Source organism: Furipterus horrens, unplaced genomic scaffold (assembly GCF_987537825.1).
Source record: "Furipterus horrens unplaced genomic scaffold, mFurHor1.1.pri manual_scaffold_17, whole genome shotgun sequence".
In the NCBI taxonomy this organism is placed as follows: domain Eukaryota; kingdom Metazoa; phylum Chordata; class Mammalia; order Chiroptera; family Furipteridae; genus Furipterus; species Furipterus horrens.
Window position 1 is genome coordinate 82,896,482 of NW_028327187.1, and position 60,948 is coordinate 82,957,429.

The window sequence follows — 60,948 nt, forward strand, 5'->3', positions numbered from 1 at the left end:
GAAGGGGACTCGAGTGTGGACACTGGTTTTGAGGGGCCTGGACCAAGTCCACAGGTATGAGCATTACAGTTCCATGACCCCTATATCTTAGGGCCTCCAAGCGCAGGATGCAGGCTGTGGCCAACGTGTCCATTGGAGCCATGTTCTGCATGTATGGGCTTACAGCCACCTTTGGATACCTCACCTTCTACAGTGAGTGGGGCTCGAGTCAGGGTTGGGTAGGAACTGGGGTGGGGACTGGGAAGACTGCCTGGGCACTTTCCCTTCCATGTCTTTGGATCCATCACTTTCCAAAGGGACAGTATGCATCACACATGTAGATTAAAAAATTGTTTTAATTTATTGATTTTTAGAGAGGAAGAGAGAGAGAGAGAGAGATTTGATGTTCCACTTATTTATGCATTCATTGGTTTATTCTTATATGTGCCCTGATCAGGCATTGAACCTATAACCTTGGCGTATTGGGATGATGCTCTAACCAACTGATCTACTCGGCTAGGGCATGCATGTGGATTTTCTTATCATGTATTTGTGTGTCTGGGATACTAGTCCTGGTTCTCCTGCCACATTCAGCATCCTGTGTCCCATGTCCCATGTCCCAGATAGCGTGGAGGCGGAGATGCTACACATGTACAGCCACAAGGACCCGCTCATCCTCTGTGTGCGACTGGCGGTACTGCTCGCGGTGACTCTCACTGTGCCAGTTGTGCTATTTCCTGTGCGTGGGGACAAGGGGGGCCATGGAGCAGAGGAATAGTGGATGGATGGGTAGAGGGTATAGGCATAGATGTTTGGATGGATGTTGCAAATAGGAGTGGATGAATGGATGGATGAAGGAGACAGGGATGGACAGACAGGGAAGGCAGAATTGTCAGATGGACAGAAGGCAAAAAAAGATGGTCAGACAGAAGGGGGAATAGATGGCAGGACAGGGCTAGTAGGAGGAGGGAGGAGGCACAGATGTCTAGCTAGACAGAAGAGGGAGGCAGGAATGGTCAAATGGTCAGACAGAGGGTTGAGGCACAGGCAGATAGACAGTCAGAATGAAAAGGCGGGGATGGACAAAAAGGGGTGGAGGCAGAAGTAGTGTGAGGTAGGTATAGGACAAGGCCTTCAGACGGGGACAGAGATGACTGGAGAGAGGAGGGAGATAGAGTTAGTCAGATGGAAAGAGGCAGGGATCTCAGGATGCAAGGACAAGTGGGTGGTCAGATGGGGAAGCAGAGATAGTAAGATGGAGGAGGAGGCAAAGATTTGACACAGTGGATAGAGGCCTAGATGGATGATCAGACAGAAGGAAAGGGCATGGATTGTCAGAAGGGAGGTGGATGCTCATTCAGAAGCTGGAGGCACTGATGGATGGTCAGATACGGTGGAGACATAATCAGATGGAAGGGAAATCAAGGATCTCAGACATGGGTGAAGACAAAGGTGGATACTCAGATAGAGGGTGGAGTTAAAGCCAGATGACCACAGGAGAGGGAGGCAACGCTGGGGCCCTGACTTGTGTTTCACTGTCCTCTGGCTACAGATCCGCCGGGCCCTGCAACAGCTGCTCTTCCCAAGCAAAGCCTTCAGCTGGCCACGCCATGTGGCCATAGCCCTGATCCTGCTTGTCTTGGTCAATGTCTTTGTCATCTATGTGCCGACCATCCGGGATATCTTTGGGGTTATTGGTCAGTAACCCAACCTCAGTCCCCATCTAATAAGGGCCTTGTACTCCAAACTTACATTGACTCCTGTTCCTCCTGCTTGTCCTCCAGGTTCCACCTCAGCCCCCAGCCTCATCTTCATCCTTCCCAGTGTCTTCTACCTCCGTATTGTACCCGCTGAAGTGGAGCCCCTCTACTCCTGGCCCAAGATAAAGGTGATCCTTTCAGGGGAGGGCTGGGGGAAGATGGAATGTTCTGAGGAGGGAGCACTCCAAGGTGGCTGGAGATAGAGGGAACATTTTCAAGAGGGGCCTGGAGGAAGAGGGTGCATCCAGAGAGAGAGGTGGATAGTGTGGAAGAATGCAAGAGGTTGTCTTAGGAAAGGGCTGAGCCAACAGCACCAGCAGGGTCTGGGAAGACAGGGAACACTCAGTAATGGGCTGGCATAGAGGGAGTGTTCTCTGGACAGATGGAAGGTGCACTATTAGCAAAGAGTCAGGAGAACTTAAAAGGAGAATGGAGAAGAGTACTCCCTGAACAGTTCTAGGAAGATGGAAGAAAGATTCACAGGAATGGGATGGTTTCAAGGAATAAGAGAGAGCCCAAGGGAGGGTTAGGAATGAATGGGGACTCTCTGAAAGGTCTTGAAGAATATTCTCAGGAGGAGCTCTAGTGTGGAGATCCAACCAGTACCATTTTCTCTCCCTCTTGTCCACAGGCTCTGTGTTTTTGTGTCTTGGGCATCCTCTTCATGGCAATCAGTATAGGCTTCATGTTTGCCAGCTGGACCACAGGCCAAAGCCAGGCACTCGGACACTAACCATGCTCTGCTCCAGCCAGGCTCCTGTGCACATGTGCCTTTGTGTATGGAGGAAGATAGGGCCACTATCCCAGGTCCCTCCTGCCTGATGTATGAAGATGGCTGGTTCCCATTAACATGGCTATTGGAGGGAGGTAGGAGGCCACAGAGGCAGCAGAATGGTCCACTGTCCTCCCTAGGGGTGCTGAGCTTGGATTATGGTTCTAACTCCAGTCCCACAGGAGGAGGAGGAGGCCAGGTGCTTGGGGAGCCCCTGCTCAGCCCAGTTCTTTCTTTCTCCTCCTGGCAGAAGCTGTTTCTCAGGATTACCCTCAGGTTAAAGGGAAAGAATAAAGATGTTGAATTGCAACTTTTGCCTCAGCCTTCTGATCTCTTTCTAAGACTTCTTTGGAGAGCTTGCTTAGGTTCAGACAGGGATAAAGGGAGGCCCTGAGAGTAGTACTGAGCTGGCTCTTATAAGTTCACTCACTTCTTTACTCCTTCAGTAACCTGCAATCCAACTCATTGTTTCATTCACTTGCTCACTTCAGAAACAGCTATTGAGAGCCTACTGGGTTCCAGGCCATTCTAGGTGCCAGGGATACAGCAGTGAATCAAGCAGACAATTATGCCTGGAATTGATATTCTAGCACAAAAGTGGGCGAACTATGGTCCAGAGGCCAAATTCAGCCCACTGCCTATTTTTGTCCCCTGAACTAAGAATGGTTTGCACATTTCTAATTGAAAAAAATCAGAGGAATAATTTGTGACACTTGAAAAAATTACATGAAGAAAGACATGAATCTTCAAATTGAAAAGAGCCACTAAATTCTGAGTATGGTTAACACAGTCAGGCACACATACACACAAGAAATAAAAATTCTAGGTTTAAGATAAAATCCTAAAGGATAAAGACAAGAACCTGTAGGGTTCGAGAGAGAAAAGAGAAGAGAATATAATAGAGTTCTTTAGAGAGATGATGAGAAATAACTTTGAACCTAGATTTCTATATCCAGCTGAGATAATCCACAAGAGAGCAAAAGTATTTTATTGCACACAAACCCTTTCTGAAAGGATTATTAGAGCATGTGATCCAACAAGAAGAAAAGAAAATTGATTTAGGAGGAAAGATGGGGTTCCATTAAGCAGTGCTGATGGGGAAAATGGTAAAATTTATAGAAAAGCCTAAATAAGTTACTGTAAATTTAAAAAATTACAATCTTAAACTAAAATTCCAGGTAATATAAACATGGGGGATGAGAAGAGGGACAAGGAAGGAAGAGTTCTTGTGTTTTAAGAGATGGATATAGATTCTAATTAATGGTAAAACTAGAATATTTAAGAGCACTGGACTTTTAGAGTGCAAACACTAAAGCCAGGCTACATGGGTTCAAATTCTGGCTTCTCAACTTACTAGCTGTGGGACCTTTTGTAAGTCATATAACTTATGTAGCTTAGTCTACTCAAGTAAACCAGGGATAACTAGGGTATCTAACTAATTGAATTGCTATGATGATTGAATGAGTTAATATACGTAAAGCACTTAGAATACCTGCCACATGATAAGTACTATTATGTATTTTAGTTACTGTTGTTAGTAATGACTTAAAATGCCTAATATGAAAATGTGAAGGCATATCTGGTTTTAGATGAAGATGGTAAACCAGCAATAGTTGTTGGCTTCCTTCCCTAAACCCAATTCTGCAGACGGCACAGAAGAGGTGAGGAGGTATTTGGATTTTATGGTTTCCAGCAATAAAACTCTTGATGGTTTGGGCCCCATTGGGGGATTAAAACAGAACCCATGGGCTGTTCAGTTATGAGGGGCTCGATTGCCCGCCGCCAAAAACTAACTCCCAATACCAGAGTTTGGTGAAAAAGAAAGGAATTGTTTATTTAAAGGTTATACACATTTAGATTAATGGTGAATATCTGATGTTAAGTCTTTCTTTAAAACACCCACAAACACAGAGTTCTGCCTCCCCCTGCCAAACCAGGCTAGTTTTAGAATAGAAAAGTCAGAGGTACCATTTCCCTCTAGGAAGTGGATAGAAGTCCATGGCTTTGTATTTCCTAGACACACAGTTCAGCTTTACCGCTAGCTCCCATTCATTTGTGCCTGATTGGGGAGGTTTTGCCTGTGTTGCCATGTCCGTCAGCTCTTAATGCAGAACTCTGTGGCACCTTCTTACCCACCTGACCTGAAGGCTGGCTGGTGAGGTGCTTCTGCTCTCTTCTAACCTGCATGGCTTTTTTCCCTTGCTTAATGACTGCTGCCTTATTTTTAAATGCCTGACCTCGGCTTGTGACACAGCGTGGTGACCAGTTGCGGCCACTTGTAGAATTTTACGTAGGCCCTGTAAGCTTTTCGTCACCATTTTACGGTCAAAGACCCTCCCATCTCCTTGGTGCATGGGATGGCCATAGCTATTTATAAAGAAACTAGGTATCCCTCAGGAAAATGGCTGTGCTCCACTGAGTCCCATCCCCCCATCTCCAGACCACAGGCTGTGGGGAATTTTGGAGGACCCTGCTCTGTAACAGGATGAGATGGCTTAGAGTAGGAAAAGGTCAGAGACCACAGATGGAGGATAAGCTGAGACAGAGCTTTCTAATTGTGTCCTTTATATCCTCATATTTTTTGGAAGGCTCATGATGTGTCCTGTAAACACCATAGCACAGAAAAGTGGTAGGGCTGGCCCAGTGCCAGTCTAAAGTGGCATGGTCACATTAAGGCGCAGTGGGTTCAAAAGCTCATAGAAAGAAATCTATCGGGTTGGCTAGTAACTAGGCATTTCCTCTCTAGCCCTCCCTCCATCCTCTGTGCTAGGCAATTACAATAAATAACATTCCTACCCCTATCAGTGGTAGTCCTGCTGGGTGTTGCTCACAACAGCAGGAGGCAACAGTATTTAGCAAAGCAAGTCAGAAACCTTATTCCTTGGCCAAGGAATGGGGAAGGATAATTGAATGCCTGATGATTCCTTCTCTCTGATTCTGGGGAATTAGGAAAATATTAAGGGGAGTGTGTGGTGGGATAGTTGGGTTCAGGGCTGAGGATTCCCCAGGAAGGGTGTGAGGCAGGGTAGAAAGAAGTTAGGGAAAGGTACTAACATCCTCTCTCAGAGCCCCCAATCTGGGCATGATCAAAGGGAAACAGTTAATAGCAGGAAGCCCCTGTGGTGGTCCTGGAAGTCACAGCAACAAGGCTCCCTCCCAACCAGAAGGCAGAGTCAGAATTGGAGCCCTGAAGCTTGGAGACACCCCCCCCCCAAAAAAACACATAAAATCCTGAGAACTGACCACACACGACAACTCCAATGCTTTTTGCTTCTTTCACAGCCTGCGCTCAGGCCTCTTTCTTTTTCTCTACCTGAATAAAACTTAATTTTGTTCTTGCTCCAATTCTTCCTTGAAATGTTTCCTGGGTGAGTCAAGGACCTAGAGGGTGCCCCTAACCCTGCCAGGGTAGGGACAGGTAACAGGTGGAGAGTTCTTGGATTTCCAAGGGAGCATGTGAAGTTCCCAAAAATGTTTGAAACATATTTAGCTATACGTTGCATGTCTCATTTTAATGTTAAATATCCATCCCTGGGTGTGATTTTTAGTGTGTTAATGTTACAGAGTGAAAGGGGGTTCTTTCGCGTAGCGCCTTGGTGTAAAACCCAACAACTGGTGTTGAGGAAAACAGGTCCTCACTTACAGTATTCCAACCTGGGGAGGGCAGTGAGCACTTCAGCTCAGAGCCTTGTTCTCCCACGGGACCCAGCACTTCCCTTGCTCCCCAAAAAGCTAGAAGCCAAAAACATGCCCAGAAGTTCCCCATCCATTATGTGTCAGCTGTCTCCTTCAGGATCTGGGGTATGATGTCATCAGCCTCCGTATAACAGTCCAGGAAAACATGTGCCATGTTGCACTGGATCACACATGGTTCTCCCTTTGCCCTTTCAAAGCCGCATGGTATTCTCAAAACTGCATGGAGAACCTAGCTAAAATGTCTGCCACCTATTTTTAAATCCCTAACTGCGTTCTCTGATGCAGTGGGTGTGGTAACCAGTTCTGACCATTCACAGAACCTTACACAGGCCGTGTGCTCTTCCACACCATTCTGTGGTCCAAAACCCCTCCCATCTTCTTGGGGCCTTGGAAGTATTAAAACCATTTGTGTAACAAAGACACTAGCCACTAGCGACTAGCCACAGGCATGTGAAGGCATCTTAAAAGCTGTTTCCTTTTCCCCATCTCCCAACCCGCAGACTCTGGGGATTTTTGGAGACCCCCATTCCGTAACATTAATGAAGAAAAGCTCATCAAAATGTCCCTCAGGAAGGGAGTTCAGGTGCCATCTTGGATTTTTCCCCATGCAAACAGGTTTCTTGGTGGTGGTCCTTGGGTTTCTCATTTGATTCCTTTGAGTTAGGGTTAGCTAGCTCTGGAAGTTTTGGCCTTTCTTTCTTTCTTTTTCACTAGTTCAGCCTGCTTTTTGTCAGGGGACATGTTGGAGAGAATACAAGAAAGTCGGTAGATGTTTAAAGATTAATTAATGATGTGGTGACACAACCTGGTGACATGATGGATAATTTTTGTGCATTGCTAAACAAGAATCATCTGCTTTAATCATTCACCATTGTAAAGTTTTTCTAATTTAAAGATTTTCCCACCAAGGTGAGTATTATATTGAACTTTAAAATTCACTCTAATTCTGATAACTGCTTTATTTTGAATCTTACTATGGACTTCCTGGCAGCTACAAACTATTGAGAGAAAGGCAGAAGTCAGTGGAGATAATTTAAAAAAATGGTAGTGTACCTATAAAAGAGTAACCAAAGGGAAAATTGTTAGTATAAATAAATATCAAATGAAGCCCTAGCTGGATTCCAGTGGATTAAGTGCTGGCCTGCAAACCAAAGGGTCGCCGGTTTGATTCCCAGTCAGGGCACATGCCTGGGTTGAAGGCCAGGTCCCCAGTTGGGGGCACATGTGAGGAAACCGCACATTGATGTTTCTCTCCCTCTTTTTCTCCCTCTTTTCCCCTCTCTCTAAAAATTAAAAATTAAAAAATCAGATGGAATTTTTCTTGTTGCCACAAGCAAAAGAGACTTCTCCCTCCTTCACTTCTAGCATTTTCTTGATAAACCTAGAATTTGTGAATCCTTCTTTGGCCTCTTTGATATGCATGTACATCTTTTTAAAGGCTAAATAAGCCTTTTCTCAGCCTATAACCCAGAAATGACTTTCTTAAGAGCCTTGGACTTATCTTTTCGAAATGTAATGTCAAGGAAGACAAAGCACCCGATTACCCTGTCACCTGGTAGTTTAGTCTAGGAGCCTAGCTCCAAGCTGTAAGCAGCAGTACATCATAGAGGTAGGAATTTAAGTTTCCTCCAGAGAAAGGCAATTTTAGCTAGTATAGATGACTATTACAATTACCAGTTGAATTTAGGACTCATCTGGGGGTATTTAGCTCTCAAACTTGGATGCTGCTGTAAGGACAAGCCAATGAGCTGCACACTTGGACTTTCTGGGTCCTCCCACCACTTTTGGAATGTATGAAACACTACACCTCCGAGTGTGGTATCTGACTTCCCAAACAACTGCCCCTGGGGCAAGCTGATGCAATCTAGAAACATGGGGGAGTTAATACCTGTTGGGTACATTTTGACCATTAAGAAAAGGAACTGGGAGTGAGCCAGGCAAATTTTCCCTCCTTCCTCTCACGTGCACTTTTCTGTGCATGGTTTCTCTGTATAGTCTGTTTGTAAAGTTTTATATGGCCCAAAGGCTGATTCCTTGGGAACATGGCCTAAAACAACAGATATTCAAACACTTGAAGACAGTGGTTTGTATTTATCTGGGAAGATCCAGGTCTGGGCAGAGTAAAATTGACCCAATAAAAAGTGTAAAATTTGAGGAGTGGGGATTGAGGGAAGGAATAGAAGAACCAGTGGTAGACTAGCTTACGGGTGATGTTTTTGGAGAAAAAAGGCAGTTCAGGTGATTTTTGCAATGAACTGCTCATCTCTATAAAATATATACCTCCTTCACCTCCACCAGTCTCCCCTATGAAATCTTCCATAAATTGTCTGTTTATAACTATTGCCTTGTGAAATTAATTTTCTTGTGGAGAATAAAGCAGATTGAGGCCTGTGCTAGGATTGGTGCAAGGGAGCCTGCAGAACAGAGCCTGGGGAAGCAGCAGATCTCAGAGAACCCAAGCCTGCCATATGAAGAAGCCCAGGCTGGCCTGTTGGAGGATTAGACCACAAGAAACAAACTGATCTAGCTGAGGCCCTAACCAACCTGCCAGCTGACTGCAGTTGTATGAGTAATCCCAGACAAGACCAGCAGAACTGCCTGGCCTCACCCAAATCACTGATCCACAGAATAGTAAGAAAATAAAATGTTTGTTGTTATAAGCAAGTAAACAAACAAACAAACAAAGCAAAACCCTCACAAAAACAAAACAGAAAATAACCTACACTCCCAAACCCCCCAAACTAAGGAACCTGCACACAGCCAGGTTACAAAATATTATATGCAATAATTGATAAGTTTTCTACATATCAGCACTAACCATTTAGAGAATAAAATGGGCAAAATTGAAAACATAAGATTGGAACAAGATGGCAGATATAGCCTGTATGTCCACCTTCCAACCCACCCAAAATCCCATTGATTTGGGAGGAAAAGTGTTTTTAAGGATCATTTTTTAACAGTATAGGAAAACAGGAAAAGGTGCTCGTGGGCCACCAGAAATACTGAGGCACTTCTGGGAGACAGAAAAGTGGAATCAGATTGATAGAGAAATCCAAGGACACAAAATTGCAGCTCAAATCACCAGAGGCAAGAGCTGTTCTTTGTAACAGTCTTTAAAAAAACCCTCCAAACTCAGAATGAAAAAAGAGGAAGAGTAGTGGGCCTTAGGATAACCATCAGATAAGTTAATTTGAAAGTTCACTTGTAGATTCCCCTCCAGCACCTCACAGGTTGGCAGGAAGCAGCCACTTTCACCTCTACAACAAAACTCCAAGAACTCTTCTTTAAAGAAAGTGAACAATCTGCCCGACCTTTTGTATACTACCCATGAACATTAAAATATTTCAGCATATAATAGACCACAGACACAGTCTTGAGAACCATTTGCCAAATGTAGAAAAATACAAGGGACATTCTCTGAACACAATATAATTGAACTAAAACAAGTGTTTATACTAAGAACTTTTAAAAAACACCCTTAAAGATTATCTGAAGATGGCTTGCTTGTCTACCTCCCCAGTGATCCACTAAAATGACAGAAAAATTCATAAAGTACAGATGTTACTTGACTTACAATGGGGCTAGGCCCCAATAAACCCATCATAATTGAAAATATTGCAAGTCGGAAATGCATTTAATACTGAACATCATAGCTTAGCCTAGCCTACCTCAAACCTGCTTAGAACACTTACATTAGCCTCCAGTTGGGCAAAATTATCTAACAGAAAACCTATTTTATAATAAAGTGTTGACTACTTCGTGATTTATGCAAAAACACAATATACAGAAAACACTGGAAGCATAGTACACTATAGAGTATCAGTTGTTTACTCTCATGATTGTGTACCTGACTAAGCTGTGGCTCATTCATTGCCCAGAATTGAGAGAGAGCATTGTATTAAATATTGTTAGCCTTGGAAAAGATCAAAATTCAAAATTCAAAGTATGATTTTTATTGAATGGGTATTGCTTTTGCACCATTGTAAAGTCAAAAAATTGTGAGTTGAACCATTGTTAGTAGTGGACCATCTGTACTGGAAAACAAGAACGGGTGCCACCTGGGACCAGAAATTGTGAAGAATTCCTAAAAAAGAGAAAACAGTTCAGATGAGATTTGCAAGGGTGAAGGGAACCAGAAGCCAAAATAAGCAGAAGGGATCAACTAAGAAGATAAGAGTATATCCAGAGAAATTCAAAGCAGAGGGTAAATGAGCAGAAAGAGCAAGAACTACCCCCAGAACTAAAGGGCTACTTAGGCCTACAACACTCTTACTACTACCCTTTAGTGACCACAAACTTCCTACCTACTACCTGGGAAGGGCCTCTAGGATAGGTGTGGGTAATGCTCAGAAAGGAGCACATCAGGGTCTGAGGTACCTTCAGCCTGCCACGGTAATATAATAATTAAGGAGAGAAATGCATTTGTTGAGAGAGGACTACTTCAGCCTGTCTGTTCTCTGGTTATACATCCCAAAGAAAAGAAGATGGTCAGCATTTCCTATCCCCTTACAAAGAGTCTGAACCAGGTACCTCGATTCACACATTTTATAAATATAATATTAAGAGAAAACTGTAAAACACATAAAATGTCTGAAACACCATTGGCCTATTTCACTGGTTCAAAAACTGTTCCCACAAGGACACGTGTCTCCCTAAGGGAGAATAAATCTTAATAGAGCCAACAAAGTGAAGTGAACTGCACTAAATCCAGGTAATATTATGGAGCCAATGTAGTTTTCTTGCTGTCTCCCAGTCTCCTTTCTTCCTCTGTCCACTGTCCAGTGTAGTGTTCCATCAAAAGTAGAAAAGTTATGATGACTGTGGTTCTCATATGTGGTTGTCTGGCTGACTTTTGGTGTCTCTAATGAAGGATCAGAAGATCTGTCTTCTCTAACAATTCCTTCAGGTGTGACTAGGATAGCAGGGATTGGGCACTTCTCTGAGCCTCAGGTCTCCATCACCCTCATAGATTCTTGTGAGAAATAGAGACAATAACAACAGAAGCTAAATCTAACAAAAATGTGCAAACCATGGATGCAATAAATAATAAAACTTCAGAGAAAACACAAAAAAGGCCTTAAAAAATGTAGACATAGCATAGGTTCTTGGATAGAAAGACTTGACAGTGTAAAGATGTTATTATCCCCAAATTGACCTACAAATTCAACGGAATTTCAGTTAGATTCCCAAGAGAGATTTTTAAAAAATCACGAAGCTTCACCAGCAAATTCTAAAATGTACCGATGAATGGATAAAAAAAGCTGTGGTACATTTACACAATGGAATACTACTCAGCCATAAAAAAGAAGAAAATCCTACCGTTTGCGACAGCAAGAATGGGCCTGGAGAGCATTATGATAAGTGAAATAAGCCAGTTAGAGAAAGACAGATATCACATGATCTTACTTATATGTGGAATATAATGAACAAAATATACTTACAAACAAAATAGAAATAGACTCATAGATAGAGAACAGACTGACAGCTGTCAGAGAGGGGTCTGGCGGGCTGGGTGGAAAAGGTGAAGAGATTAATAAAAAAAACCCGATAGACACAGATAAGAGCATGGAGATCACAAGGCGGAAGGGGGTAGGGAGAGGTAGAAGAGGGTAAAGGGGGATAAATGGTGATGGAAGGAGACTTGACTTGGGGTGGTGAACACACAATACAATATACAGAAAATATATTATAGAACTGTACACCTGAAACCTATAAAATTTTATTAACCAATGTCACCCCAATAAATACAATAAAAAATAAAATAAAATAAAATGTACCTGGATGTGCAAAGGATATGAAGAAGGACACAGTGGGAGGACTTTCTTTCCAGATGACCAGTCAATTGTGGAGCTGTGGTCCCTGACATAGGGTCATGCTGGTGTAACCCAACAAATGGAGGTTTGCCTCCCTGCTTCAATGAAAGCCAAACTCGTGAGGCAGGTGCAAAAGCAGAGGTTTTATTTAGGTGTTGCTCGACCTGGGAGAATGGTGGAATCCCATTTCAAAAGCCATCTCCTTTCCTGCTCAAGCCCACTGTTCTCATGAAGCAGGACAGTAGGAAACTGGGAAAATTCCTAGGCAAGTGGAATGGGGAAACCGAAACACGAAAATCAAACAAGGCCAAATAGTTGGAGCAATTTACAGCCAACTGGTGAATTGCAAGAACTTATCTACCCTAATCAGGGACACTTAAGAGCGAATGGCTTGCACCTCTTTTCCTTAACCAAAGAATACATAGTTTAAATCTCCCTAGTCTGGGAAATTAAGAACAAAGGGCCAATTAATGTCATTTATGCCAAGGACAAATAAAGTCAGGGAAACAAATAACAAAAACCCCATTGAAAGCTGGATAGATTCAAGATAAAGGTAAAACAGTATAGCAGACCAAAGAATATCCCCAAACCCCCTATGTGCTCATTTTGACACATAAGCATATTAAAAATGCAACTAGAAAACCAATGAATGTTCTGCTAAAACACTCCCCTAAGATTTCTACCCACAGGAAGAAGATAAAAAGCCCGGAGAACAAAGACGCAGCACAGGCTCACCCTGGAGTGCACCCATGCCCCTTCTTGGGCATAAACTTTTTATTCATTTTTTAAAATAGATTGTATTTATTTATTTTTAGAGAGAAGGGAAGGGAGGGAGAAAGAGAGGAAGAGAAACATTGATCAGTTTCTTCTCACATGCCCCCAACTGGGGAACTGGCTGCAACCCAGGCATGTGCCCTGACTGGGAATTGAACAGGTGACCTTTTGGTTCACAGGCTGGTGTTCAATCCACGGAGTCACACCACCCAGGACAAACTTTTTATTCTAAGGGTCCCAAGGAGACTTGCAGCAAGGGGAGCATTGGGCAGCAGCAGTTCGACCTGGACTTACACCCTAATTCTGTCTCCAGGGCTCCCTTTTTCTCTTACTTCCCACTTGAGCTAACAGCAGAATACCACCTTGGCTCACTCCTTTCCTATAACTTTTCTAGGGAGCCAGCAGAATACCACCGAGGCTCTCTCCTATTACCTCTTCTACCCTAAGTCTTTCCTTTGTTTCACTGTATCCAGCCTTAATAAACGTACTCTCAAAATCACCTGGACTCACGTTGTAAAATCTTTCCTACATGAAGTCAAGAATCCACCCAGTACAGACCGGCTTGAGGCAGACCTGCTCCTGGCCAGTGCCTGTCTGGTAGCATTCAAACAGATAGAGAGAGGAGGACTATTTTTTTTCTACCTGATTATCTTTTTTTCTTTATTTTTATTATTGACACTATTACAGATGTCCCCATTTTCCACCTCTTTGCCCACCTCCACCCAGACCCTGTCCCCCCTTTATAGCCATACTATCCTGAATGTACCCAATCTCATCTAATCTCTACCCAATCATTTTGCTAGCTTTTGGGTGTTTAGGGTACTATCCACTTATATTTCTAGCATTTGGCATGCTCAGGGCCCTATCCACTCATCTTTTTAGCTTTCAGTGCACTTGGGCCCTATCCATTCATATTTCTAACTTTTGGCGTGCTCAGTGTAAGAACCTCCTCCTGCTGCCATGTTGGCCAATAGGGCAGACTCCCCAGCGTTTCCAGGTCACCATTTCCCAGGAAACTCTGGCCCAGAGAGAAATCATGAGACTTCCTTGAACCTTCTCTACAGGACTCAGAGCAGGGGGTCATCTGGTGGGCATGCACTGAGACCATGAAGAAGGGCTTTCCAAGCTGCAAGTTGTGACTCATGAATAGGCCAGTGGAATGTTGTATGGAACCTGAGCAGAATTTCATGTTTTTAATGAATTAGAATGGAATAACCTAGCACATTACAGAATAGAATAGAAAATAGAAAAATGTATCATATGTACAAAGGGTCAGCACGGTTTCGTGAAGCATTTGTTTTAGAATCACTGAAAAATGTATTTATTGCGGGTCTTGGTGAATAATGCTCAGAAGTCTCCTTTTGTGATGCATGTACTGTTCTTTCTCACACATTGCTGCATTTCCCAATTATCTGCTAGGAAGGGGGTTAGCTATAGAACCAGTATAAAAAATTACTGAAAGACAAACAAAACAGACAGGAAGGTTTAAATACTCATTTTGGACCCTCATCAGAAGAGCACATGCATCCACATGGGGCCCCAGGCTTGGTGGGGGGAGAAGGCTAATTGGGGGTGTGCTTGGGGCTGTGTACAGCCTGATTTCTGGAGTTGGGCAAAACCATAGTTGCCTTGCTTCTCAAAGTTTGGATCTGTCACATGGAGGAAGGCGAGGAGGAAAGCTCTATCTACCCACAGAACCTAAAGGAAAATGTTCCTTGTGGTGACTGCAAAGTGTTTTCAAGTTGTCCTTTCCTGCATGTTTCCTTTATTGGACAGCCAGTAGGTGGGAACCATCTTCCCAGTGAGGAAGAAAAGTGAGATCTTTCAGGATATCTTTTGGATGTTCTCTTCTGTATTTGGGTGGAGAATAACGTATGCAATGTCTATTAGCAGAGTATTAAATTTGAGGAATGCAGAACTATATTAGGGTAAAAGAGAATTTGTTTCTGCTGAGGCACAGGTAGAGCATCCTCACTGACATGGGTAGCACTCTCCTCTCACTGTTGTGCCACGCAGTGTGCTCCTAGTTCCGGAGCACCTTGGCCCCAAATGAGCTGACCCCTCATACACCTTGTCCTGACACTTTCTCCCTTTGGTGGCTCTGAGAGCACACACTGGGCCCTGGGACTTTCTTGTCTCTCTGTGCCCTCCCTTCTTCCACATACCCTGTGCATCTGCATCCTTCCCTGTCCCCATTAGCACCAGGACCCCGCCTTACCCTCTCTGAAAGCTCCCCCTCTGGAAGTTCTTAATCTTGGAAAACTTATTCCACATCTTCTACCCTGAGATATGAGACAGAATACGGAGCAACTCTGTATCCTCCCACACACTCCACAGTGGGCAATCCCAGCCCCTGAACCATGAGGATCTGACAGAGTAAAGGCAAGGAGTCCAGCCAACTGCAGAACCCGTCTCCGGATTGTGGTGTACAAAGTCAATCTAGTAAAAATTGGGAATATCCCCCACTAGAATGTCAAGTTCACATGGGCAGGGCCACTTCTCTGTCTTGTTCCCTGATGTTTCTTCAGAACCAGGGACAGTGCTCAGTACACAGCACAGGCCCATTAGGTGTTCGTTGGATGAATGAAACCTTTGACTCTGCGATTTCACTTCTAAGTATGTGTGCAAATGAACCACTCACACATGTGCACAGGATTGTGTATGCACAAGAACAAGAGGAGCAAACAGGGAAAAACTTGTATTTATTAACTGGCAGTAACTAATGTTGGAAAAATGAACAATGGGGGTTTAAAACACGGAGCAGCTGCTGAACAGGAAACAGACTAAAAGGGACATGTCCAGGACACTCTGTTAGTGGAGAAGAGCATGTGGGAGATGCTTATAATTGCACTCCATGTGTGCATGTGTGCATATACAAATGCAGAAAATGACATCCAGAATCCAGCCCGCAAAACTGCCTTAGTAGTCACGTCTGTGCAGAGATACCTGACAATACTTGTTCTGTGAGGTAAGTGCATGAATACACAGACAGAAACATGCATTAGGTATATGTGTTACTACTCATTAATGAAGCTCTAACATCTAACAGAATAGTTGGCACATACTAGGAAACATAATGCTTAACTTTTCTCTATTGTGAACACTTTCTTTCACTTGTTGTACACCTCATGGCCAGGGGTTCACAGCTTTGCTCATGTTTGTAAAGGGCTGCCAGGTTCTGCTTTCTATCATGGGCACTTGTCACATCCCTGAGTTGGAGGCAAGGAGAGAGAAGGAAAATAAGTGGCAGTGAGCCCCCACTGCCTGATCCATCAGTACGTAACCCCTCATCCTGACCTGCAGACCCTGAGCACTCCGATTCTGCCCTTTCTCATGATGTGTACTCATGTACCACTGCTACTCAGTGAATCTTCTGCTCATGCCACAGAGACTCTCACATGGTCTATGAGTTCCTAAGCTAGAGGACTCTGTGGCCTATAGCTCCGGAGCTGGCCAGGGGTTGGGAGCTCAGAGCATCATGGGTGGGGAAGATCCCTGGATGCATAGAACAGGAAGTAGGGAAAGCATGGGAAACCTCATCATTTATCTCAATGCTGTACTGTAAGGTCTGGGAGAAAGAAGTGATTTAGGAAGTGGGCAATAATTTGGGATACCAGTGTTCTAACAACAGTGCTTTTTGCAGGGGTGCAAGGCTGGAATGAAGGGTCACTTACAAAGTTGATCATCTTCCTCGAGGTCACTAATATCTTCTTACTCTAGAAAGTACTCTTCTTCCTGCAGCTCCTTAGCCCAGACTTGGTCTCCTCTGTGCCGGGTGCTATTGCGGAGAAGTGTTTGTAAATGTGGTTGGGTGGATTGAGCCCATTTTGTCAAATAAGTAGATACTTTCTCCCTTCCATGTGTTCACGGGCCTTCTACATGCTTTGATGTTCATACCTCCTGGCTCAGAGAGGCTGAGATGTTAGACCCACACCAGTACTCACCAAATGTCAGTTCGAGTTTTAGTTTCTAGCTCTTCCCACTGTCAAGTTTAGACTCCCAACTTCTTTATTTACCAGACATTCATTTAGACCTCCTTTGTTTCAGTATATATTGTTAAGGGCATGTTGTGTGTCAGACTTCAGCTGAGAATGGGGTATACAACTCTGAGTAAGGTATGTTCCCAGATATCCCAGAAGGAATTACTGGAGCACTTTTCATGTTGTCAACCTTCTAGAGTTCACTTAATGCCTTCAAACATTTTACAAACTATGATCATTTCCATTTTATGGACTAGGACTGTAGAGTTCAGAAAATTTGGGTGAATTACCCAAACAACATGGCTTTTATATGGATGACGTTCATTCTGTGAATCTGGAAGTCATATTCTCAGGTTTGACTTAGAGCTGATCTAGCTCCTAAGTCTTACCTGGACCCAGGCCTGTCCAGGATTCATTCCCCACTCCAGGGGATGAGAGGACTTCTTCCCAGATGGTTTCTCCTTACCTTCTGACTTCTCGATCTGCTGACCAGAGGCACTCACTTTTCCCTGGGAGCAGAGCTGCTTCTGAGCCAGCTCAGAATGAGTGGTTGGTTTAAAGCAGTTTTCTTACTTTGAGAGATTTTTGCCCATCACCTCGTGAACATAAAGGGCACACACAAAAAACAATATCATTGGCTTTTCTCTAGTGCTTTTGAGCTTTCAGTAGTATCTTTGCCCATATGCAGTTTATAATAATTAACATTCTTCACAATTCTGGGAGATCAAAGCATGACCAGTACCTTAATTGTGAGGAACCAGGGCAGTTAGAAGGATAAGAAATGGCCTAAATGACTAGAACACTTGGCTTCATGCTATTTCCAGACCGGCACTCTCACAAACACAGGAAGTCTCCCTGTAAGTGGGAGTGTGGTATACAGAAGGTCTGGGGGACAATAGCATTCTAAGAATCTGCCAGGTCTGTGAAAGCAATGAAGGGCTTCTATTCAATATAAGTACTCACATGCGAGTGAGTAGACACTTGCTGGGAGAGTAAATGTAAAAGTGTTCAGAGGACTCTGGCTGATGTGGCTCAGTGAATTGATCACCAGCCTGTGAGCCTAGGGGTTCTTGGTTTGATTTCGAGTCAGGGCATGTGACTGGGTTGAGGGCTGGGTCCCTGGTTGTGGATGTGCAAGAGGCAGCCACATACTGATGTTTCTCTTTTTTTCTCTCTCTTCCCCTCTCTCTAAAAATAAGTAAATAAAATATTTAAAAAAAAGTTTTCGGGGGGGCGGGATATAGTGCTGGAATATGGTGTGGGGGAAGTGAATATAGAGAAAGGTGAGGAATGGTACATAGAAATTCAGGCAGACATCCAAGAAAGCTGTTCCAGATGTGACACACTCTCCTACCTTGGCACGGTCATTTAATGTGGAATCATGGGGGTGGTTCCCACATCAATGCTCCATGTGTCAGGGTGCATTGTGTCATGACCAACAGCCTTAAATTACCTTTCACTGGGCACCCTCATTTAGGAGAGAGTGAACAATAAATGTAAAACAAGGTAAGTAAAAGTCATTTCTGAGCTTGTAAGCACTCTTTAAATTTGGAAATAATTAAAAAAAATACTTTCTCTATGATTGTCCTTTGAATTTGCTTCTTTTTTATTTAAAAATGTTTAGTTTTCAATTATAGTTGACATACAATATTATATTAGTGTCAGGTGTACAATATAGTGGTTAGACATTTATATGACTTAGGAAGTGATCACTCTGATAGTTATTATATCATTATTGACTATATTTCCTATTCTTACTTTATATCTTTGTAACTTTTAAAAAAATTCTTGATTTATTTATTGTTTTTCTATTACAGTTGTCCCACTTTTCCCCCATTGCTCCGCCCCCCACCCAGTCCACCCCTTCTCCCACAGTCAATCCCCACCTCATTGTTCATGTCCATGGGTCATTTATACTAGTTCCTTTACTAAACCCTTCCCCTACTTACCCCCCTCCTCTCCCTACCTCTGTCCCCTGGTTGAATTTGCTTCTTAACTGCCTCCACACTGGCAACCCAACTCCCAGATCCCTTTACCTCCTCAATTAGTTTAATCTGCAATTCCAGAATCATTTATTCCATAAACATACAGGCACCTCTGAGGCTCCCTGGGCTGGGACTGAGGCTTCACAGATGCCAGAGGCACAGACAAGGCTTGAAGGAGCTCACAGTAGTGAGGGGCTCACAGGCTAAGTGGTTCCCCAGCCATGGACAGTGATCCTGTGACAGGGTAGAGGGGACTGGTACTTCCTGTTGTGAGAGTGAGTGTCTGAATGGAAGGATCAGCAGCATGTGGTGAGCATACACGTCTACGGAGACAACCCAAAGTTCTTAAACATGTAAAAATGTTCATGAGTTTGGGTATGGTTTGGAGCTTTGGATTAGACCACTCTTCCGTACATTGTGGTCACAGGCAAATTATTTAGCATCTCTGTACCACAGTATCCTCATCTTTGTAACAATAGTATTAGTTATTGTTTTTAATATCTTTATTATTTTTTTATAGTAATAATAAAATCATAAAACTTTTAAAAAGAATTAAATAAATTAATTTAGTAAAATAATACCTAGCATCACTATGAGGACAAAAGAAGTATCAGTTATCAAAATTGTTCATTGTAAAGCTATTGATGCTACATCAGGCATTATGTTAAGGAGATCAGAAAAGGAGACAGTAAGGGCCAGGTCCATTTTGATAACCTTCCACTCTTACCATATTCACATCCTTGGAGGGATTAAGGTTCTGTGATCCTTCACATTTGGGAGATACTCACCTTCAGGTGTTTCTTCAGTTGCTTGTTGGAAGCCTCCTGCGATTTTTCATCTAAATGAAGGTGATTAAGCAGAATTGTTTTTTGTTGGTAAAAAATTCCCAAACTCCAGAGAGATTCCTGAAGTATCAGGAAATTCTGTAGCAGACAGTATGAATCCAGTCACCATCAAGGCATTATTTTGGAACTTGCTTCTGAATTATCTTTACTAGGGTTTATACATTTATTAATAGGATACATTCATGACTTTCTTTCGGATGGTTTATAATACTTGGGCTAAACTCCATTACTGCTTCATCCTATTCCAAGACATATTTCTTAGGCTTTTCCCCAAAGAATTAAATTTATTAGTTGGAAATTTGGACTGTATCTATTTAAAGACATGTGGCAACTAGAAACCACTGTACCTAAAATGGGTGAATTTTATAGTATGTCAATCATATACCAATGAAGTTGTTAAGTGTGTGACGAACCAGGGATGATTTAGTCCAGTGGTTCTGGGGGGTTTCCAGGATAAAAAAACACTCCTAGAATAAAAAACTTTGCAGATAGTTAAGCACTGGGTTTTTAGCCCTCCGACAGTAATTTGGGAGCTTGTGGAATATGTCCTGTTGAACTAGGAGTTATAGGTATATTGGAGACAGTATGAACATTCTGACACTGTCTTCTTACAACTGTGCAATCAGAGCAGAAGAGCTAGTGAACACATTTGTCCCCTTTACAGTGAGTAAACACACTGCTCCCATGGGCTAAGATTTCTAGACCGTGTCCATTCATTTTTAATTCTATGCTGCCTAAACTCACTCACAAATGGGAAAGCTCAGTGTGTGTGTGGGAATGCTCTTTCAAACCCTCTCCCAAGCTCAATAATTAGAACTGGGATCACTTCAAAGTAAGAAGACTGTTAAGGTTTGGGTAAAACAAAGGGAAATAACTAAACATCATTACAGAATTCCTTAAACACTGTCCTTTAAAATGTTTATCTGATACTTATGCATTATAGTGAAATCAACACTGAAAATTTTTAGTTTTAGTAGATTTATATTTTAATTACCTTTTAAAAAATTGTCCTGAGATGCATTCACAGCAAAAATCAAAACCCATTTTAGATAAAGAAAGCATTAAAATGTACAGAAAATCATGGAGAGTAATATTGGAAACAGGTGCACACTTACCACTGTTAACGAAGTAATCTCAACATTATTGCACAACTGCTTCAGGTCTCTCTGAGCTCCTTTATTCAAAATAGATCAAAGCGCTCTGAACAAGTCACAGCTGATGCAACCTGTGCAGCCCTCACTGATCCCTGTCATCCCTTCTCCCACACTTGCCAACTCCTGAATTTGATGTATTTTATTTTCATTGAGGTCTTTATACATTTACCATTAATTCATTATCTGTAAAAACCATTGTTATTTTACATGTTTTAGGATTTTATATTAATGGCTCACGACTGTACTTAACCTTCTGCAACTAATTTTCTTCACTCAGCAGTGACCCTTTTAGGAAAGAACCCCCTGAGAATCTTTCCTGAACAGCAGACCTCAAAAAAGCTGGGCTTCAGAGACACTTTCCAGGCCCTGATTCCCGGGGTTCCAATCTTCATCAGAATCATCCTCAGAAGATTTTGTGGCATGAAATGTGGGAGGCTGGTCCTGAGACCTAGGAGAAGAAAACATTTGTTCCTTAAGACACAGCCTGAGAGGAGCGCAGATGCTGGGGGTCCAGCAGGGACAGTAAAGGTCATCAACTGGGGAGATTTGAACAAGGACCAGTGTGAGTGAAGCATGGGGGATCCAGGTCTGAGTTTCTCTGTGGCCTCTCCTGGCCCTGAGCCCTTTTCAGGATACAACAGAGCAGAAGGTTCTACAGTTGTCCTGGGATTTATCCCCACACAATAGGAAAGAGGGGGACACTGGCTGCAGCCTAAGACACAGCCATAGCATGTAGAGGGAAAGAGGAATGGTCTTGTGTTCCCAGGCCTGTCTGGACCCAGAACTTCCTGTTACCTAGACGAGTCATGGTGTTGTAGTCTCTCTTCATGCACAGATAGGTGGTTTTCTCTGAGTTTCCCAGCTTTGCCCACTCTTCCTCAGAGAAGTATTTGCAAATATTCATGAAGACCTAAAAAGGAAAGAAAAATAAATCCCAGCAGCAGCATTTCAGGTAAAAATATCTGACATTTAGCCTGGCCTCTTCCTCCACTGCAGGACCTCAGTGTTGGACCTGTAACCTGGGGCTAATAACTCCTCCTAGTTGATGTCACCGCTCACTGAGAGAACAAGGGTAACAGGCCTTAGCCTCTCCTCTGGCATGATGCAGGTGCTTCATGTGGGTGGTGGGCTCTGTCCTCACCTTCCAGAATGGACTGAGTCACCATGTGCAGTGCAAGGTCACAGGCCTTGTTGTCTCCAGGGATGCTGGGCAAGTTCTTAGTGAGGGTGGGAAGCTCCCACGGCTCTGACTCTCCACCCTGACGCCCTATTGCCTGTCCTCACTGCCTCTGACCTTACGTTCTCAGAAATCTTGTCACCCTACTGTGTCCCCAGGCCACCACTCTTCCCCTTCTGGATCACCTCATTTTGCATTTACTCTCTGAATTCTGGGAATCTTCCCTGGGGCTCTTTGCAAAGAAGCTGTCTGTGTTCATGGTGCTGGAAACAGTCTGATCTCTAAGGGACACAGCCTGAGTCTCTCCAGTCGCAAGACCAAATGTCCTGAGGGGGAGAAAGCACTGAGGGAAAGCCATCCTCAGACTGTCACCAGGAATAAGGTTTTACTTTCCTCCATCCGTGGCTCACTTGTCAACAAGAAAGTACCCGGGGAAATCCAGCTTAAGACAGGGGTCAAAGGTCTCTAGGAGAAGGATAGATAGGGGGACAGGTTTTCTGTGGGCATAACCAAAGGAGCTTTGAGTCTTCGAGGGGGTTTGACCACTGTTGTTAGTAGTTTTCCTGGAGTGTGGCTTATCCTGAAGGGAATATAGAAAGGCCCTTGTTGGAGAAGCAGTGAAGTGGAGGTGTTGTGTTACTGAGGGGGTGTTTTGTGTCAAAAAGGCCAGGGGAGGTAAGTCTCAGAGATCATATTGTTTGGGTATTGAAGCAGAGGGAAGTGGGGTTTTTCTCTGTTGAAAAAAAATGAGAACTGCTAATATGAGTGGATTTGAAGGCTAATTCTAGGTTATCTCGAAATTATTAGTGTAAACAGAGCTGGAATCTCTGAGCCTACAGGAGCAGGCATCAACCTAGCTGAGATGTAGGGGGTTTCAATGCAGACATGAGAGTATTGTGAGTGTCTCAAGTAGAGGATATTTTTGGGTTTCTGAGGCCAAGAAGTTTGTTGCTTTAACCCAAGTGCTTATAAATAGACCAATTGATAAAAATGTAATGGCATGTAAACATATATTCACTCAGTATCAGAGCACCTAAATGTATAAAGAAAATCTTGGTGGACTTTAAGGAAGAGACTGACAGCAGTACAGTCATTGTAGGGGATTTTAACATCCCACTGTCACCAATTATAGATTTTCCAGGCAAAAAAAATCAACAAGGAAACGACCTTAAACGATGTACTAAATTGAATGGATTTAATTGATATTTACAGAACATTTCATCCCAAAGCAGCAGAATATGTTCTTGTTAAGTGCACATGGATCATTCTCAAAGATAGACCACATGGTAGGACACAAAATAAGTCTTAACAAATTCAGGAAAATTGAAATCATATCAAGCATTTTCTCAATCCCAATGGCATGGAACTAGAAATCAACTTCAATAAAAACAAAACAAAACAAAACAAAAAAACTCACAAACATTAAAATATGTGGAGACTAATTAGCATGACAGTAAATAATGAATGGGTCATCAAAAAGATCAAGGAAGAAATAAAAGAAGTACCTTGATCCATTCCCTCTTTTGGGCCATACTTCTCTGTCTCTTCATCTTGACAGGCTCTTGTGTTTGTTTGCCTCTGTGTCTTGGGTAGAGCTGTTGCTCCTGTTACGTTGTAAGGGGTGGAGCCTTAGATATTTATTAATACAGGGCGACCTGTTTCACCACGTTGTGGTGCTGTGTATGGGGGAGGGGTTTGAGAGGGAACAATGCTGCTTGCTCAGCACTTGCCCCTTTTCCAGGCACTTCTCCCACTTTCATATGGGACTGGCGCCTTTCTAGCTGTTGCCCTGGCTGTTGTTCCCAAGGTGGGTGGGTCGGTATGTGGACATTCTAGGACTGTGGGGGGCATTTAAACAAGTGGACTCTGCTCAGAGACCAGCAGTTTCTTCCTCCGCCCCAGCCCCCACTGGTTTACACAGTCAGAAGCAATGAGGCCTTATTGTCCCTGGTGCTGGAACCGTGAACTTTGCAGTCTGGTCTGGTGCTGGGAGTGCTCCCCAGGTGTCCCTCTTGACTTTTAAAAACATGTGACTGTGCTTTCCACCGGCCCGCTGCTGCTTCTGTCGCTGCTGCCACCGTCACACCACCTCCTCTCCACCCCAGCTCCGCCCCTCCTACCTGTCTGGATGAGTATTTCTTCTTTATATCTTTGTTTGTTGGACTTCCATGAAGCTTGATTTTCTGGAATTTCTGGTTGTCTCTAGTTTTGAGGTAGTTGCATTCCTTCTTAGTTGTGGAGGGAGATACAGCGTGTCTCTCTAGGCCTCCATCTCAGCCAGAAGTCTGTGTTTATTTATTATTAAGGTTGAGTATCTTTTCAGGACAGGCCATTCATGTAGAAAAGCCACTGGAAGCAGCTTGGGTGGGCTCTCAATTAGGGTGGGTGGGGGGTCTCAGGGAATTACCAGGGTGGGGCTAATAGTGTCAGCCATGTTGATTGAGACTCAGATATGGCAATGACCTACTGGCTCTGTGGTGAGAGGGCTCAGAAAAGGAACAATGGCCTCTGCCAGCATGTCTGTCTGGGAAAAAGTTGTCCCCCAGCTCTTCCCCTAATGCCAGGCAATTTAGTTCCTCCCATATGCCTCTGATGCCTTTTGAGCTATTGCCCCAGCACTGGAGCTCAGAGCGAGTCTTGGTAAATCCACATGTGGGCCCTTTAAGAGGAATGCCTGGGACTGCAGGAGCCCTCTGTCTCACTCAGCCACAATCCCTGATGGTTTTTACAGCCAGAAGTTGTGGGGACTTCTCTTTCTGGCACTGGAGCCCTGGGTTGGGAGGGCCTAGTGTGTGACTGGGACCCCTTGATCCTCAGGGGGATCTCTGAAGCAGAGATATCCCTTCCAATTTTTATCTGCCACACATGGGTGGGGGACCAGCCCGTTCTGTGTCTCTGCCCCTTGTACCAGTCTTGATGTGGCTTCTTCTTTACATCTTTAGTTGTAGGACTTCTGTTCAGCTATATTTCAGGTGATTCTGAATGATGGTTGTTCTGTAGTTTAGTTGTAATTCTGATGTGATTGTGGGAGGATGGGAGTACTGCATTTACCTACCCTGCCATCTTTAAAAAAAAACATTTTATTTATTTATTTTTAGGGAGAGCAGGAGGGAGAAAGAGAGGGTGAGAAACATCAATGTAAGAGAGAAACATCAATTGGTTGCCTCTCATATGCACCTCAGCTGGGTACTGAACCTGCAACCTAGGTATGTGCCTTGATCAGGAATTGAACCAGCAACCTTTTGCTTTGCAGGATGACACCCAAACAACTGAACAACTCCAGCCAGGGCTACACTGCCATCTTGACTGGAAGCCAAGATGTTTGTATTTTCATGTCCCATATGAAATTTATGCTTATTAAAACATACCTCCCTAATTACTTTGAGGCCCTGAAGCCCACAGAGATGTGCCAAAGTCTTCTATCATTTACCATTACAGGGTATCCTGTTACCAAACCAGGTATGATTGCCTGCCTCTTTGAAGAGAGGACTTTGAAGCATAGAGAAAGAAATCCCGAGTTTGAATTGTACAGGTAAATAAGAAATGAACAAGTGGGAGATGGTGAGGGACTGGACATCTTTGAAGGCTCAGAAGTCTCTTCCTAAAGGATATGAACTTTTTTTTTGTTTACACCAAATTTTTAGTTTTGTAAGTTGGTATCTGATGGTAATCTTCAAATGAGAGGGTGAGAAACTACACTTTAATCCAGCCTGTATTTCTGCATAATTCTCTTGGTCACCTCAGTTATTTTCAGCTTTCTTGAAAGTATATTTTCATTCTATATGAGTCCCCTCCCTCCAAATCCTGGATCTACTGTATTTTCAAAATCCTTTCTTCCTACTCATGGCTTCCTAAACCTATATTCACCTTCTGTCATCAATTTTAAGGTATTTTTTTCTTAAACAGTAAAAGTCACTCATATTTATTACTTTTCTGTTCCAATTTTTATTAGAGAAATTTGGGGTTTCCCCCCCTCAAGCTCAGAGTATAGGAGAGACATGCACTTCTGACTAGTAGATAGATGTAAAAGTTAACCCCACCAGAAGTCTGCTTATGGCAAAGGTGTATTCACAGGGTATGGCTTCTTATTCTTCTTTCTATAAGTCTGGCAAGTTGATGACCAGCTGGAGAGGCACCAGGAAAACCAAAACAGACACCTGAGGCAAGCTATATCCAATAACAAGAAGAATGTAACTTAGGAGATAGGTCATGAATGTCATGGATTTGCAAACCCGCTTTCTCAGAATACATGGGTGGTTTCTTTATCACACATACCTTATATATATGACTCCTATGGGAAAAGTTCTACAGATAATTTAGCCTTACTGAGTCCTAATAGAGGCTTTATAGCAGAGAAATGTTATGAATGTAATGAATGTGTTAAATTATTAATTCATGGCAGGTATGGGAAAAATGGAATGAAATCCCATCACTATACTGTGGATGAGAGAAGTCATAATCATAACCCATCCTTTGTTCAGCATAATACAACTCAAGCTGGAAAGAAAACCTATTCATTCCTGAGTGTAGAAAAACTCTCCACAAGAATTTACTCCTTACTGCAAGCAGGAGAAAAAAACTCACGAATGTGCAGAATTCAGAAAAGCCTTCATTAAGAAGGTACACATCAGCCTGGCTGGTGTGGCTCAGTGGACTGAGCGTCAGCCTGCGAACCAAGTGTCACTGGTTCGATTCCCAGTCAGGGCACATAATTGGGTTGCACGTCAGGTCCCCAGTTGGGGGCGCAAGTGAGAGGCAACCACACAGTAATGTTTCTCTCCCTCTCTTTCTCCTTTTCCCCTCTCTGTAAAAATAAATAAATAAGTAAACAAACAAATAAATAAATTTTAAAAAAGGTACACATCAGTGTACATAAGAGAGTGCACACAAGAGACAAACCCTTTGTCTTTAAAAAAAAGATTTTATTTATTTATTTTTAGAGCGAGAGGGAGGGAGGGAGAAAGAGAGAAACATCAATGTGTGATTGCCTCTTGCACACCCCCAACTGGGGACCTGGGCTGCAACCCAGGCATGTGCCCTGATTGGGAATTGAACCGGCAACCCTTTGGTTTGCAGGCCGGCACTCAATCCACTGAACTGCACCATCCAGGGCAGGAGACAAACCCTTTGAATGTAACAAATGTGGCAAATCTTTCAGAGAGAAATCAGCACTGCATATACATCAAAGAACTCATACAGGTAAAAACCTGTATGAGTGCAACAAGTGTGTCAAAACCTTCTAAGAAAAGACAAAGCTCATTATACATCAGAGAACTCACACAGGAGAATGGTCTGAGTGTGGGAAAATCTTCAAACAAAAGGCACACCTCAGTGTACACCAGAGAACACACACAGAAGTTAAACCATATTAATATAATAGATATGGCAAATCCTTCAGAGAGAAATCAATACTGTGTCAATACCAAATAACTCATACAAGAGAGAAACCTTACATGTGTTCAGACTGTGAAAAGTCTTCACCCTTTAGCTGAGTCTCAGTGCTCATCAAATAATTCATACAGGAGAAAAAACTGATGGATGTACAGTATGTGGAAAAATCTTCTCCCCGAAGTCATGGTTCATGTTACATCAGAGAGCTCATGCAGGAGAAAATTTTGAGAAATTCTATGAATGCAATGAATGTGATAAAGCTTTCTTCCAGAAATCATATCTCATTATTCATCAGAGAGTTCACACGGGGAAAAAAACCCTATGAGTGTAATGTATGTGATAAAGCTTTTTCCCAGAAATTATATCTTGGCTATATCTCATTATACATCAAAGGACTCATACAGGAGAGAACACCTATAAATGTGATAAGTGTAGTAGAGCCTTCAGTGAGAAGTCAAAACTCACTCTACACCAGAAAATCCACACAGGATAAAAACCCTATGACTGTCCTGAATATGAGAAAAATCTTCTTCCAAAAGTTAAGGCTCATGATAGATTAAAGAACTCGGGGAAGAGAAACTTTGTGACAGTACTGAAAATGAGAAATCCTTCATAGAAAACTCAAAGAAAAAGGAAAAGATGAGATGGGTGATCATGCTTTAGCTAAGGTGGTCAGGCAAGACCTTTCTGAGAACCTGACATTTTGAGCTTAGATCTGAAATGAGGTGCAAGCCATACTAAGGCTAAGAACATTTCAGGCAGAAGGAATAGCAAGAACCAAGGTCCTAATGCAAAAACTTGGCCTCTGTACTTGTTTTCCTGGGTTTGTACTGAAAGACTATTTTACATCAGAGAGGTTGTTCAAATCTGTAATCTTTTGAAGCCTTGAATGTATGAGAGCCTTCAGCTAAAAGCCAAACCTCACTGTAAATATTGGCACAGTATCAACGGAAACCCAATTTATTTCGATAAATGTAGTCCTATGGAAATAATTAGGGAAATATTCCATTATTAATACCAAATTCTTGTAGAGAAATTAATAAAATATATTATTAAGAATAGCTGTTTGGCATCTCTCATAATGGGGAACAAGTACCATGTACAAGAAAAAAAGGTTTACCAATGGATACAAAGTTACATATATTTTTTAAAGATTTTATTTATTTTTAGAGAGATGGGAAAGGAGGGAGAAAGAGAGGGAGAGAAACACCAATGTGTAGTTGCCTCTTGCTCCCCCAAGTGGGTACCCAGCCTGCAACCCGGGCATGTGCCTTGACTGGGAACCGAACCAGCAACCCTTTGGTTTGCAGGCTGGTGCTCAATCCACTGAGCCACACCAGCCAGGGCCAAAGTTACACATTTAAAGATAGCCACTAAAGGAACAATGATTATAAATATGCTATAAATGTTATAACTTATTAGAAAGGATGCATAATCAGAACAATGTAAAGAAAAAAACACTATGGCATCAAATCCAGTTTCCAGAAGTAGCAACAATTGATAATACGACCCCAGCTTCTTTTATGGTCAAGGTTTTGGGTGTGCTTCTATATGTGGGCCTTCCCCCTTTCTGAGCTTGATCATGTGGTCTTCCCAGAAATACCTGATAAGGTTTTAGGAAATTTGTTTGTTGCTTAAAGTCACCAGAGTTCATTTCCACTGCTCTTGATGAATAACTATCACATTCAGAAATTGGTGCAAAGAGTGATGGCACCCTTCATGAACCCTCAAGGAAACGTGAGATTTGGTTATCTAGACCAGTTGAGGCTGAAGGCAGAGGAAATCCAGTTGGCATTAAGGATGGGGGCTTGGGAATTCCTTGACATCCAGTGGCAGATAGCTGCTTTACTGACCATCTGTGCTTAACTTGGATGAAGTAAACACTGAAAACAAGGCTCTGAGTAGATGAATATTGACCCCCAACCAAAGAGTACGAAGGACGTGAGGGACTGCTTCCTCATGGAGGTGGCTGCTTTCAGTGTGGCTGGCGGCACAAAGAAAGAGTGGCAAGTTCAGATTCCTAAATTCCCTGCTCAAGACACAGACTAAAACCCAGGCAGTCCATAAAAGGAAATTATTACCTTGTGAATTAGTTGAATCCTTGGACTAAATTCCGAATCTATCATTTGAAACTTAAGATACTGTTTGTGAAAGAGGGAGTGAGGATTGAGAATTAGAATGGTAATATGTGGGAGCATGTGGAAGAATGTGAGTACTTTAAACTTTTATTTCCCACTGAGCTTCCTGAAGAGATTGTATCTGCTTTAATTAAAGACCCTATAGTGCCCTCAACTGAGTTTTTAAGGGAAGCCAATTATCTCCACACTTCACTTCATGTGTTTTACAAACAATTCATTGAATTCTCCCGCAAGCGCATGAGATAGTTACTGTTATTATCATCCTCATTTTACAGATGAGAAACTGAGGCACAGAGATATTAAGTGCTTCCCTCAAGGCACATAGTTTCTAAGTGGTAGGGATGGTATTTGAACCCGAGAGTACCTATGCTCTTAATCACTACACTATGTTCCACATTGTACAAACTTGAGTGATATGGTGTCCCCTGATTAGAGCTCTTAATATATGAATCTGATTGAATGGGGGTATGTCCAGGCATTAGAAAAATGAAGAGTCAAGCATCAGAGGTCTCTTGCATTTTTTATAGGTACCATCCTTTATTAAGTCCACAACAGAAAGAAAAGGAAATAAAATCTCTGTCTCTGGGAATGAGTCATGAAGTCATTCTCTTTGTGTCAGGTTTTGCATGCATATCACACCCCTTGAGCCACTCAGATAAATCATGGCCATAACAGTGCTTGATCCAAGAACCCCTGGGAAAAGGAAGGAGAGAGGGAGGATGAAGTGGACAGGCTGATGGGGGGGTGGTGCCACTATCCCGGCTGCCCAGGGTCCAAGCTATTCCCATGAATTTACCAGGCATTCATACCGTTCGGTGAGGACACTACCTGCTTGGCACACAAGATGTCATCCAGAATATGGTGGTTGAGAAGGTCTGGAGGAAAGAGAGGGACATAATGATCTCATGCACTGGAGACAGGGTGACATTGTTTGTAGGGCCCAGGGATTCTGGTTTTCTTGGGGCCTGAATAACATCAACAACTACATTAGCTGATTCTGGGTAACCTTTATTTACTTGTCAGCTGGTTATCTCACTGCTATGTTGGCTGGTTCTGTACAAGCTTAACTCATTTTGACTGGTCCTAGATGACTTTAACTGTCATATCGGCTGGTTATGAATAACCTCAACCACCATATTGGTCAGTTCTGGACAACCTTAAACTCCATGTTGACCAGTGCTGTATGACTTCAACTGTCATTTTATGTGACATTTTATGTGAATGATCTCAACTGCAATGGTAGCTGGTCTGACATCATGTCAATCACCATGTTGGCTGCTTGGGAAGCTACTCACCTGAAAGTTTGGTCAGTCCTGGTGACTTTAAACACTGTATTGTCAGGTCCTGGATGACCTCGACTCCCATTTTGACTTGTTATGATATGAGTGACCCAAATAACCTGTTTCCATTTTGATCTGTCTTGGACAACCTCAAACACCATTTTGGCCAAACCTGAACAACTTCTACTGCTGTTAAATTTTGTCCTTAACAACACTACAATCTTATCTGGAAATTTCTCTCCTTTATGCACAGAGGTACCTTGTTTCTGTTCCTACAATTAGATATCTGCTTCTTCCCTCACCGCAGGAAATGAACAGCCTCAACCCCAAATCAGGGTGAGCTCCTCAATTCCAAATGAAGCTAAGTTTCCTGTTTCCTAAGTCCCAGAAAACTGAAGCCTCCATTCTGGGTGAGGTTTGGGAGCTCTGAGTCCTCCTAACCTAGACAACATTTCAGTGCAGTCTGGGTAAGGAGAAAGGGTGACGTTTGTAACAGCCCAGGCAACTCTGCTCCTTTCCCTATTGTTTTTCTGCTTGTTACTGGATATTATGCCTTAGATAACTTTGCCCTCTGTGTGTTGGGGCCAGGTAGGGTTTCAGGGTATCCCCATTACTGTCTCACCACGACACTCCATGTGACAGAGGTTCTCAGTGGGTGTAACACCATTGTCACACCACCAGGCAGAATTCAGCTGGAAAATGCCGTAGTCACTGCTGCCATCAGGATTGTGGTTCATGAAGGAGGTGTTAAAGCCACTCTCATAATGTGCCATGCACATCCCTGGGGCAGGGAGAGGGAAGGTAGCAGGTGGGCATGGGTTCTGGGAATAGAAGAGGTTAGGAAGAGGGGGGTGGGGACTGGGATGATTGTCATCTCAGTTGTGGGTTTGATGATCTTTGTTTGGTGGTGGTGTTGATGTTGGTAATTTTGGTGAGATGTCAATGATAGTAGTGTTGATTGTATTCATGGTTGGTAATAGCAGTGATGATATTGATGGTAGTGATGGTGTTGATGGTAGAGATGAGGGTGATGGTTGTGAAGGCAATGATGGTAATAACATTAGAGTTGGTTAAATCACTCGTCACAGTCAGTCAGGGGGTGACTGAGAGGATTATGTCCTGACATGGGGAGGTGATAAATGACAAGGGGGGACCTGTATCTGAGTGTGGTGGGAGGTTAGGGTTATAGGTGGGACACGGGGCAACTGAGATCTCACAGTCTCCAATGCCGTAGTCTTGGAAGCCATTGAGGCCCGCCTTCTCCAGCTTCATTGCCAGGTCACAGCGTTCATATATCTTGGCATCCACAGTGGCAACTATGGTCAAAGTCACCACCACAGTGCCCCAGGCTAGCATTATGAGTCCCACAAGCCTTCCTAGCTGGCTCCTTGCTCCAGACTCACCATGTAGTGTTCAGAACTAAGGCATTCTGGAACTCTGGGCTTTATGAGAAAAGACCTAAGTAACAGATATTCTGGAAGACAGAAGCCAGAGGGCTGGACACCTCACTATCTTCTTCAGTGCCAGCTCTGTGACACACACATGCGCACATGCGTGTGTGCACACACTTGGAAAAAGAAAGACACTGACATATGCATAGAGATGGAATCAGACAAAAACAGGGAGAAATTGAGATGTCAGAGATACAGGGGGGTGGTGCTGGAGACACACATAGGACAGACAGGACTCATGCTCAGCCCACATTCCTCTACAACCCTTAACACTGTGTCACTCTACTGTTAATTATTCTCTAGCACTTGGTTACTTCCACTTCCTTTTTCTTTTTTGTTACTTCCATTTTCACTCATTTGTCCATCACCTTCATTCCCCTCCATTCTGCTGAGTATTCAGCTCTGTTCATACACTGTGCCTACTACCACCTCAGATTCCTTGTGCTTTGCAAAATGTGGCCACCACGCCCTCACTCTCTGTCCCCCATTACCTTCATTTACTCATTTCTAGCACATCTTTCACTTATTGTGCCATGTTTCACCCTAATTTACTGGAATCTGCCTCACATTACTCCCATTCGACCACACTCTGCCCTATGTTACATGTTATATGTTATATATTACATGTATACACATTCTATTGCTTTTTCATCTTCATTCTCATTCTATCTTTTATTCCTTTTCACTTACATGGCCTCTCATCCACTCATATTCATTCACAGCGGGTTTCCTATTACTACAATTCCCTCTCTACTTATCATTATCCAGATTCTCTCACATCATATTCCTTTTCCACTTCCATTCACTCACACTCATTTTCTACTCTCATTCCCACTTCCTGACACTGCATCAAATGACTCCCGTTTACTCTCACATGGCCCATCCTTCAGCTTTGTTCATTGACTTTGGACTTTGGACCTCATTTTTCTCCCTTATTCTCTCCCTGTCCTTTCTTCATCTCTGTTCTCTCTGATGCTGCCCCCCATATTTCCCCCATTTCCTGAACCTGTGCCTCATATTACTCCTAAACACTAGCTCAAGTTACCTAGGTATACTCCCTCTGTGCTTGGCCACTTCCATACTTTCTCAATTTTCTCTTCATTTCCTCCATTTACTCTCACTCTGCCTTTCATTGTCTCATTCATTTAAATTCACTCCCAGTGTAATCCCTACTTCCAATTATCACTCCCATTCTGCTCCTGATTCAAGTCTAGTTGCTCCCATTCTGCCCCACAGTACACCCATTCAGTCACACTCTACCTCAAATTCACCACTTTTTGCTCACATCAGGCCCAATTTCCCCCATCTTACTCCTCTTGGGCCATGTGAGTGGACCTTCATTGCCTCTCCCTTTGCCTCACAATACCCAGTTACCCACCTTCCTCTGCCCTTTACTTCCATTCCCTCTCACCCTGCCCAACAATGCCTTCATTGACACACATGCGTCAGTTCTTTTGCCTGGACTGATTCACACCGGGATCCCTGTACATTCCTGGAACACTGCCCTGTATTACCCTTATCTAATCCCAGCCTGCTTCTCATTCACCTTTTGTCACTCTCTTTCCCCTCATAGTATGCCCACTCAATCTCAACCAGATTCACGTATTCATAGTCTACCATGGATTCGTCTCCATTCCCTTTATTCTGTCCATTGTGCACCCCATTCTTCCCTCTATGTACCACATTACCTCCACTCACTCCTACCTTCCCCTGAAATTCACTCTCTTTGCTCATACTGTACCTCATAAACCATCCTTCATTCACACTGTAATCCTTAGTATTCATATAAATTCTAATGCCCTGTCCAATCCATTCATATTTACTGCCTTTTCATTATCCCATTCACTCACAGTCTGCTCCCGCTTTAACTCTTTGTCACTTAGATTGTATCTCATTTTCCCATTATTTACTCATTCTCATCCATAATTTCAGATTAGGGCACAATCTAATGCATAGTTACTTCCTCATTCTGCCCCACACTACTCACATTTACTCCATTCTACTACTCTTTCACCTCCATTCCATAGTCCTTTTCTCTCGAAATTCATCCCCAGTTTGTCCTTCACTCACCATTATTCACCACCCTCCCAATACCATGTGTGTCATGTTTACTGACACATCAACCAAGAGAGAAAAGTCTGATGTATCATTCAGGATTTGGTTTGATTGCACATACCAACACCACTACAAATACCAGAGGCTTTAAATGAGGAAGGGGATCCCTCACTTGAAGACAGATTGTTCAAGGCAAGCATGACAGCTCCAAGGTCAGCAGAGAACTATCTTCTGTGCTGTTGCTCCATAAAACTCACTTGCTACCTCATGGTCCAGCATGACTGCTCACAATTGAGAACTGTCATCCTTTTGATAAAATGTATGTTAAGAGCAACTGTAATGATGGCTCACCAGTGAGGTGGAGGGCCTTTGTGTGGGAATGACACAGGTGCAGACTTTGTGGTGGGACCATCTGTCAGCTTTCCACACTACTTCACCTAGCTACCTGCTGCTTAGGCAACTGTATGAGGAGGTCTCACATGTAGGGACTGATAGTAGAGGGTGTCTAGGAAAGAGTGGGGGGCCCAGCTCTGCAGCTTATGGATGTGTACTGTGAACGCTGGGACAGTTTCTGAGGGGCCGTATCACTGGCTCAGGAACATTTATGGAGCTGGCGGCCACTGCACCCCAACACCCACCAACCCTAAAGAACTTCCTTTGTCGTGGGTGTGTGTGTACAAACAAGGTGGTAGGGAAATGAAGTTTACAGGCTGGAAGAAGCTAAACTAGGATGAGCCTAAAGGCCCAGCCACTTTTATTTTCTACTTCCAAATGCATTCAGAGGGCTGATAAATTTTGTATCCAGAGGTCTGAGTTATTGCCCTGCTTTCTCTTTTTGCTTTGTCTCCTAGGAAGCCCGACTTATATTTCTGGTAAAAACATTCCTTGGTTAGTTTCAATGCTTTTAGAATGAGGACCCTCAGATACTTTCTGGGAGTTCTGTGGGATAGTGAGTAAACAAGAGTATTATTGGGTGGAAGTTAAGGATCTGACCTTGGGAAACTGTGAACTTGGGAAAGTTACTTAGTCTCTCTGTGATTCAGTTTCTTTATCTGAGAAGTGTGGAGGATGTGTAGGACTGTTCACAATAGTGGGGGCTCTCTGAGGCAGATCATGCCATGTGCTTCACACAGTGCCTGGCACAGAGGGAGATATTGAGACAGGTCTGAGCCCTCATTATCACCTGTTGGGCCTGTTGGCAGGAGCCTCTTCACCGATCTTCCTGTTTTTACTTTTGCTCTCTGCAGTCTGGTCTCAACACCATCTTTTTATTTCTCTTATTTAAAAAGTTTTATATATACACAGTCTAATTTTATTTAAATAATCAGCATCATCATTTATATAGCAGTTGCCATGTGCCAGGCATTGTTCTAAACCCTTTACAATTATCAACACATTTGTCACCACAACCCTAAATAAGTAGGTGTTGTCAGTACCCCCGTTTTATAGATGAAGAAACAGAAAAGAGAAGTTGAATCATATCCTAGGTTACACAATTGGTGTGGGTTTGAAACGAGGTTGTCTCCATCATGGTGGTCTGTTTCTTTTTTGTGTTTTGTTTTTGCTTCTGTTTTCTCCCCTATTGTAGTCCCACTATCTCAAACACTACTTGCCAAACAGAAGGTACTTAAGCAAATTCCTGTGGAGCTTATGTTCTAGTGATGCAAGACAGGCAAAAAACAGAAGTCAAATATATGTGTATTTTTAACATTAATATATGTTAGATCACTTCAGACTGGTCTTTTAAAAATCTGATCCTTCTCTGGCTGGTGTGGCTCAGTGGACTGAGCACCAGCCTGCAAACCAAAGGGTTGCTAATTTGATTCCCATTCAGGGCACGTACCTGGGTTGCAGGCCAGGTCCCCAGTTGGGGGGCTCATGAGAGGCAACCACACATTGATGTTTCTCTCCCTCTCTTTCCCCCTCCCTTCCCCTCTCTCTAAAAATAAATAAATAAAATCGTAAAGAAAAAATCTGATCCCTCTTATAGCACTTCCCATTAGGTCCAGAATGAAACATGAGCTCTGTTCTTCGCAGAGGAGGCCCTACAGCATCTGGTCCGTACTCACCTCTCCCTTGCACACTTCCTACACTCCTAATACAATGACACAATTTCTTGTCCTCCAAGACCCCAAACTAGGTCCTACCTCAGGGCCTTTAACATCTGTGCCCTCCATCAGAAACCTCTTTGCTTCAGATATTTGTGTGACCTGACTGCCTAACTATTATCTCCGATGAAAGGAGGTCGTCCCTACACATCCAGAGGAAGCAACTTGTCAACTCCTACTTAACACATCCCCTTCGCTCCGAAGTGTGTGCGTGTGTGCGCGTCCTAGGTCGCCGTTTATTAATTCGTCAGCTTCTGGTTTGCCTTTAAACGCTTGACTGTCAACTTCCAGCTCTAGCCACTGGATGGAGCCAGAGACCTTTCCCTACCTCCTAGACTACGTCCACGCCTTGCAATTCTGCTTCGCATCCCATCTTACTGTTCAATTACACCTGCAAACCCGATGCTACCCTCCAAATTCAGGACACCAAAATCCTGCCTGCTAGAATTTTCCTTAATTGGGTACTTCCCCTCCTCTCCGTAAGAAAATTGGTCTTGGAAGTTTTAGGAATGGCGGTCTCCGCAGGACAAAATAAAACACCTGCTTGAAGGGGCCACCCTCCAGGGAAGGAGGTGCGGTGGGCGTAACCATCTTCTTAGAGTGACATCACTTGCGCGGCCATCTTCCCTCTGCGCCTGCGCCTGTGCTGCGTCCGTGTTGCGCTCGCTTTGGGCGGCGGGAGGGGGCCGCGTGTTCACTATTGGTGGACACGGGCTCCAAGCTCCAACTGAGCGTGCGCACATGTGGCCCCTGCAGCCCTGTAGGCTGCAGAGCCCGAGTTGGTTCCGAAGCGGAAGTGTTTCTTGGGGCTAGTTCTTGTAACGGTCTTCTTTGCAGCGAGCAGAAACTCTGTTGTGGAGAGTGAGAAAAAGAAAGGTTGAGGGCTCTAGTGCTAGGGGTAATGGGCTGAGTGATGGGGAATTCTGGGGGGGGGTTGTGGGGTGAATGATAGGGGGTCAAGAGGTCAGTGAAAGATGGTCTTTGGGCTCAGTGGTAGGCAAAGTTATGGGACTAGTCGGGACTGAATGGGACTTATTAAATGTTGACTTTTACACATTTTCCAGCACAGTGACCTCCGCTAAGGGTTCATAGCACTCTTCAGGCCCCTCAGGTGTGCCACCTCTCTCCCCTTGCCCAAACCCCGAGGTAGGGGCCTGGTGTTAGTGTTCCAGCTGAAGTGAATCTACACCCGAAGACTTCCTTCTGGCTCCTGGGTAAGACGGCCCCAGTGAGGTGAGAAGGAAGAAGGCATCTGAGAAGACTCACCTGCTTAAGGTCCTCACTCAGAGCCTGGGCTTGGGGGTGTGGGGTAGGGCCTGGGGCTGTGGGGGTCTGTGGGGGATCAGCTGATGTCTTGGGATCATGTTTTAAAAAGTGACCAGAGTGAAGGAGGGAGGGGAATAATGGGGGAAAGAAGAAGACGGGACTAGACAAAAAACATGTATGAATGACCCACGGACATGGACAACAGTGTGGGGATGGACTGGGGGAGTGGAGGAGTGGGAAGGGCAGAGGAGGGAAATGGGGGGAAAAACTGGGAAAATTGTAATAGAATAATAAAAATGATTTAAAAAATTGTTTTCTTGGCAGTTAACAGATGAGTAACACATTTGAATTCTAGATTAATTAGGAAATAGAAGAAAAAGTCAAAAGGAACTAATTTTATCTACCTATATTTAAATATCCATTTTTTCCTAATAAGGGGTATGGAGTTTTAAACATTTAACATACAGTTTTAAAATGGGTTCCTGCAATTTTATAACCTGCCTTTCTTTAGTTCAGAAGTTTGCTGTGATTCAGCTTAAAAAACTTCTTTTATAACATTTAAAAAACTTAATTTAGATATATGTAAGAAAAGTACACACATAGGGGAGTGTAATGTAGTATAAACAGTTGTAAAATTATAATGTTGCACACTTGAAACTTATATAATGAAATAAACTGTTACCTCAATAAAAAAGTACACAGATAAGAAGAGTACAGTTCCATACAACATTATTTTTAATAGTTACAGAGCATTTCATCTCTTGTGTTGCCTTATCAATCCTGTGTTATAGGTCATATAAGATTGTTTAAATTTGGCATCGTTAAAGTCAATGCTGAGATGAAGGTACTTAACAGAGAAATTATGATACATTTTTCATTAGGGAAAATACCTAGAATTACAATTTCTGGGTCAGTACATAAGTGTATATAGAAAAAATTTTTGTGTTAAATGTCCACATAGGGAAAAGAGGCAAGGATACACAGCTGGTTGTTAAAACCACATGGTTGCCCAAACTTCCACAGAGTGGCCTCATGTCTAGCTGATGTGAGGGGATTTGTAGGCAGATAATTCTGGGCATTGGAAGTCTGATGGGGTCTCTCATATGCTCTACACTTCACTCTTCCAGCTTGGCCTTCACACATCTGCTTTTTCCCAAGAAGAGCAGGAAATGGCCAAAGCCCAGGTAAGAGTTGTCTGTTCCTTCTTGTTTTACTGTGGATGTGAAGAGCTATGTAGGAATCTCTGACATAAAATGGGAAGTTATTATTTGTAAATAACATTAGGATCAGGGAAAATGAAAGCAGCCACAAGGCCAGTGTAGACATGTGGAAGACTTAGGGTGTAACAGATACTAATGATGAGTTGCAAATATCTCTTTGAGCCTCTGGCAGCCAGAGGGAAGGAAATGTAACCAGTAACCTGGCTCATAATGGAGACCGCACACTTAAGTCCTCAGGAAAGAAAAGGTTCCCTGCAATTGTTTTTCAAAGCATTTCTTTGCTGAGTCTTCCTGTGGAGGGTGGAATTGTCTTCAACAGCCTGGTGAAAAATGCAGTCCCTTGGTTTCCTGCAGGTATTTCTTATATTTCCCGTGAGGTGGAGACCTAATGTCAAAATGTAATTTGGAAATGAAATAATCTTAGGCCTCTGCTGTCTTTCAAATGGTTTTCCTGAAATAGTTTTCTCAGTTGGAAGTTTGATTCTCATTTGTCTGAGAGACGAAGTTCTGCAGGCACCCATAGCCCAACCACCTTTTTCCTTTCACTTTAATTAAATTTTTTTCCCAGCAAACAAAATAGACAGACTCATAGACACAGAGAACAGATTGACAGCTGTCAGAAGGGGAAGAGGGCTGGGTGAAAAGGTGAAGGGATTAAGCAAAAAAACAAAAAACAAAACCCTCATTGACACAGACAACAGCATGGTGATTACCAGAGGGGAAAAGGACTGGGGACAGGTAGAAGAGAGAATAGATGGGATAAATGGTTATGGATGGAGACTTGACTTGGGGTGGTGAACACACAATACAATATACAAATGATGTGTTATAGAATTGTACATTTGAAACCTATATAATTTTGTTAACCAATTTACCCCAATAAATTCAGTAATTTTTTTTATTTTTTAAACTAGTGTACAGTAAAATTGATTTTGTCCAGTTCAATAAATGTTAACACATGTATAAATTGGTGTAACAAATCTATAGAGTAGAGAATAGTTTCATCACAGCAAAAACTTCCTCATGTTTACCCCACCTGTAACCTCAGGCAACCATAAATCTGTTCTGTGTCATTACAGTTTTACCTTTTCAAGAATGTCATATACCCCTTTAAAAAATTAAATGCTCTTTTAAGAAAATTGATTGACATGCAATTGTAAAAATAATACAGATAAATCCTGTGTATCATTTACCCAGTTCCTCCCAATGTCAGTATCTCAAAAAACTATAGTACAATGTTACAACCAGAATATTGGTATTGATATGGTCAAGACATTTCCATCACTGCAAGGATCCCTTATGTTACCGTTTTATAGCCATACCCACCCTTTTCCCACCCCCATCCCATTCCTAGGCTCCTAGCAATTACAGATCTATTCTCCCTTTCTAGACTTTTGTCATTTCAAGAAAGTGATATAAATTGAATCATATAGTATGTGACCTTTGGAGACTGGATTTTCTTCCCACTTAGTATAATTCCTGGGAGATTCAGCCAGGTTGTTGTGTGTCAGTAGTTCTTACCTTTTTTATTGCCGAGCAGTATTTTATGCTATAGATGTACCACAGCTTATTTATCTGTTATATTGAAAAACATTTGAATTATTTCCAGTTTTTGGCAATTATTAGTAGAGCTACTTAAAACATTCTGTTTTAATTTCTCTACAGTAAATATTGGATTGCTGGGTCATATGGTAAGTGCATGTTTAACTTTTTAAGAATCTGCCATTTTCACCAGCAATTTATAAAAATTCCAATTGTTTCACATTTTTGCCAGCACTTGTATTGTCAGTATTTTTAAAAAGATTTTATTTATTTGTTTTTAGAGAGAGGGGAAGGGAGGGAGAAAGAGAGAGAGAGATAAACACCAATGTGTGGTTGCCTCTCGTGCGCCCCCAACTGGGAACCTGGCGTGCAACCCAGGCATGTGCCCTGACTGGGAATCAAACCAGCGTCCCTTTGGTTCGCAGGCTGGAGCTCAATCCACTGAGCCACACCAGCCAGGGCTATAGTCACTGTTTTTAATTTTAGTCATTCTAGTAGCACAGTGGTATCTTATCATGGTTTTAATTTGCATTTCCCTAATAACTGATGATGTTGAATATCTTTATATATGCTTATTTACTTTTTGTATAGCCTCTTTGGTGAAGTTTCTGTTCAGTCAAGTCTTCTGCCTAGATTTTTAAATGATTTTATTTATTTTTAGAGAGACAGGAAGGGAGGGAGAAAGAGAGAGACAGAAACATCAATGTGTAAGAGATACATTGACCAGTTGCCTCTTGTGTGCCCCCGACTGGGGACCTAGCCTGCAAACCAAGCATGTGCCCTGACCAGGAATAGAACCAGTGACCTTTTGGTTTGCAGGCTGGCGCTCAATCCACTAAGCCACACCAGCCAGGGCATTCTGCCTATTTTTAAATTGGATTGTTTTCTCACTATTCATTTTGTAAATTAAAAATATTTCAATTACTGTTTATGTTCAGTATTATTTTGTATTAGTTTTAAGTGCACAGCATAATAGACAATCATATACTTTACAAAGTGATCCCCCTGATAGTTCCAGTACCCAACTAGCACCATGCAGTTATTACAATATTATTGACTACATTTCTTTCCTGTGCTGTACTTTACATCCCCATAACTATTTTTTAAGTACCAATCAGTACTTCTCAATCCCTTCACCTTTTTCAGTTTTGAGAGATCCTTATATATTCTGTGTACAAGTGCTTTGTTCAGATATGTGGTTTGTAAATATTTTCTCCAAGTGTGTGGCTTTTTTCATTCTCTTAACAGTATTGTTCACAGAGCAGGAATTTTTAATTTTGAAAATGTCCAATTTATAAATTATTTCCTTTATACATTATGCTACTGCTGTCATGTCTAAAAACTCTTTGCTGAACCCTAGGTCATAAAGATTTTTTCCTATTTTTTTCTATAAGTTTTATAGTTTCAGGTTTTACACTTAGACCTATGATCCATTTTGCATTAATTTTTATCTAAGGTGTGAGGATTAGGTGGAGGTTCATGATTTTGCATATGGATTTCCATTTGTTCTAACCCCATTTGTTGAAAGGACCATTTTCCTCCATTGAATTGCTTTTACAATTTTGTCAAATACCAACTAGCCATATGTAGTGTCTACTTCTGGAATATATTCTGCTCTAGTGATCTATGTATCTATCCCTCTGCCAATACCATGCCAACTTCATTAACTGCAGCTTTATATTAAGTCTTAAAATTAGGTAGTATGATTCCTCTAACTTAATCCTACTTTTCCAAAATTCTTTGGCTATTCTTGTTCTTTTGCCTTTTTCTATAAAAATATTATAACAATCTTGTTATATATCTAAAAATTATCTTGCTAGGATTTTGATAGGAATTGAGTTAAACCTGTAGATCAGTTTGGGGAGAATTGATAAATATTATGTTGTCTTCCAATCAATGAACACAGTGCGTCTTTCCATTTATTTAGATCTTCTGTGATTTATTTCATCGATATTTTGTAATTTTCTTTTTTCCTTCCATTTGTTGGGGTGATACTGGTTAACAAAATTATACAGGTTTCGGTGCCCAATTCTACAACTGTGTTATGTGTTCTCCACCCCAAGTCAGGTCTTCGTTCATCACCGTTTATCCCCAATCTACCCTTCTCCACCTTCTGCAACCCCACCTCCCCATGGCAACCACCACACTGTTGTCCATGTCCATGACTCTTTTGTTTTTTGCTCAATCCCTCCACCCCCTCACCCAGCCCCCCCATGACAATATTTTGTAATTTTCAACATATAGCTCCTTTACATGTATACTAGTCTGCTTGGGCTGCTATAACAAAATGCTACTGTTCTGGAAGCTATAAGTCCCAGGTCAAGGTTCTGTCAGAGTTGAGTTCTGGTGAGACCTCTCTTCTTGGCTGTTGATAGCTGCCTTCTCACTGTATCCTCATATGGCCTTTCCTCTGTGCTTGTGTAGAGAGAGTGGGAGCTCTGGTGTCTTTTCCTCTTCTTATAGGGACACTAGTCCTGTTGGGTTAGGGCCCCACTCTTATGACCTCATTTAACCTTAATTATCTTCTTACAGGCCCTATCTTCACATAAATTCACATTGAGGGTTAAATTGGGGGGGGCACAATTAGTTCATAACAACATGTTTCATTAGACCTATACATGTTTCATTCATTTCATTTTCTACTCTACTGTAAATTGTTTTGTTTTTAAAATTTCAGTTTCCAATATTTATTGCCTTTATATAGAAATATGATTGATTTTTGTTAGTTGACCTTTGCTATGGTCTGAATGTTTTGTGTGTCCCCAAAATTCACATGTTGGAATCCTAATGCCCAAGGTGATAGTGTTAGAAAGTGGATCTTCCTCATCTCCTTCATTTATTTACTTATAGCAGTAATACAAAATTTTTATTTTTATGGGTTTTTATTTTATTCCATGGATTATAATCCATTACTGTCATTGTTTATTTTGATGTTCAGTTATCCCAGAGTTGGCCAGTGGGGGCCCTTTAAGCTGGCTTGTGTGTCCTTTTGACACATCCCTATAACTTTTGTATCACTTGTTTACTGTCTGATGCAATAAGATGTTCCAGCCCTCATCTTTTACTTTCCCTGACCCAGACCTGGAATCAGCCATTTGTCCAAGGAGCACTGGCTCCTATTAGTGGATAATGATATATAGAAATCAAGATCTGAGTGTGAGGTACTTCGAGGTATGCTCATCACTACTGGGGTGTCATTACTTGTAGGCTGTTTCAGTAAACAGCTTTCTGTTTTCATGTGTTTGTTTATTTTTCTACTGGAGTAAATTTTATTTTTTTAAAGTATATTTTATTGGTTATACTATTACAGTTGTCCCAATTTTTTTCCCTTTGCTCCCCTCCGCCTGGTACCTACCTTCCCTCCAGCAATCTGCCCTTTAGTTCATATCCACGGGTCATGCATATAAATTCTTTGGCTTATCCATTTCCTATACTATTCTTAACATCCCCCTATATATTTTGTATCTACCAGTTATGCTTCTTGATCCCTGTACCTTTTCCCCCATTCTCCCCCTACCCCCTCCCTGCTGATAACCCTCCGTATGATCTCTATATCTATGATTCTGTTCCTGTTACAGTTGTTTGCTTAGTTTGTTTTTGTTTTTTAGATTCAGTTGTTGATAGTTGTGAATTCATCATCATTTTACTGTTCATCGTTTTGATCTTCTTTTTCTTAAATAAGTCCCTTTAATATTTCATATAATGAGGGCATGGTGATGATGAACTCCTTTATCTTTACCTTGTCTGGGAAGCACTTTATCTGCCCTTCCATTCTAAATGATAGCTTTGCTGAAGAGTAATCTTGGTTGTAGGTACTTGCCTTTTATCACTTGGAATACTTCTTGCCAGTCCCTTGCCTACAACGTTTCTTTTGAGAAATAAGCTGACAGTCTTATGGGAACTCTTGTAGATAACTCTCTGCTTTTCGCTTGCTTCTTTTAAGATTTCTCTTTAACCTTTGGCATTTTAACTATGGTGTGTCTTGAAAAATAATAAAAGACAACTTTCCTAATTTGGCAAAGGAAATAGACATACAAGTCCAGGAAGCACAGAGAGTCCCAAATGAATTGGGCCTAAAGAGTACCCCACCAAGACACATCATCATTAAAATGCCAAAGGTTAAAGATAGAGAGAGAATCTTAAAAGCAACAGGAGAAAAGCAGATAGTTACCTACAAAGGGGTGCCTATAAGACTGTCAGCTCATTTCTCAAAAGGAACTTTGTAGGATAGAAGGGATTGGCAAGAAATACTCAAAGTCATGAAAAGCAGAGACCTACAACCAAGATTGGTCTACCTAGCAAAGCTATCATTTAGAATAGAAGGGTAGATAAAGAGCTTCCCAGACAAGAAAAAACTAAAGTAGTTCATCATCACCAAACCATTATATGAAATGTTAAAGGGACTTATTTAAGAAAAAGAAGATCAAAACTATGAACAATAAAATGGCAATAAATATATATCAACAATTGAAACTAAAAAACAAACTAAGCAAATAAGAAAAACAGAGACAGAATCATGAATATAGAGAACATTTTGATGGTTGCAAAATGGGAGGGGAGTTTGGGGAAATGGGTGAAGAGGTGAAGGGATTAAGAAGTACAAATAGGTAGTTATAGAATAGCCACGGTGAGGTAAAGTATCGTCGGCAGCCGTCCGTCTCGAGAGACGATGGTGTAGCTTCTTAAGAGTCTATCTGAACCGCCGAGAATGGTTGTGCAGTCCGACTCGGGAGTGACACGGTATCTGTCTCCTCCCGTGTTGAATCGACATCTTGTGATGACGCTGGAGTATCCTCTCCAGTGAAGCTGAAGCTACAGAGCCTGGGCAGGGTGATATGGAGGGTCTGCTGTTGCCCATGCAGCAGACCCCCCCTCTCTTCGCAGCTGAAGGGTCCAAGGGAAAGACGGAGTCAATACAGCTTGGCTTCAGGTGCGCCGCAGGAGTTGCCGGTGTTGACTACAACGTCAAACCGCCTTAGGGACTCCGGCTCCAGATTTTCTGTCGGGGTTTACTCCCTTAGCCTTTCCCCTGAAGAGGTATGCCGCAAGGCAGCGGAGGTTTTTTGGAGTCAGAGTTTTCCTTCTCTGATGTGCCCTGACTGGAAGATCGAACCAGCGACACTTAGCTCGCAGGCCGACGCTCAATCCACTGAGCCAAACCAAAGTACAGTATAGGAAATGGAGTAGGCAAAGAACCTATATGCATGATTTGTGAACAAGAACAACGAACGGTGTGGGGAGTGCCTGAGTGGAGGGTACTGGGTGGAGGGGGCAAAATGGGTAAAACTGTAATAGCATAATCAAATATAATTTAAACAAAGAGAAACATGAATTGGTTGCCTCTTATACATACTCTAACCTGGGACTGAACCCGCAACCCAGGCATGTGCCCTCACCAGGAATCGAACCAGTGACCTTTTGCTTTGCAGGATGATGCCCAACCAACTGAGCCACACTGGTAAGGGAAGACCACCCTCTTTTGTCATTAAGGCAAAGTGCAGTTTACTTAATGGGTGACTTTCTTTTGGCCCTGTGGAGATCCACTGACTGATGTGTGTGCTCTGACTTGTTTTCATTTGTTTTGGCTATCCTTGTCTGCTATGACCCTAAATTTCCCTCTAGAATCCCCCTTCACTACCCGATCTCCAAATGGTTCTTTCTCATTCCTCTTTACCCTCTGATCCCTCAGAGGTGATTTTTTTTCTGTGACTGCCACATTTTGTCTCTCACACCTTTCCTATAATTGGTATTCTGATATATCTGGCCAGTTTTTCATACTTATGGTAAATTTCCCCCTTTGAAGCATGATTTCAGCTCATTCTTGGGTGCTCTGCTCCCCCTTCTGTCCTCTTGACTCTTTTTTTTTTCAGACTCTTCTTACATTCCAGAAACACTTATGACAATAGTTTGAAAGCCAGCTTAGTGCTAATTTGGTATTTGTTTTTTACTTATAGGTATTTAGAAATTTGTAGTAGTCTCAATTTTTTATTGTAAGTTATACTGAAGGTTTAGGTTATGTCTGGTTTTACTTGTTCTTCATGTTGATCTGTATAGTTTTTGGAGGATATGTGAAGAGATTTGGATTTAAATAGTTGCTTTATTCCAGATAACCTGGAAGCTCTTAAAATTAAGGTATGATTTGTATACAGTAAAATAGACCGTCTTTAGCACACCCTTCTGCAAGTTTTGACAAACTCATACAGTGTGTAACTGCCACCACAATGAAGATATGGAACAGTTCTTTCATCTCCCAATGTTTTCCCTTTGTAGTAATCACTGATATATATTTTGGTCTCTTATAGTTTTGCCTTTCCTATAATGTTATTAAAATCGAATCATATAGTATGTAGGTTTTGAGTCTGACTTCTTTCACTTTGCATAATACATTTGAGGCTCATCTATGTCGTTGCATGTATCATTAATTCTTTCATTTTATTGCTGAGTGGCAGTATTACATTGTGTGGATTCCAGTTTGTGTATTCAGTGACTAGTTGGAGAATATTTGGGTTATTTCTAATTTGGGTGATGACAAATAGAGCTGCTGTATAAATATTCATGTACAAGTTTTGGAGTTTACATAAGTTTTCATTCAACTTGGATAAATATACCTGTGAGTAGAATTGCTTGGGTCATATGGAAATCCATGCTTAAGTTCATAAGAAACTGGAAAATTATTTTCCAAAGTGGCTATGCAATTTTGCATTACTACCTATGATATATGAGAGTTCCAGTTGTTCCACATCCTCACCAGTACTTGGCATTTTCCACTGTTTTTTCCATTCTCATAGGTGTGTAGTGGTATCTCATTGTGGTTTTAATTTACAGTTTACTCATGTCTAATGATGTTAAGCATTTTTGTGTTTATTTGTCATTTGTGTATCTTCTTTTGCCCTTTTGTTTTTTAGCTTTGGGAGTTCTTTATATAGTCTCAATACAACTTCTTTGCTAGATAATATGATTTGTGAATATTTTCTCCCATTGTGTGGCTTTTTATTCTCTTCAGTGTCTTTTCAATTTTGGTGTCACATCTAAGAAATTATTTGGCTAACCTAAGGTTAAAAAGATTTTCTCATATTTTTTCTTCTAGAAATTGTAGAGGTTTAGATTTTACATTTAGGTCTGTAATCCATTTTGAGTTAACTTATATATATGTTGGAGGTATGGATTAAGGTTCTTTTTTTTGCATATAGACATCCAACTGTTCCAGTACCACTTGTTGAAATGGGAACTCTCATTTTCTACTGAATTGCCTTTGCACTTCTGTTGCAAATAATTTTAAGTATAAGGATAGAAGATAAATTGAATTATACACAAAGTACAGAGTATAAGTCTTCAGCATGATGAATTATCGCAAAGTGAACACGCTGTGTAACCACCCCATAGGTTAAGATTGGAACAAAATCAGGACCTCTGAATCCCTACTCATGCTCTTTCCCAATCAATACCACTCCTAAATGTAATCGCTCTCTTGACTTGTAATATTATGGATTGACCTTGCTTGTTCCTACTAACAGTGTGTAAAAGTTCCCATATCGAACCGATCTTATGGTATTTTAATCTGTTTAATTGTAATCTCTCTGGTAGGTGCATAGTAGTGTCTCATTCTGGCTTAAATTTTCATTTACCTGAGTGCTAATGGGATTGAGTACATTTCATTGGTTACCTGAGTGCTAATGAGGTCAAGTACATTTTCTCTTGTTCATAGGGCATTTGGCTTTTCTTTTTAGTGAAGTGCCTACTCACATCTTGTCTATTTTTGTGCTGTTTGTATGATTCTTACTGATTTGTAGAGGTTATTTTATATATTGCAGATAAGATCCCTTTATCATTTATGAATGTTGTGGATAGTCTCCCCATCTATAGCTTGCCTTTTTACTGTTTTACCTTTTTTATTTTTATTGTATTTTTTCCATTACCATTTAGTCCCCTTCTACTCCCCTCCCCCCAGCAATCCCCACACTGTTGTCCATGTCCATGAGTCTCTTTTCCTGTCTGCTCAATCCCTGCACCCCCAACCTTCCCCCCCAGCCCTAGCTATCATCCTGCTCTCCATGTTGTACTTCTAATCTTGTAACATTTGTGTCTTTTCCTTTAATAGTGCTTTTCATGTCTTGTTTTAGAAGTCTTTCCCTATCCTAAGTATATGAAAACATTTCCCTATATTGTTTTCTAAACATTCTATTGTGTTCCTTTCACATTACATTTACAATTTACCTGTAGCTGATTTTTGTGTATACTGAGTGTTAGGAGTTAAATGTCATTTTCCCTCATGTAGATATCCAGTAACCCATCCATATTTATTTGAAAAGATCATCCTCTTCCTACTGCTTTTAGGGCCAACTTTGTCGTAACTCAGGTGTCCATACATACTTGGATTCTCATTTTTATTTCTACTGGACTATTTGCCTAGCCTTGTGCTGATACCACATTGTCTTACATGTTCTGTTATTTAATGGAATGGTTTTTCTACCATGATTTGTGATTTTCCCACAAAATAGGTCACTAACTTGCTATAAAGTAGGCATCATGTATTAAGTCATTATCATGAACTTGGAACCCAATTAGAAGTTTTCCTAAATTCCATTCCCATCACCCAGTAATCAGCATTTTATTTTTATGTTTTAAAGATTTTATTTATTTACTTTTAGAGAGAGAGGGAAAGGGAGAGAAAGAGAGGGAGAGAAACATGGATGTGTGCAACAGGTACATTGATCAGTTGTCTCTCGCACGCCCCCAGCTGGGGACCTGGCCCACAACCCAGGTATGTGCCCTGACCAGGAATCAAACCAACGACTTTTCAGTTCTCAGGCCAGCGCTCAATCTGCTGAGCCACACAAGCCAGGGATGATCAGCATTTTAGAATAAAAGGACTGTGCAATTACAGGGACTCGTGACATTTGAGGATGTGGCTGTGGATTTTGCTCAGGAGGAGTGGCAATACCTGAACCTTCCACAGAGGGCGCTGTACAGGAACGTGATGCTGGAGACCTACAGCAACCTGGTTTCTGTGGGTAAGAATGACTTCCTCAGGTAATTTTGCTGTTTATGATTACTGTGTCCAATAGAGGTCCTTTAATTCTTCAATTTCAGAAACTTTCAAAGTCTCTGAACTGTTTGAATAGTCTGACACAATTCCAGGGATCAAAGTTCCTTTCTCCCCCTTTGCTCTCCTGAAAAGGTGTTTGTGAACTAAAAGCCCAGGTTAACTTTGACTTAACCATTGAGTCAAGTGATAGGTCCCTCGTGCTGCCCCAAACTCCACCTTCCTCTTTCTCAGAGGCTCTGAAGACCAAGAAGGTGTTGCTGTCATTTCTCATTAGCAGGGGAGCAGGCTACCAAACCAGACCTTATCATCAAATTGGAGGTAGAAGAGCCATACCTGGCAGAAGGAAAAATCCCAATTTGGAGCTTTCCAGGTAAGTGGGATTGACCCAGGCTATAGGGACATGAGGTCCCAGCTTGTTAGTCATGGGTGAAGACCTCTGAAAGGGCTTTCAGGAACATCTAGGGAAAGGTTGTGGCCCTTTGATATTGTTCAAGGACAGGGACATGAACACCCAGACATAAGACTGACCCCTCCTCCTCTGTTTCACACCCACCAGACCACTCTCCTTAAGTTAGTGCTCACTCACAAGTTTCTGCACAGCTCTGTTCCCCTTATGTGTGTCTTGCCAATTCCTAGCCCACAAGCCCTGCCACTTCTACCATTCTTATTCCTCACTGCCTTATGTAAAACCAGGTACACAGTAGTCACAGGCCTAAGCTAATGCTTCAATTCCAGATTGAATTACTGATTCCATTCGACTTAGATATTCCTAATGAAATTTTGATTATCTTTTTTTAAAAAGAGCTTTATTGAGATATAATTCACATACCATAAAATTCACTCTTTTGAAGCACACAAATTCTGTGATTTTTAGTATATTCACAGAACTGTGGAGCCACTACCACTATCTAATTTTAGAACATTATGATTGCCCCAAAAGAAACCCTTGTCTTTTATCAGTCACTCTCCATTCCCTCCCCCATCCCCTGGCAACCACCAATCTACTTTCTGTCACTGGTTTTGCCTATTCTGGTTTCTTTTACTTCTTGGTATCTTTTTCAGGGGTCGTCCATCCATATAGTAATATGTGTGAATACTTCATTTATGGAAGAACAGTATTCCATTGTATGGATCTACCACATTTTGTTTTTCATTTGCCGATGGACATTTAGGTTGTTTCCACTTTAATGATTCTACGAACATTAATGTAGAAGTTTTTGTGGTGACGTATGTTTTCATTTCTTTAGAGTATATATATATAGGAGTGGAATTCTTGAACAATGTGATTAAACAATGTGTGTTTAATATTTTGCAGAACTGCCAAACTGTGTAAATATACTGTTCTTCAAAAAAAATTTTTAAGTATATTGTATTGATTATGGTATTACAGTTGTCCCAATTTTTCCTCCTTTGCCCCCCTCCACCCAGTACCCCTCTGCCCTCCAGCAATGCCCCCCCCCCTTAGTTCATGTCCATGGGTCATGCATGTAAGTTCTTTGGCTTCATTTCCTATACTATTCTTGACATCCCCCTGTCTATTTTGTACCTACCAATTATGTTTCTTGATCCCTGTACCTTTTCTCCCCCTTCCTGCTGAAACCCTCTAAATTATTTCCATATTTATGATTCTGTTCGTGTTGTAGTTGTTGGCTTAGTTGGTTTTTGTTTTTGTTTTTTATATTCGGTTGTTGATAGCTGTGGGTTTGTCATCATTTTACTGTTCATAGTTTTGATCTTCTTTTTCTTAAATAAGTCTCTTTAATATTTCATATAATGAGGGCTTGGTGGTGATGAACTCCTTCATCTTTACCTTGTCTGGGAAGCACTTTATCTGCCCTTCCATTCTAAATGATAGCTTTGCTGGATAGAGTAATCTTGGTTGTAGGTCCTTGCCTTTCATCACTTTGAATACTTCTTGCCAGTCCCTTCTTGCCTGCGAAGCTTCTTTTGAGAAATAAGCTGATAGTCTGATGAGAACTCCTTTGTAGGTAACTGTTTTTCTCTTGCTGCTTTTAAGATATTTATCTTTTGCCTTTGACATTTTAATTATGATATATCTTGGTGTGGTCCTCTTTGGGTCCAACTTGTGTGGAACTCTCTGTGCTTCCTGCACTTGTATGTTTATTTCCTTTGCCAAATTAGGGAAGTGTTCTTTCATTATTTTTTCAAATAATTTTTCAATTTCTTCCTTCTTCCTCTTCCTCTTCTTCTGGCATCCCTGTGATTTGGATGTTGGCACTTTTGGGGATGTCCCAGAGTTGTCTTATTCTCTCCTTGTTTTTTTAAATTCTTGTTTCTTCATTCTGTTCTGGTTGAATGCTTATTTCTTCCTTATGTTACGAATTGTTGATTTGAACCCTGGCTTCCTTCCCTTCCCTGTTGGTTCCCTGTGTATTTTTCTTTTTTTTAAGTATATTTTATTGATTATATTTTTACAATAGTTCCAAATTTTTCCCCTTTGCTCCCCTCTGCCCAGCACCCCACTCCCCCAACAATCCGCCCAAGTCCAGTCCCATGGGTCGTACATACAAGCTCTCTCGCTTCACCCTTTCATATATTCTTCTTCTTTTTAAAAATTAATTAATTAATTATTTTAACAATAAAATATAATCCCTCCCTCTCAGTCTGTGTATTTTTCTTTATTTCACTTAGTGTAGCCTTCATTTCTTCCCTTATGCTTTTGCTATACTCAATGAGTTCTCTGAGCATCCTTATCACCAGTGTTTTGAACTCTGTATATGATAGGATGGCTATATCTATTTTGTTTAGATCTTTTTCTAGGGTTTTGTTCTATTCTTTCATTTGTGCAATATTTCTTTGTCTCCTCAATTTGGCAGCCTCCCTGTGTTTGTTTCTGTGTATAGGTAGAGCTGCTTTGACTCCCTGTCTCAGCACACCTGTTGAGTTGTATGGGGCGGAGCTTAGGTATTTGTTAGGGCAGGGCAACCTGCTTCACCTCTTTGTGGCTCTTTGTGGGGGAGGGGTCAGAGAGGGGACAGGGCCACTGCCTGGCTGCTGGAGGCATGCTCAGCACTCACTGTGTTTCCAGTCATTTCACCCCCATTCCGTATGCAACAGGCACCCTTTAAGTTGTTGCCCTGTTGGTGGTTCCCAGAGTGGGTGGGTTTGGGTACGTTCTAGGACCACACAGGCCCTTTAAGTGGACTGCGGGGTCTGGTCTGGGACTGGGATTGCTTACTCCCAAGGCATCCCTCCCAATTTTTATCCACCACATGTGAATGTGGAACTGCCCATTCCATCAGCTGCTGCCACCACCATGCCACATCCTCTCCATCTCGGCTCCCTGTCTTCACTCCTCCTACCCATTTGGACGAATATAGCTTCTTTAAATCCTTGGTTGTCAGACTTCCATACAGTTTGATTTTCTGGCAGTTCTGTGTGTTTTTTTTTTTTTGTTTTGAAGTTAGCTATGATCCTTCTTATGGTTACTCAAGGAGGAAAAGCATGTCTACCTATGCCTCCATCTTGATTGGAAATCCTCAAAATTTTTATCCAGTGGTGTAACATTTCCTGATGATTCTTGCCTGAGTCAATTATTACTAAGTTGGTTGAAAAACGATGAGTTTTCTATTATTCCTTCAACATTTTTAAGTTGACACTCTTCTGTAGAGAACTTTTCCCTTACCCCATCTCTATTAATTAATTTTAGCATCATTAGGGATTTCTATTTTTCAATGTATTATAATCCATTACTTTATATTGTCATTCATTTTAATACTCAAATTATTCTCAATTTGACTAATAAGAATCCCTTCAGGCTGGCTCCTCTGTCTTTTGACATGTCTCCATCATTCCTTGAGCACTTTATAGCACAAAAATATGTTCCAGTTTCACCCTGTCTTTTCCTCATTTTGGACCTGTAATGAGCAATTTATGCAAGGATCTCTGATTCCATTTAGTGGGGAATGGTATATAAAAATCAGAATCTAGGTGTTGGGTGTGCTTATAGTTAGATTCTTCTCTCATCATCTACAGATGATTTTCTCCATCTCTCTTTTTTCCCTTGTATTTATTTTTTAAGTAACTCAGTCATTTGTCCTTTAGTTTCTCACATTCTGGATTTTGCTGTTAAGTACCCCCATAGTGGTATTTAACATATTCCTCTTTTACAGTAGTATTGTTAGTATTATTCTGAGACCGCTGAATGTATAAAGAGGGTTGAATCATTTGAAACAATCATGTCACTGCCTTTGAGAATCAACAGTTTTCAGTATGGTTGTTAGGAAATACGGGTAAGAGGAAATTTATTATTAGGGAATCCTTTTATATTCAATTTTGCTGTTGATTAAATAAGATTTACAAATATGAAAGAACAAAAATTCAACCATGTAACTTTGAAGATACATTGACAGTATAAAACAATTCATGAATCAGGGAGCATTCCCATCTAGCAAATAGAAGGGAGCTTAAGGAGTTGTACAGTATGGAAAGTTTTCATAGGCAGGAGAGTGGGACAAGGAGGTTTAAAAGAGTGTATTATTTCAGACAAGGTCACCTTTCCCTTAGGGGAAGGCAGGGGATTTTATCAGTCAGATTAACTTATTAGTGTTGATCAGGAAATTCTAGAATGGTTTTAAAAATCCACTCCTGGGAGAGGCTGAAACTGCAATTATTAATCCTTGGTGGGTTTACCACAAGTGACTCCATTTTGGGTCTGTTGTTTCTTTTTGCTTGGATCCAAAGTCAAATCTAGAAAACAGGTGTATTCCAAGAAGTCTAGCTTCTTTCCCTCTCCATCCCAGTCTTTCCTTTCCTTCTACCTATAGGTTAACACTACCATCAAATGTAACTGTAACCATTTATTAAAATTTTAAAGTTTATCCTTCCGTTGTTTTTTCAAGATGAGCCTATATAAATATATATTTTTATATTTTCCTTCTTTAGAAAAATGTTAGCCTACTGTGCACAGTTTTATTAACCTTGTTTTCACTTGATATTCAAGAACATGTTAAATATATTGAAATATTACTTATTTTTTATAGTAATATAGTGGCTCTTAATTGTAATATAGTAGTAGCAGTAGTAGTAATAGTAGTAGTTGTAGTACAGTCATTGTTCTAGTAAACATTTAAAAGCACTTCCTATGTATCATGCATATTCTAAGTAATTTAATCATATCAACAAACATTTGAGTGGGCGCTGTTATAATTCCTGTTTTTCCCAGGTGGGAAAGTAAGATACAAATAATTAACTTGCCCAAGTTCATAGAACAAATAAAGGGCTAAGGCAGGGTTTGATCCTGGGCTAGAGAGCCCATAACCCTAGCCACATGTGCTATGCTGCTTCTTACCACCTAAGGAGGATCAGATTCAGTAGATCCTTGGTGGACTTCTGCCCCATCAAATGTATTTTGTAAAACTTTTTTTGTGTGATTCTAATGTTCACTCCTGGTTAAGAACTAGTGGTTTGCAATCCAAAGAAAGGATGTCCCAGGAAGAGAAACCATAGCTGCATGATTCATTTTAAAATTCAGTATTATCATAAATGTTATCCTTATTAAATCTAGGTAGTGATATGAGTAGTTTAGTTATAGTTTCTCTTCTTTCAACTTCTGTATGTTTGAAAATTTTCATACAAAATTTTAGGAAAAATAAATTTCAAAATGATAAAAATTAAGTACAAAAAGTATTTACCATATTTTATTGACTTCAAGATACCATTGGATTTTAAGAAACACCAAAAGAAAGATAAATTGCCACCAATAAGTTTTTTTAAGTATATTTTATTGATTATGTTGTTACAGTACCAATTTTTTCCCCTTTGCACCCCTCTTCCCAGTACCCCCTTTCCTTCCAGCAATCTCACCCCCCTCAGTTCATGTCCATGGGTCGTGCATATAAGTTCTTTGGCTTCACCCTTTCCTATATTATTCTTAACATCCCCCTGTCTACTTTGTACCAACTGATTATGCTTCTTAGTCCCTGCATCATTTCCCCATTTCTCCCCCTCCTCCCTCCCAGCTGATAACCCTCCAAATGATCCCATACCTATGATTCTGTTCCTATTCTGGTTTGCTTAGTTGGATTTTGTTTTTACTTTTTAGATTCAGTTGTTGATAGTTGTGAGTTTGTTGTCATTTTAGTGTTCATAGTTTTAATCTTCTTTTCCTTAAGTAAGTCCCTTTGACGTTTCATACAATAATGGCTTGGTGATGATGAGCTCCTTTAGCTTTACCTTGTCTGGGAAGCAGTTCATCTGCCCTTCCATTCCAAATGATAGCTTTGCTGGATAGAGTAATCCTGGTTGCAGGTTGCCTTTCATCACATTGAATACTGCTTGCCAGTCCCTTCCTGCTTGCAAAGTGTCCTCTGAGAAATCAGTTGATAGTCCTATAGGTACCCCCCTATAGGCAACTCTCTGCCTCTCTCTCGCGGCCCACAGGACTATCTCTTTTATCTTTCACCTTTGGTATCTCAATCATGATGCGTCCTTGTGTGGTCCCCTCTGGGTCCAGCTCGCCCGAGACCCTCCCTGCTTCCTAGACCTGTATGTCCATTTCCTTCACAAAATTTAGAAAGGTTTCCTTATTTTTTTCAATTCTTGCTTCCTCATTCTGCACGGGTTGACTGTTTTCTTCTTCCTTATGTTCCAAATCATTGATTTGAACCCCGGTTTCCTTCCCTTCACCATTAGCTTTGTGTGAATTTTCCTTCGTTTCACTTAGCATAGCCTTCACTTCTTCTCTTATGTGTTTGCCGTACCCAAGCATATCTGTCAAGTCTGTGAGCATCTTTATTACCAGTGTTTTGAATTCTGCATCTGTTAGGTTGGCTATTTCCCCGTCGCTGAGTTCTCCCACTGGAACCTTGATCCATTTTCCTTTTTGGGCCATACTTCTTTGTCTCCTCATTCTGACAGGCTCCCGTGTTTGTTTGCATCTGCGTCAGAGGTAGAGCTGTCACTCCTGTTACATTGTAAGGGGCGGAGCCTTAGGGACTTGTCAGTACAGGGTGACCTGTTTAACCACATTGTGGCGCTGTATGTGGGGGAGGGGTCTGAGAGGGAACAGTGCCACCTGCCCAGCACTCACCCCTTTTCCAGGCACGTCTCCCACTTCTGCACCGGACTGGCGCCCCTCTAGCTGTTGTCCTGGCTGTTGTTTCCAGAGTGGGTGGGTCTGCGGATGCTCTAGGACCATGGGGGCCTTTTAAACAAGTGGACTCTACTCAGACCGGCAGCTTCTGCTTCCACCCCATCCCCCACTGGTCTGCAGTCAGAAGCAATGAAGCTTGATTTTCCCCAGTGCTGGGACTGTGAGCTGCAAGGTCCAGTGAGGAACTGGGAACATTCCCCAGGTGTCCCTCCTGACTTTTTAATACAGGTGACTGCGCTTTCTGCCAGTCTGCCACTGCCACCGCTGCTGTCGCCACCACACCGCCTCCTCTCCACCCCCTCCTACCTGTCTGGGTGTGTATTTCTTCTTATATCTTTGTTTGCTGGACTTCCATGTAGTTTGATTTTCTGGAACTTTTGGTTGTTTCTGGTTTTGCAGTAGTTGTATTCCTTGTTAGTTGTGGAGGGAGATGCAGCGTGTCTGTATAAGCCTCTACTTTGGCCGGAAGTCCGCCACCAATTAGTTTTTGACATGTCATTTATGTAGGTGCATCTGGATTCGGAAATGTTAAAATGTGGAATGATATTCATCTTGTGATTGATGAAATATGGTATATTAAATGCAAGGCTTTGCAATTTTAACTATCTGAATGGGTGGTACAGATGAACGACTACTTTAGAAGTTCATAAAAATTAAAGCTTTAGAGGTAAGTTTTGAAAAGACTGAACTTCTTGAAAGTGATCTAGAATCTAAATATAGCAAAATATGGAGGACTAGGCTCTGTGGGTGATGGAACATGAGGAAGGATATGGAGTTAATAATAGACCTAGCTTTTAGGGGAAATAGTCTAGACAGGAGCAGAAAGTGTTGTTGAAGAACTGTGAATACAAAGGTGAATCCAGATTGGGCAAAGATCTTTAGGTTTTTCTTTGTTTTTGTAAGGCTAATTATTCTAAATCTTTCATTCACTGAGAATGTGAATTTGGTATTGTATAAGTAGTTGTGTAAATAGCATAAGTCAGGTACAGTTAAGAATTCATATGGTAAATGAAGTTTAAGAGTGATCAGGTCATTAGAGTTGATGGAAATCAGACATGATGTAAACATAGAGATGAAGAATTAGTTGTCAAGGTAAGGCTATTCTTGGTAACAAAAAGGCTAGCAGGTGGGAGTTTAGTAAAAGAACAGGATTTGATGGTCAAGTTTCTCTCTTCAGGAACTCGAATAAAATGAGAAAATAGTATCAGCTTTCATATGGCAGTGCCTTTCTAAAGAAGGACCATTCCATAATCTCAAGGTATAAAAATGGTTTATTCTCCTTCTTTCTAGAAGAAGCCTGCCAAGTTGATGAACAGATTGAGAGACAGCACCAGGCTGATGAAGATAAATGTTTGTTGATGCAAGTTGGATTCCCTAACAAGAAAACAATTACCACCAAGGCTGACCATGACTATGATGAATTTGCAAACACACTTTATCTGAGTACAAACCTTGTTGCTTCAATACAAAGACCCCATAAACATGAATCATTTGGAAATAATATGGTAGATAATTTAGACATATTTAGTAGGAGTTCTGTAGGAAAGAAACATGATAATGGATGTGCAAAATTATTATTCCATACAGAATATGAGAAAACAACTCCTGGAGTGAAAACCTATGGATATAAAGAGTGTGGGAATACCCTCAGGCGAAAGAAAGGTCTTAGTCTGCATCAGAGAATTAAAAATGGAGAGAAACCCTTTGAGTGTACTGCATGTAGGAAAACCTTCAGCAAGAAGTCACACCTCATTGTACATTGGAGAACTCATACAGGAGAGAAACCATTTGGATGTACTGAATGTGGGAAAGCCTTTAGCCAAAAATCTCAACTCATTATACACCTGAGAACTCATACAGGAGAGCGACCCTTTGAATGTCCAGAATGTGGAAAAGCCTTCAGAGAAAAGTCGACTGTCATCATACATTACAGGACTCATACAGGAGAGAAGCCTTATGAATGTAATGAATGCGGAAAAGCCTTCACTCAGAAGTCAAACCTCATTGTCCATCAGAAAACCCACACAGGAGAGAAAACTTATGAATGTACTAAATGTGGGCAATCTTTCATACAGAAGCTGGACCTAATTATACATCATAGTACTCATACAGGAAAGAAGCCCCATGAATGTAATGAGTGTAAGAAAACTTTCAGTGATAAGTCAACTCTTTTTATACATCAGAGAACTCATACGGGAGAGAAACCTCATAAATGTACTGAGTGTGGGAAGTCTTTCAATGAGAAGTCAACTCTCATTGTGCATCAGAGAACTCATACAGGAGAGAAACCCTATGAATGTGATGTGTGTGGGAAAACCTTCACCCAAAAATCAAACCTTGGTGTACATCAGAGAACTCATTCCGGAGAGAAACCATTTGAATGTAATGAATGTGAGAAAGCGTTCTCTCAGAAATCCTATCTCATGCTACACCAGAGAGGTCATACAGGAGAGAAGCCCTATGAATGCAATGAATGTGAAAAAGCATTTTCCCAGAAGTCATATCTCATTATACATCAGAGAACTCATACAGAAGAAAAACCCTATAAGTGTAATGAATGTGGCAAAGCTTTCAGAGAAAAGTCAAAGCTCATTATACATCAGAGAATTCACACGGGAGAGAAACCCTATGAATGTCCTGTATGTTGGAAAGCATTTAGCCAGAAGTCACAGCTCATAATACATCAGCGAACACACACAGGAGAGAAACCCTATGCATGCACTGAGTGTGGCAAAGCCTTTAGAGAAAAATCAACATTCACTGTACACCAAAGAACTCATACTGGAGAGAAACCCTACAAGTGTACAGAATGTGGGAAAGCCTTTACCCAAAAATCAAACCTTATTGTACATCAGAGAACACATACAGGAAAGAAAACCCATGGGAAAGGCCACACTCGGAAGTCAATGCTCATTGCACATTAGAGAATAAGTCAATAGTGTCTGTTATGTTCCCTAAAGGAAAGTTTTGTTAATTAACATTTTTTAAAGTATGTTCTGACTTCTGGTTTAAATACAGGGAATAAAGTCAGCCTTTTTTTCCTTTCCTCTTTGTCTTCACCCAAAAGTTGCATGGAGAAAAAGAAGCAGAAGTGTAATCTCTGTATCTGACAAAATTAGCTGACAGCCTGATTAGAGGGTTGCCACAGGCAGATAGATCTCAGAGGAGATAGAATGCTCAAGACTGCAGATGTGAGACAGCCCTGGTAAGAACTCTTAGCTGAGGTTCAGGATATACCTTGAGTGTAGCACTATATACTGCAACAGCAGTAAACCAAGGCATGGGTACCTGGGAGGTAGGATGTTTCCTAGATGCATTTGGGGTCTGAGGAGTGACAGGCAGGGGATTTAACAAGGGATTGCTCAAGCCGTGTTTACCAGAAACTAATCTGTGCTAATCAGAGAAGCAATTGATTGGGGCTGGGAATGTTCCTTGTGACAAACCCTACAGCTTCCCCTATTTACTGACTCCAGAGAAGTCAAATATGCAAGAACTACCAAATGAGAAAAAAGTTCCAGTTGTAAGAAAACCTCTGAACTGCTTTAAATGTGGCCCCAGCTTCATTTCCCAAGTGAACCTCCAGCAAATATCAACTCCAGGAAAAACTTTTCATAGAGGAATGATTCCACAGCAATCAAAGCCACAAATGTACCTGACTTTTCCAGCAATCCTACTTCTGGGAATGCATGTATTCATGCATATACAAAATGATGAACACACAGAGGTATCCATTGATGCACTGTTTGCAAAACCAAAAGGTTGGAAGCTGTCTAAATGACCACACCAAGGGTCTGGTTCCTGAAATCCTGGTATGTTGATACAGCCAACTCCTAGGTAGACAAAAATAAAATATATAAAGAGAACTTTGAAACCATTTATGTAGTGATGTGTGATGATCTCCAACATACATTACTAAGTGGGCAAAGCAAGGTGCAGGACTGAGTATAATGTGCTACCATTTGTATATAAAAAGCAGAACATGTGGTACATACATAATAGAGAGTATATGCATAAACTGTCTCTGGAAAGATACACAAGAAGCTGGGGAACCATGATACATCTGAGAAAGAGAAGGGGAAGTGGGTGGCTGGAGGGATGGAATTGGGAAATAACTGTATATCCTTTCATAACTTGAAAATTGTACTATGTGGATGTAATACCATTTAAATAAATAAGTAAAACTTTCAAAAAGCATACTTTCTTCCATTACTATTATAATGAAGTCAGGTTCTAGATACAGGATTTCATAGTATTTAATAGAGATATGCTCAATGTGGATTTTAAATTTTTTAGTAGAACAACAGATAACCAATTAGTTCCAAAGGCAAATGGGTATTACTTTCCTGAGAATGTTAAATAGAATGATTCTCAGGTCAGCAGGGACCACATTATGTAAACTTAA

At 41.6% G+C, this 60,948-nt stretch overlaps 3 protein-coding genes across 4 annotated transcripts in view; 2 read left to right on the plus strand and 1 right to left on the minus strand.

Moving 5' to 3' along the window:
• SLC38A5 (solute carrier family 38 member 5) overlaps window positions 1-2,821 on the plus strand; it is a 9,732-nt gene extending 6,911 nt beyond the window's left edge. Inside the window, exons 12-16 of the mRNA XM_090264467.1 lie at window positions 92-192; window positions 603-718; window positions 1,532-1,676; window positions 1,764-1,867; window positions 2,371-2,821. Of these exons, the coding sequence (XP_090120593.1) occupies window positions 92-192; window positions 603-718; window positions 1,532-1,676; window positions 1,764-1,867; window positions 2,371-2,472 (568 nt within the window). The 3' untranslated portion in view covers window positions 2,473-2,821. The remainder of the gene's footprint in view (window positions 1-91; window positions 193-602; window positions 719-1,531; window positions 1,677-1,763; window positions 1,868-2,370) is intronic.
• Window positions 2,822-30,017: 27,196 nt separating this feature from the next.
• LOC149991464 (sperm acrosome-associated protein 5-like) lies at window positions 30,018-32,100 on the minus strand. The gene is made up of 4 exons (XM_090265143.1): window positions 31,962-32,100; window positions 31,367-31,525; window positions 30,261-30,339; window positions 30,018-30,157 (listed from the first exon to the last, which is right to left on the minus strand). Exons 1-4 carry the CDS (start codon window positions 32,098-32,100, stop codon window positions 30,058-30,060), a joined length of 477 nt encoding a protein of 158 aa, XP_090121269.1. The 3' UTR covers window positions 30,018-30,057.
• Window positions 32,101-38,483: 6,383 nt separating this feature from the next.
• ZNF182 (zinc finger protein 182) lies at window positions 38,484-60,721 on the plus strand. 2 transcript variants are annotated; one of them, XM_090265140.1, is made up of 4 exons: window positions 38,484-38,808; window positions 49,271-49,397; window positions 49,707-49,802; window positions 57,837-60,721. In XM_090265140.1, exons 1-4 carry the CDS (start codon window positions 38,728-38,730, stop codon window positions 59,468-59,470), a joined length of 1,938 nt encoding a protein of 645 aa, XP_090121266.1. In that variant the 5' UTR covers window positions 38,484-38,727; the 3' UTR covers window positions 59,471-60,721. The 2 variants fall into 2 exon arrangements, with proteins under 2 accessions (XP_090121266.1, XP_090121267.1); XM_090265141.1 differs by having other exon boundaries at window positions 57,840-60,721.
• The last annotated feature ends 227 nt before the right edge of the window (window positions 60,722-60,948 follow it).

Excerpts from the sequence above, each read along its gene's own strand:
- ZNF182 (XM_090265140.1), top strand. The coding sequence starts at position 38,728 with ATGCTCTACACTTCACTCTTCCAGCTTGGCCTTCACACATCTGCTTTT. Across the intron at positions 38,809-49,270 it reads AGGAAATGGCCAAAGCCCAG|GGACTCGTGACATTTGAGGA; the intron begins GTAAGAGTTGTC and ends GTGCAATTACAG. Across the intron at positions 49,803-57,836 it reads CCCAATTTGGAGCTTTCCAG|AAGAAGCCTGCCAAGTTGAT; the intron begins GTAAGTGGGATT and ends CCTTCTTTCTAG.
- LOC149991464 (XM_090265143.1), bottom strand. The coding sequence starts at position 32,100 with ATGCTAGCCTGGGGCACTGTGGTGGTGACTTTGACCATAGTTGCCACT. Across the intron at positions 31,526-31,961 it reads AGACTACGGCATTGGAGACT|GGATGTGCATGGCACATTAT; the intron begins GTGAGATCTCAG and ends TCCCTGCCCCAG. Across the intron at positions 30,158-30,260 it reads CCGAACGGTATGAATGCCTG|GGGTTCTTGGATCAAGCACT; the intron begins GTAAATTCATGG and ends TCCTTTTCCCAG.